The sequence below is a fragment of the Columba livia genome, chromosome 3 (genome assembly GCF_036013475.1).
Source record: "Columba livia isolate bColLiv1 breed racing homer chromosome 3, bColLiv1.pat.W.v2, whole genome shotgun sequence".
NCBI lineage: Eukaryota > Metazoa > Chordata > Aves > Columbiformes > Columbidae > Columba > Columba livia.
This window is the reverse complement of record NC_088604.1, coordinates 50,379,900-50,449,142: the sequence shown is the minus strand read 5'-3', so window position 1 is coordinate 50,449,142 and position 69,243 is coordinate 50,379,900. Positions and strand designations below refer to the sequence as shown.

At 41.0% G+C, this 69,243-nt stretch overlaps 1 protein-coding gene and 1 long non-coding RNA gene across 5 annotated transcripts; one reads left to right on the top strand and one right to left on the bottom strand.

Annotated features, from left to right (window-relative positions):
• Positions 1–12,454: 12,454 nt before the first annotated feature.
• MARCKS (myristoylated alanine rich protein kinase C substrate) lies at positions 12,455–18,241 on the bottom strand. 3 transcript variants are annotated; one of them, XM_065056702.1, is made up of 3 exons: positions 18,102–18,241; positions 15,625–15,797; positions 12,455–14,480 (listed from the first exon to the last, which is right to left on the bottom strand). In XM_065056702.1, exons 2-3 carry the CDS (start codon positions 15,721–15,723, stop codon positions 13,713–13,715), a joined length of 867 nt encoding a protein of 288 aa, XP_064912774.1. In that variant the 5' UTR covers positions 15,724–15,797; positions 18,102–18,241; the 3' UTR covers positions 12,455–13,712. The 3 variants fall into 3 exon arrangements, with proteins under 3 accessions (XP_064912774.1, XP_064912773.1, XP_064912772.1); XM_065056701.1 differs by lacking the exon at positions 18,102–18,241 and adding an exon at positions 16,038–16,177; XM_065056700.1 differs by lacking the exon at positions 18,102–18,241 and having other exon boundaries at positions 15,625–16,066.
• A 773-nt stretch (positions 18,242–19,014) lies between these two features.
• LOC110364562 (uncharacterized) lies at positions 19,015–38,631 on the top strand. 2 transcript variants are annotated; one of them, XR_002423429.2, is made up of 4 exons: positions 19,015–20,368; positions 34,309–34,475; positions 37,763–37,889; positions 38,007–38,631. It is a non-coding gene; the product is annotated as an uncharacterized LOC110364562 (long non-coding RNA). The 2 variants fall into 2 exon arrangements; XR_010471303.1 differs by lacking the exon at positions 19,015–20,368 and adding an exon at positions 31,508–31,673 and having other exon boundaries at positions 37,100–37,889.
• Positions 38,632–69,243: the final 30,612 nt, after the last annotated feature.

The window sequence follows — 69,243 nt, the reverse complement described above, 5'->3', positions numbered from 1 at the left end:
TTCCTATCAGTTAAAGTGTCAGACCTGATGACCTTAAGTCAGTACAGTGACATAAATTTGCTTGTGTACAGTCAGACTGTTTCTTGCCCTTTTAATCTAAAACAGAGAAATCACATACAAAAACTAGACGAAATAGAAAAGTTGACGAATATGCACTTAAGTCAGAAAATCACAAAGGCTGTTGCTACAACACTGAAAAGACTTTACACCCTCTTTATGTCCTTGTAAAGCTTACAACCTGCATTGACAAAAGTCCATTTTTGGAAAAAAGAATAAACCTTTAAACTCAAGTACTTAAATCCAGGAAAAAGTAAGAACTAAGGTAGCTCATTCTCTGGTCCACTAAGTATGGAATAATTTGGAGCCCAGTGGGATGGCCTCAGTGAGAGCGATATTAAACTCTCCCTTTCCTACTGCTTCTCTCCTGCAAGAGTGAATACATCGGGAGTGGGGGGACTTTTCTGTGAGATGGGTATTCAAATCTCTTCAGTCAGGCGTGTAAGCTTGCCAGCAGCTCCCTAGAGCACTCTAACTCTCAGCTATTGTAAAAATAAATACATCAAAACATACATAGAAAGTCTCCCATATCCTTCCTTTCCCCTCTCTGCTGTGTTTCCCACTGGCTAAACAGGGCAGCTGGGAGCAAGGTATTAGAAAAGTCTTTCCCAGGTAGATAACTTTCTCCAGACATTATAAAGGGAGCTTAGGCATCAAATCCATGTATGAAGTCAAGGAGTAAAGTTATTCCCCTTTCTATAGGGAGAACAGCCCAGACCAATTAAAAACAAAATTTCCAAATGGTCCACTACTTCTTCATTCCTCATTTTCCTGTAGAAAACCTTAAATACCAAGTTCCCATTTTGTTAGGCTAGACTGGTAAATATTCAGCCAAGCTGAAAATGAAGCCCTACAAAAGACTTCTAAAATCATTTGCCCAAGGTTGTATGGCAAACCAGCAGCAGTGACACATTTCCCTAGGGCTCCCATCCTAGGGAGCTTTGTGCTTCAAGCACACAACTGTCCTTTCTCTTCTTCATTCCTACTTTGCTACCTGAACTATAGGGATGTAAGAGATTTCAACCTCATTCTGTTCTGTTTTGAGGTACACTGCATTACTGTTTTATTTGCTGATCTACTGCATAAATAACCACATCTCAGATGGTTACAGGCATATAATGGGTAGGTGCTACTGAAACCCACGTGCTGGCTGAGGCAGGCATGTGAAAAAAAAATCCTTCATGTTTAGGATGACATTATTAAAGTTTCCATGAAAATTGTGCTTGTTAAAAGGAGCCAAGTTACATTTTCATGTGTAACTTTATTTTTGACAGTTTCTCAACCTTGGCTTTGTACTTTGTTTGCACTTCCTTGTTTTAGGAGGAAATTTGGCTCATAACAGATATCTGAAAGTCACATTCCTGCATGTTGTTTTAGTGGATACATGAGAAATTCTGATACTTTAAAAAGAAAGAAAGGGGAGAAAAATATTTGTTCCAAGATGCTCAGACTGACAGGACTCTGAGATCAGGGAATCTCCACCTTGACCAGACTGTGGAGATTACTGTCATGGAGTGAGGGAAATCCACTGCACTCTCTATTTGACACTTGAGTGATTAATGAGATGATATGCATAGAAGCAGGTGGCTGAATTTCCCTTGAAATAAGACCAGTAACATTCATAGAAGAGTGTTAAAATAATAGAATCATAGAATCACTTCAGTTGGAAGAGACCCTCAGGATCATTGAGTCCAACCGTAACCTAGCCTAAGTCTAGCACTAAAACATGTCCCTAAGAACCTTATCTAAATGCCTTTTAAACACCTCCAGGGATGAAGACTCCACCACTTCCCTGGGCATCCTGTATACATGTATACACTAGGAGAAAACACCAAATGGTGTGTGTGTCCTGGGTAGATATAATATATAATAACTGAAATTGTGATGGAGCACCTGACACAATGTTCCCTGAAACTCATAACCTGTTCAAATGTGGTCAGTACAGTGAAGCAAACAAGATCATCACTGCTGTTGTTTGTAGGCTATATATGTGGATATGGATATGGATATGGATATGGATATGGACACACGCACTACATTATTGTGTGTATCTAAATACAAGAGATTATAGACTATGAAAAGGCAGATCTTATTTTAGTGGCTGAAGATCAGTGCAGAAGGGAGAATTCAGTGAAGAATGATGTGTCTCTGCTGAAAAATTTTTGTTTCTGAATAATCTCTACTGCTGGTCAGCATGTTACAGATGTGTTTGCCTTTGTGTATAGTTGCGCTCTATAACACTATTTAGGTATATAACACATTTGCTGCAGGTCTATCATAAGTTAAATATTTAGCTATACTTGCAGATATTTAAATTGCTACATTTAGCAGATGGTTTTTGAATCTTTGGTCACCACAAACAATTCAAATTTGAATTCAAATTTTTTAATGCCAAGTAGGAAGGAACAGGAACACTTTTACTGGCAAACCAGTTCCTCATCATGAAACCAGAATGGCAATACTTCAGTGCTGTTTTGTTTGCAACTCTTTTTCTATACAGGCTATAGATTTTAATGAGGATCTAATTTTTTGCTGTGAGTTTATAATACCTAACTCAATAGAGTCCGCCCTTTATACTGAATAGTTAACATGTAATCTAATATTATAATATTATTTTATAAAATAAATGTTAAAAACAATTGGTTTATTTCCAAAATCTGTTTCTGCTTAGAGACTTTACTGATAACCACATTAAGAATAATATGCCTCTCTGTTAGTGCGTGTGTATTATTATTTAGTTGGATGTTTATACATACGTATCTCATGAGGTAAATTCTGGACAACTGTTATTGTACCCTCCCTTTCCTGTACACCAGCTTAACTTTTACTGAAACACAAGACAAAGTTTTCCCTGGTCTCTCAAGACCTTTAGGAAATCACTACATTGAATTAAAATTCTAAAGCAAAGATATATAAGTAGGAAAGGGATCTTGAGCTATGCTTTTGACCACCACTGGCATTAAGGTAGGATAAAGACAGACTGTCCCTTTCAGATTATCTGCTCTAACCTCAAACCTCCACAGGAAAGAAGGTTTTCCAACTTTTCTGTTGTGTAATCTGTTAGACCATTGAATTATGCCTGTAGTTAGGAATCCTTTCCTCAACTTAAGCAATATCCTCTTTCTTACAAACTATACTAATTATTTTTGTCCCACCTCCAGCTGCCACAGAGAACAACTGATTTCTCTTTGTTATAACCTTTCAGGTGTTGAAAAAACAAACTAAACTCTTAGTCCTCCAAACCTTTCCTTACCTGGAGTATGAAATCCATTTTTTTCCTTTGTAAAACCTGTGTGTTGCTTTCCTGTACAACTTCCATATTGCCCAAGATTTTTCTTAAAATACATCTTTCTTAAAAGGTGCTCAAAATGACCCTCTTGTGTCCTTGCCTCTGCACTTAGACAAGGACTAATGCTTGGCCGACACCACCTGTGAGCCATCTCAACCCCAGGCTCCTTTCCTGTTGCCTGGGTAGCCCCCATTTTCTCTTTATAAATTAGATTTCTTCTCTTCCTTGAAGCATAGCTCTTTGCTCAACTTCTGCTTGATTGTTGGATTATGTCTCCAGTTCGTTATCATGTGAAGTCCAATAGTATTCTGAGTTCCCTTTCACGTGCACTTCCAGTCCTCCCAGTATGGCAGCAAACCATTGAGTGTTATACCTTGAGGTTACTTTTTCTTCAGCTGACTTTATTCAGCAGCTGTTTTCCTAGTTCTTATATCCCTGGCTGTGCTTATGAAGATGTTGCATGTACAACATCAAAACTATTAGCAAACTCAAGATCCATCACAGCTCCTGACTCTTGCTGAATCTATTGTCAGAAGAGAAAATCACATTGACTTGACATGTTTTATTGTTGTGAAGCTGATGTTGCCTATTTACCATTTTATTGTCCTACAAATGAATTTGCTCTAGTGTATTTTCATTTATCTTAGTTGGCTGCTTTGTCTATAATTTCCCTACTCCTTGCTTCATAGTGTCATGGTTCCCATAACACTCATGTCTCTTTGTCCTTCTACTAGTCCTTTCTTTTTAAATTCTTTTTAACTCCTCAACCACTTCTCCCTCCTCTTTTTCCTCAACTCTTTTGTGAAACCATACTTAAAATCAGTATTGTCTTTGCCTTTCTCCAGTTCTCCAGAACATCCCATTTCTTTTTGTTGTCAAAAGCTCTTACTGATGGCTCAGAAATTGTTCAGCTAAATTCCTTATGTTTTGTGAAATCCTTTGACTACTTTTTTTTATTATTATTAACTTATTCTTTCCTCCTCTTGGCATGTTGTAGGTAGAGTTTTCCAAGTTTAACACTCTTGGTAGCAACAAGTGCTAGATGTCTCAGTGGTTACATTGGCTATAACAATTTTAGGGAAATTCCCTCCCATAGCTCTCTCATGCTGCTAGCAACACAGAATCTATAAATATAGCCAAACCACAAGCATTTTTACCACTTTAGCTGATTTATGCAACATGATGGTGAGAATGTCATCAGGCATTACCATTCCTCCCTATGTTAGAGGAGAAGTTCGAGAAGTTTTTAAACTTGTGATCTGTGGGTGCCTCTGACAAATTAGGCACAGTGTGCTAGAAATGACAGTGATTACAATCAATTTTACAAACCAGTGAGGCCACTTTCTTTCAATGCCATGTGAAAATAAATATGAAAAATCTCTTTTCCTTCTATTTAATGCACAATATGCATTTCAGATAATCAGGTTGCTTGTTCATGAGGACTCACAGCATTGCAAATGATGGGTCTGAACCAGTTTCCCAGTAGTTCCACTCCCTTGTTTTTCTGCAGTAAGTCAGCTAGAATATATACATTTTCTTCTGATTTCTGTTGTTTTAAAATACAATTTGGACTGAGCAGACTGTAGGAATAATAAATAATAAATAAATAAATCATAAATAATGTAGGAATAATGAATAATAATTGGAAAATTCAGGGCATTAAGGCACCTTCTTAATAGAAAAGAAAATCCATGAAGAATCTTCATTTTTGTATTTTAATATGCCAATATTTAATAAAGGTGAGGATGTATTTTCATGAAAAATGAACATCACTAGCCAGCCCCAAAAGAAAAATCACATATCTACATGCAAATATTTTCATTAAACAAGGCACCTCCGTTCCCTCCTTCCCAAAAAGCCAAGCTACTCCCAGGATGGGAATTCCTGCCTGTGCACAGACCAGCCACCCAAACAAGTAAAGCGTATTTTAGTTTCAGTACATGAAAATGGCCTCAAAGTGTCACTAGAGAGCTATCGATAATCTGGTTCTACACACATGTCAAGGTTTTGGGACTTTGTGATCTTTTCACTCAAGCTCCACTTCTAATTTAATCCTTTTTATTGCTTGAAATGCCCATTACTGTGTGTGGTGATTAAAATGCCCTGGCCACTTGCACTCGGATAGTAAGTCTTTTGGCATCACAGTTCAACTTTTAGGAAGGGAAAGAGCATGAAGTGAGAAAAGAAACATGTAAATAACATAGATTCTAACAAAAACAAAAACAAAAAAAAAAAAAGGAAGTTGGTAATTAATTCCCTCTGCCTTCATAATCTTGACCAAGACAAATAGAAATGTGATTTGAACAATGGTAGGAAGTGAAAGAGCCTAACCTTTTCTGCATTTAGCCTGGAAGCTTTTTCAGAGCAGAGGCTGTCTCTTGTATATGTTTACACAGTGCCTGGCACAAGCAAGGTTTATATTTAATCTGGGCCTTTCGAGTCTGTATCACAATATAAATACTTCCTAATAGTAGTTCGTACGGGAACGAACCTTTGTTTGTGCTGCTGTTCAGAAGCGGTCCCCGACCACGCTCCTCCTTCGGGATTTCTTCCCAGCTGGCCACGTCACTGTCATCTGCTATTTGACTGCCTTTAATGTTGCGGATTCATGAGAAAGGAAGCCTGTAGTAAGATCATGGCAAATGTAAAAATGTCCAGTCTCATATGCACATGGTGTAGGTTTTATACATATGTTGCTTCACTCAAACGCTACTGGGTTCATCTTGTGTTCTGCTTTCTTTCAGTGTCATTTTCACCCGCGTAGCTTTCTTAAAGAGTTACACTACACACGTTCCTTGTTTTATTTTTGTCACAAAAGACAAAGAGTGTAGTATTTTTCCTAATATCCTCAAGAACAACTTAGTACTTCCATCTTTTCCAACTCTACATGACAGAGCCACGCAGAATGTTTCCAGTGATTACACCTGATATGTCTGCCATGAAGCATTTATGAGGAGACTAACTTCAGAAGTACTATTTTGTTTCTGCTTCTATATATCCACAGATTATTAAACTAATGACTATCATAACATGTATGCAATAACAACAACAAGATGCAAGTAAAGCCCTAAAGCCTCTTTAGATTAGATTAGATGAGATTTGCACTGGGATTTAAATAGAGAACAGTTGGCTTTGAATCTTTCTCCTCTGTTTATTAAAGTTGATGGTCCTGTTCTGACATCACTGGGAAGATATTTTCCCCTTCTTTCTCCCCTTTGGCTCAATTTATAATAACATCAGAAGTTTCATGATCTCGAAATGACAACTTTCTGTGTAGGCAACACAAAGGCAAAAAAATTACCAGATAACACAGCATTCATTGGATACCAATGATCACCAAAAACTATCAGTTTTACATTGAAAATAGCAAACTTTTCTGATGATTTATCCACGTGAGCTTTTAAATAGATTCCTGCATCATCACTTCAATGTATAGGCTTGTCAAGTATTAGACAGACTTCATGTGGTGGTAACAGAGGAAAAGCGAGGCCCAAAGAACCTCCAGGGTGTAATAATGAGGTTAAGTTTCCAGTGGCATGTCATTTCTGTCATTTGTAACAGCAACTTGTGAAAGTGCCCCTGTCTTTTGCCAGTGTGTTCCTGTGTGTCTTCAGTTTCTTAACACAGTCACAGTTTCTTATCCTTTTACTGCACAAGCTCTGTTTCAGGTTGCAGGTGGATGCTGCATGAAAGAATCTAGTGTATCTCACCATTAGCAACATTTGCAGGGGAGTTTGGGGGATTGGACTAGCTGATCTTTCAGGGTCCCTTCCAATCCCTAACATCCTGTGATTCTGTGATTCTGTAATTTTAGAAGTGCTTTGTATTGGTTAGCTTCCCTCTCATGGATCTCAGTGACAGAAGAATAATGCCAAAATAAGCCCTTCCCAAAATTCCTTCTCTAATTTAGTATACACATGCACTATTTCTCCATGTGAGCACTAACTTGTAAAGTTAGGTGTTAAACAGCAGAATAAAATACTAAAATAGAATTCAAATATACCTACATAAAAACATCCAGGGAAATGGATTCAGATATATTTTGGAATTATTCTCTCCCCACTGTTTTAAGTTTTCTTCCTGGATATTTATTAGAAACCAAATGCATATGTAGGATATGCAAAAAATAGAACCGGGGGGGAAAAATCATATTTCTTCATGTATATTGAGTATTAGCCCATGATTTCTGCCATTTTGTTGGATTACTGAGATGGAAAATATTTGCTGTCCAGTCCCCTCAGAGGTGCTGTGTCTGGTAAGCTTCCTTTAACAGGCTCCTGAACTGCAACATGGGGCTTGTGACCAACTGGCTTCTTGATTCATTCCTGAAAAACATTACCTTCATCAATTTTGGATTTGGCTTCCTTGGTGGTTTTTGAAAGTGGCTTGGCTTTGCATTCCCATGGAAACAGTGTCTCTCGTAATTAAACTATATAATTTATAGACAGAAGGGGGCTACTTCACATCTATGACAGCCTTGCTTTAGGGGCTAGGAAAAAAAAAAAAACAAACAAAAGTTTCTTCATTCAGTTCCTGAAGTTGGGCGGGATTTTTTGTCCTCTCACTCTTTTTTTGTAAAGGAGTTCTGGTCCAGAACTTTCTTTTCCAGTGAGTAGCCTATTAGCAATGGCTCCACAATAGGTTTTATTTCCTTTGAACAGCAGCTCACCCTCGTAAGCATGGATTTTGTGTTATGTAATTAATTTAAAATATTCAGGTAGGTCTACATACCAAGTTACAGAGAGATAACTACTCTAGTATAGGCTAGCAAGTGATTACTTGCAGCTATTAGAGCTACTCTGCAACCAACAGATTCACGGGTGTGTTATTTTCTCTCTCTTGTTTAGAAACCAAGCTGTGAACTTCAGGAGACAGTCTAGTTTGGACTGTACCTAAGAATAAATCTCTAGTCACTGTGGTCTCTGATAATGGCAACCATCAAATACTTCATTACCGACAGTATCAACTGTGGTGTTGGAAAGGACCTCACAAGGCAGTGTTGCTTGGCTCAAAACTATTCCTCTCCAGTGCTCTTCTAATGCAGGCATGTACACATCCACAAGAATTAACCTAAAAATCCCAAGTCCTGGAACATTTACCTGCTTCATGATAACAATGCTTACACCACCAGCAGCAACACTTCCCCATGTTGCTGTTCTGAAATTAGAATTGTGTTAGGCATGATTAAAAAAAAAAAAAAAGGAAGAGAGAGAGAAAGAAAACCCCATTTTTAATTGAATAATGGCTTTGCCACTTTATCTAAATTCATCATCCATGTATCTTGTTTGGGTCTTTTGAACTGCAAGTATTGATGTCCTGTTTCATCCAGGATCTTGGTAGTCCTGTTCTGGACATGTCTTCCTATAACAAAGACTGAGAGCAAAGATGTACAAATAATACTTGTAACTCTCCTCAATATTTCAAAATGTTCTGAAAGCATTAACTGAAGTTTTATGTCACCTCTACCAAATGATATCATCCATATCCTAAAATAGGTGCATTCTCAAGCCAAGTCTCGTGCTCTCTTATAGAAAGTGTACTCAATAATATAGCCTAAATTTAGATATTCATAACTCTCTACTTTGTTTAAGAGGCAACAGTTATGTTTAGCCATAATCCTCATTTTTATTCCAATTGTTGGCCCTCCTCTGATCTCCCCAATAGGCAATGTTCCCACTTCAGGGCGATCTCATCTCAACAGCTGTCTCAGTAAACACATGGCGAAACACTCTACTACAGCTTCCCTTTCTATAACAGCTCCTCAAAGAAGCAAAAGGCCCGAAAAATCTCACTGGCTCTTCTCAGGGCACATCAATACACAGACTTTCAGTAACCTTGCACTTCACCATAGCACCACCTCCTACATTCCTTCCTGCACATACCAGGAGGCTGCCCGCCCTGCCTGCCTCTGCCCGCAATAGCTCCCATTCATTGTCAATTAGCCGAGGTCCTTGGAATTGTAAAGAGGACAAATTAACCTCACTGTCTACAGTATGTTACAAACACAATATGCTATTTTTCCCTTTCTGCATACTTGAGGAAGGAAAGTACCTGCTTTATTCTATCCCAGTGACCTAAGCAGGGTAGAAAAATTGGCCATAACCTAGAAACAGGATGCTTTCAACTAAGCTACATCATTATGGAAAACACATTTTATCTCAGTCTCTTAAAACCCAGCAGACGAACGTGGAAATGAGATGGGTATCACCAACTATGACCTTTTACTACTCTTTTACTACACAAATAGTATAAAGGCTGAAGTCACAGGACTGATTTTGCAGGAAACCATTAACTGGTATTACAGCTTCAGACTAGAACATGTATTATTCTAGATTTTTTAAAGCAATACAAAAGGACTTGCAACTTAGAAAAACCCAAACAATCAAAGCAGATGAAAATCTTTGACCTTTATCGAATCATCTGCAAGTGAAGTTCAAGAGTTGGCTGTTTCAAACAGCATTAGATAACAAAAAAAAGCCATCCTTAAAGCACAGACATTCTCCCTCACAGAATAAATACCCCTATATGCAACATTTGCATCAAACAGGAGCTTTTGGGTATGTCAGAATTTGATACATGGACACTTGATTTGTACATGTGCTTGTGTACACAAGTGGGAAGGTGAACACACTCCAGTAGAAGCCAAAGCCTCAGCTCCATTTCCCGCCCCCACCCTGCCTGTCACTTTATTTGCCTCATTTCCTTGCCTGAAGGCAAATTCCCTACTATTTCCCATTAATAACTATCAGAACCAGATACAGAATCCAAGTGCTTGAGGTCAGACATTGTGATTTGGAGACTCTTAAATTATGTTTAGATACAACCAATATAGGCATAAAATTTGAAAGGACTTCTGTACAACCAAGTTTTGACCTTGAACGAGGAAGACTGTTGCCTCAGTCTAAGTAAATAAACAGAAGCAAATCTCTAGAGCCTCCAGTCAGGAAAAATTAGATTCCAGTGTAAGTTTTACCTAAAAATATGACATTGTTTCAGCACAACAGAAGTTACCTTGTTCATAGCAATAATAACATTCTGCTTAAAAAGAAGCACAGCAACCCAGGAGGTAGGAAAATCAGCTTGAAATCACACATTTTAAAGTCACATGCATTTGAATTCTGAGAGAATTTGTTGAAATTACAGTACTTATTATGATTAGTATTTTCATCGAGGCATAATAGCTACCAATGCAATAAAAACCAAGGCATAAAGCTTTCCTGGTAAGAAGATTAACCATCTCACCAGTCACTAATGCCCAGCCCCTTCATTTTCCTTGTACATAAATAAGAATATTCTACAACTGCATAGGAGTGAGCACTCAGTCCCTCAGGGATGGAGGGAGGAGGAATGCTCTTGCACAACTCTTTGGCAGGAGGAAGCAGCTCAAATCTCCTCCATTTCCACTATTCCAAAGTCCCTTCCGACTCCTGCCTTCTGAAACCGCAGAGTGAGGTTGAAACTGGTATCACCAAACCTCACCCAACTGCTGCGACCAGATTAGTAGACCGTGCAACTGGTCTTCTTAAAATGTATTTTTAAAACTCTACCATTATTAAGACTTGGAAAGAGATTTCAAGCCAAGCCACAGAATGATGAAGTCCCAGGCCAGGAGCCCAGCGGCTGGGGCAGGAACCATTCTGCACCACCAGGAACTGAAAGTGCTTCACCACCAGCTGAGTGAGGAAAGAACACGAACATTTGAAGAGATCAGGTTAGGAAAAATCTGAAAAATATCTTTACTAGCAATTATTTTATTCACATGTACACATACAGTTTATCCAAAAAAAAAAAAAAAAGGCAGATAAAAAGAAATTCAGACTTCTCTTTAAGAATCCTTGGATTTAAATATATATATATTTATTAAAAAGAGACATTGATTTTATGGCCAAGACATCATGCGTCTCAGAACAGGTTTTTACAGCCATGTTATAAAAACCCCTTAGCAAAGCAGTTATGCACTAGACTTCAAACACATGTACTCCAAGAATGACACTGGTGTGGAGGATCTTGTTTTACATCCATTTATTTTTGTCCCTCAGCAATTATAGCATAGTTTCAATACATTTCTAAAGCTATAGAGAAATACCAGGGCAACTAGAGTACATACAAGCCAAAGTTAAAATGGTAGACAGCTGAATTTAAAAAAAAAAAAAAAAAAAAAAAAAATAGAAAAAAAGGACGCATTCAGCAGGAAATCTACTATACTTCATTCAGTTTAGGCTTTGTTCTTTAGGGAACAAGGTGCTAACGTGCCATTTTCTCATAAAATGAATCATAATTGCTTCCAAAGAGTTTCTGCTGAAAATTTAGGTGGAAGCAAATAAGTGTAACACTAAACTTTCTCCTATAAACTTAGAAGCAACACTTTATTGAATCAGTTTCCACCCTCCAAATACCACTGCTGCTTTTCTTGTATGAACCCACTGATTTATTAAGGCATAATATGCCCTGAGCAATACGCTGGAAAATAGCCAAAGAGCCTAACAATTAAAGGCAAGCACCAAGTGATTATTTTTATAGACAAATTTTGAAAACTGTTTTGTAACTCACCTGTACTTGGGAGTAGCACTTGAGGAAAAAAAGAAAATATTGCTTTTAATTAGTTTGAGCAAAATGGCAGTGTTAATTCCCTCTTTTTCCCTCCAGGCTAAAGTTGTCAAGCTAATGGTCTAGGTACCTAAGTAGGACCAGCATACCAAGAGGTAAGTGGGACATCTATTCAAGAGCTTAATTTTTAAGCAAGTCATCATAAAAAATTCAGTGCCCCACCCTAAGCAATTCAAATTAAATCTCATTTTCCTCAAGAGGCAAGACTCTCATACACTGGATACCTCTGGTCTTAAAAGCAAAATGGAGCCTGAACAGGAGAATCACACACTCTACATGCTCAGACTGCCATCCAGTCTGCTTTTTAGAACCAGAAAAGCCTATAAATTAGCTGGTGCACTGCCCAATTTCTCTAAAAGATGCACAATATTACAGAGTTCCAGGTTCTAGGAAGGTAGTTTTCAAGGCTAGTGCTAACAGCACACGACTTTATACAAATTTAGGCAATACTGGCTAGTCCCTTTAAGCTACCGGAGTATCCATAAAAGAAAGACAACCAAATTATACATTTTATTCACATTTATTTTTCGCTTTTAGTGTGCTCACAGAAAATTAGAACACCTTAAGCAGGAGTTTAATAGCAATTTTTGTAAGCAAAGTTACATTCCATCTCTAAGTCAAATTGGTCAAAGCTTCTCCAGTATTTACAAAAACATGATAGACAAGATGCTACACAAAAAAAAACATTGCATCTGAAGAGTTTTCTTTTATTTTCAAAGACAACTGGAAAAGAAAGCATTGTCTGCTGTAATCAAAAACATACCACAGTATAAACAGTAACCATTCCACTTATCACAGCTTGGTTGAGTTTAAAATTTGTGTTTAAAAGGTCCAAGATGACTGCAGTTTTACAAAAATGGGCAGGGTGGAAAGAGTTGCAAACTTCATGTGCTTCTGGATATCAAGATTTGTTTTTTTATACAATAGTCACAGTTAAAAACACCCTGCTGGTAATACATAATTACACTTTATTAAGGTCATAAACCAGCAATAAACAATAAAGCCTATACAACTTGTATTTCTACTTAATCACTGACTGATACAGCTAACATGAGATAAGTGAAAAGTTCCTATGGTTTAAATGAATTCCTAAGACTATGATCTCTTTATCTGGGTATTGATTTTTATTTTTTTTTTTCCTTTTTCCTTTCCTTCTTAATCAAGACTTGTAGTGTTGTAAACCTTATAGAACATCTGCCTCACAAAATACATCGTAATAACTTTCTTTTAAAAAAAAGACTAACCCCTTACATCATTTCTGACGGGGCGCACTCCCGCCAAGGGCTGCGCGCCCCAGGTTCCCCACTGCGGCCCCTGTCACTTCATTTGATATCCCTTATTGACCCACCCATCTCCTTCATATATGGGCATGTCCATAGACCGATCAGGAAAAGTTTTATAATATGAAGAGAGTTGCAAAGTATAAAAAAAAAATCAAAAAAACAAACAGAAAAAACAAACCAAAAAAAAACCCGAACCAAAACAAAACATTAATACTGATGAAAAAAAAAAAAAAAAAACCCCAAAATATAGAGGGTGGGAGAGGAGGGCGGAGGGGGGCCCCCCTCGGCCCGTTGGAATGGCGGCAACACACAACGATTTAAAATGGGAGCTGCGGGGGGAGAGAAAAAAAAGAAACGAGATATCTTTTAAATCAATCCCTGGTTGTAGACAAGTTCTCCGAGACCAGTACCTGGCACCACTCCAACAAACAAACAGGGGGGAAGAAAAGTCCGTCGGCGAGGGGCGGCGGCGGCGCTTACTCCGCCGGCTCGGCGGCGGGTCCCTCGGGACTGCTCTCGGAGGGGGGCTCCTGCCGCGCCGGCGCCGGCTCCTCCGCGGGGGCCGCCTCCTGATCGCCGCTGCCGGCCTCACTCGTGGCGGCGCCGGCGCTCGCCGCCTCCTCCGCCGCCTTCGCCTTCCCCTCCGCCTGCTGCTGCTGCGGCTGCTGCTCCTCGGCCGCCGCCGCCGGGGCCTCTTCTCCCGCCGCCTTCTCGGGGGCGGCCTCGTCCGATTTGGCCTCCTGCGAGTCCCCCGCCTCCTCCTTCGCCGCTTCGGCGCTGCCGGCGGCGGCCGCGCAGGCCTCCTCGGCGGCGGCCTTGCCCTCCTCGCTGCCCGCCGCCTCGGGGGCCGCCGCCTCCTCCTTCCCGCCCTCCGCCGGGGCGGCGGCGGCGCCCTCGCCCTCGGCCCCCTCGCCGGCCTCCTTCTTGTTCTTTTTGAAGGAGAAGCCGCTCAGCTTAAAGGACTTCTTGAAGGAAAAGCGCTTCTTTTTTTTTTTCGGGGTCTCGCTGCTCGATGAGGGGGTCGCGCCCTCCTCAGTCTTTGGGGAGGACTCGCCCTCCGCCGGGGAGGCCGGCTCGGTGCTCTCCGCCTCGGCCGCCTCCTTCTCAGAGGCGGGCTCCGACGAGGCCGCCTCCTCCTTGCCCGTCTCCTCGGCGGGCGCGCTGCCGTTGGCCTGCACCTCCTCCTTGCCCGCCTCCGCCGCCGCGGGGGAGGCGTCGCCGTTCACCTTCACGTGGCCGTTCTCCTGCAAGACAGCGACGGGCGTTACCGGCGGTGCCGAGAGGGTGGGGGGGACACGGGACGACGACTCCGCAGCCCTCCCCCCTCCGCGGCTTTTCCTCGCCCGCTTTCTGCTTCCGCGGCTGAAACCCCCGGGCCCTCCGCCGCCCCTCGCCGCGGCGGGCGCCCCCAGCGGCTGGCGAACCGCGCAGCGGCCGCCAGAGGGCGCCGCGGCTCCACTCAGCGGCCGCGGCGCCGCGCACCCCCCCCCGCTCCCGGCGCGCCCCGTCCAGCCGCGGCGGCGGCGCGGGGCGGGGAAGGCTAACAAAGCTCTCCCGACCCCGAACCCCCGCCCGCCGCTGCCCCTCTCCGCCCGGGCGATGGGGCGAGGCGCCCCCGCCTTCCCCCCCCTCCCCCCCGCGCCGCATTTGCATCTTTCAGGCGCCCGGAGAGCGGCTGGCTGTCCCGGGCGGCAGCTGCGGGGGCGGCGGGGGGTGCCCGCCCGCAACGACGCTGCTGCTTCGCGGGGCAGCGGAGACACGGCCAGCCCGGCAGCCGGCTCACGTTGGGGGTGTGTGTGGGGGGGGGTGACAGAAAGCCGTGCCCCGAGGCTGCCCCGGCTGAGCTGCTGTGGACGGAGCGAACCGCGCAGTCCCTGCCCCGCGCTCCCGCCCGAGGCGGGTGGCCAACGCCGCGCTCCCGCCGAGCCCCCAGCCCGGCGGCTCCGGCCCCCGCTGCCACACGGCCATCCTGCTACCATGAGAGGCGTTTCGCGCTAGTCACCGAGTGTCTTCGGGAGAGGGAGGTTAAATGGCCAGAAAAGCCGAGCCATATAAGAGCCTTCCGTTTAAGAGCCATTGGGACACTTCACCATAATACACGAGGGATTAAAAAAAAAAAAAAAAACAAAAAAAAACGTGCCCCCCGCCCCCCGCAGGAAAGATAAAGGAACAAACCATTCAAAGCCGAGCCCGTTTACAAAAAAAAAAAAAAAAAAGGAAATTATTCCTTTGCCTCGAGTTGCAAAGATAAAAGAATCGACCGTATTCTCCATTCAATGTGCCACTGGGGCATCAAAGGAAGAAGAATTAAACAGGATGCGAAAGAGAGGCCGTCGAGGTTGGCTTAAAAAAAGCAGTAGGTTTAATATTTTTTTAATATTTTTTTACCTGTCCATTCGCCTTGGATGGAGATGCAGCCACTGCTTCCCCAGGTTTCTCGGCGGAGGCTTCGCCCTTTGCAGCGGTCTTGGAGAACTGGGCACCCATGCTGTCTTATTCAACAAAGAAACTCAACAGATCCAAAAGGAGGGGAAACAAAGAGCGTTGGGTTGGTATAAATACTGGGCGACCAGCAGCAGCAGCAACACACACACACACCAGAGGGGAAAAAAAAAGAGAAGAGAGAACAGAACCGATTATAATGCACTCCTTTTAAAAAATTTAAAGTTGAAGAGATCAAAAAGCAGCAGCACAGGAGGGAGGGGAAAAAAAAGGAGGAAAAAGTCGAGCAAAAAAAAAAAAAAAAGGAGCCCAAGTTTAGTAAAAAGAAGTAATAAAAAATCCCAGATTTGTAGCCGTACTGTAGACAAGGAGAAAATGGAGAAATCTCCCTGGTTGCTAATAAGATGCGGAGTCCAACGCCCAAGTGCACAGATGAATGGGCTTCCCGAGCGGTGACGGCAGCCCTCCGCCCGGCGCCGGCCAATCGCCGCCGCGCCACACAAAGGGGGGCGGGGCCTGGCCGCTCGGCGAACAATGGAGCCGCGATGGCAGCGGTTTGAAATCAGCCCCCGGCCGATAATGAATGTGCCGCTCCGGCGCGGCGCGGGCGGGCGCGCGGAGCCCCGCGCCGGGGGAGCGAACAAAACACCCCGATAAAGCAGGGCGGGCGGGCAGGGACAATGGTGCGAAGGGCGTGCGGGTGAGTGCGAGTGTGAGTGCGAGTGTGAGTCCGTCCCGGCCCCGCCGCCCGCCCCCACCCGCTGCCGCCGTGAGAGAGCAACAGATAGTGTGTGCGAGCCCGGGGCGGGGGGAGAGGGAAGGAGGGGATTTGCTGCCACCACCCCCCCCCTTTGCTCTTTTTTCTTTTCTTCCCTGGGTTTAATTGGTCGCGATTGTAAAATCGCCCCCAATTTGGAAGGTATTTGAACCACGTAGATCGGGTTTCGCCAAACGAGATCACGAGTCGAAATTAGTAGGTCTGTAGGCCAGATGTTGCAAACGCTAAAGCAGCGGCGGCAGGAGCTGCTGCCGAAGCAGAAACGGACCCCTCCCCCACCGGGATATTGTCTTGGAATAAAATATTTTGTGCTTAGCCTACGGCTCTCATTAAATTCTGCTGTCCGATTATTCCTGATTTGTGGTTTTTAAAGTATTTTCTGATGCGGCGACCCATTTCAAGATTACATTTCCATGCCCTCAAGTAGTGGGCTAAGCGACATAATGGGGGAAACATTTGCGCTTTCCCGAACCCGAGCCCCGAACATGTATTTACGTTGAATTTAAACCCTCGAATAAGATGTAACCCGAAACTAATGCGTGCGAATTAACGGTGATCTGGAGCGCTTCGTAGCCGTGGGGTGGGTGAAATATCACAGAGACGATTGATTTCCTTTCTCGGGGGAGGGGGCGGTGTGTGCGGGGAGCCGGCCGGCTCCCCCCGCCGTGCGGTGCGGGAAAGGCTGGCCTAGAGCCCCCGCCCCGTTGCCACTACCCCCATTTAAGGAGCAGAAATGAGCGTCAAAACGATCGGTTTCCAAACTCGGGTAATCTCGTCCAAACACCTCTTGTTTGTAAACAAGGATGTTAAAATTATTGCGATAATGAAGGGCTGCGGAGCAGGGAGGCTCGGCCCAGCCTCCCACCTTCCTCTCCCCGCGGGTTACTCGGGGCTGGCGGGGTCGGTGGGCTTTGTGCGGCCGTCGCCGCCTTTCGGTAACCCCGGCGAGGGCAGCCGGTTATTTTCAGCCGCTCAAGGGAATATTTCGTTTTGTAGGGACAAAAGGGGCACTTGGTTGTTTTGAGGGGGATGGAGCCTCTCCCTCCCCCCCGCCGCATTTCACGCACAGCTCCCCCGCCGCCGAAAGCAGCCGCTGCCCGCCGCTCCCTTTGTCCCGGCGGCCGCCGCCTGCCCCGCCGATCCCGGCAGAGCGGCCTCCCGCTCCTCAGCGGGGCAGCCCCTGCCCCCACCCGCGGCCGCGCACCCCGAGCCGGCAACACCCGCGCCCCCCGGGGCCGGAGAGGGGAGCGGCCACGGGCTCCTCCGGGGTGAACGCCCACGGCGGGGCGGGAGTGCCGGTGCCGCCGCCGCGCCTCGGGGCTCCCTCGGCGGGGTCGCGCTGCCGGGCGGTTTCCCTGGCGACGGCCGGGGGACGGCGGGGGCTCCTTGGCGGGGCTGGAAACGGGGCGGGGGCGGCCCTGCCCGCCCCGGCGCCACCTGCGGTCGCCGGCCTCGCCGCTGCGGGGCTGGGCTGCGGTGGGGCCGGGGGCGCAGCGGCGGCCGCTCCCGGGAGCCGCGGTGGCAGGAGCCGGTCTCCGGAGGTCCCTCGCCTGACGTCTCCCCCGCTCCGGGCGTGCGTGGGGGGTGGTGCACGGCAGAGAGCACCGTCGGCAAAAGGGGATGGAGAAAGCTACGGAGGGCTTACCTTGCGGCGTGACGGCAACGCGACCGTGGGGCACAGACAGCCGGACAGCTTCCCGCTTCGTGATCCACCTCCGCTTCCCAAGGGGAATTCCACGCGTAGTGTTTTCGCTGCTCCTTTTAATCCGGATATTAAGCAGATCGTGATTTTGTTGTTGGTGGTGTTTTTTTTTTTGTTGTTGTTGTTGTTTGGGTTTTGTCTTGTTTTAACACTGGTTGCTGTAACATCATCTGAGAAGACCTGATGGAAGACCATGACAGGACTTCACAATCAGCATCAAAAGTCACCTGTTCGCCTTGCATGGGTATCTATGCAATTTCACCTATATGGGCGCATACAGTTTTACCGTATCATAGCTACATCTGAATCTCAGAGTAGTGTCACTGAAGAATTTCATAGAGTGACTGTGGGAGTTTTGATGGTGTACACTTTGCATTATGCTTTTGGTATGTTTTTCAACCATTTCAATATTTTATAACTATAAAAGAAAAAAAAAAAAAAGAACAAGAAAAAGCCTTGACTGATGTTATTCTAGATGCTTAGCCTCTGGACAAGCAGAAAATCTGGAATATATGCACACACTCTCTGTCAGTCCCAGGACTGGACAACCTGGACAGCTAACTCTGCTTTCTAACCTAAACCCTTGAACGTGAGGTGCAAATACAAGATTTAACCCCTTGACTGACCTCTTGATCCCACCAGTTACCAGGCTGCTCCATGTCACACCACACCTTTAAGCGTCAAGCAAACAGATACGCTGGAGGGAAGATTCCTCATTCTTGTACTTTACTCAATTTCTGATCTTTTCATCTCCTTCCAAGGAAAAAAAGAAAAAACCCAACCCCAAAACAATCCCTCATTGGTGTATTGCAGCAGGACTAATCAGATATGAATGTGAAAATACCAATTTTCTACAGTGCCTTCCACATAAAAAAATGTTGCTGCATTTCTTTGGCAGGAACAAGGATGAACCAGTGTAAAGGTGCTTGTGTGTAGGCTGTTGGAGATTCAGTGTCTGAAGAAAGTGGTACCTGTGTTAAGCGTGTTTGTGTTAGGGCTTTTAACACAGTACCTATGGCAGCAAAAAAATAGATTCCTCATGTGACATGGCCGACAGTATGTCCAGGAACATGGCAGCCATGATGAAGGGACAACTCTGAGGAGCCTAAAAATGAACAAGAAGACATAGTGTCAGGGAGATGTTCTCAGTGAGGCAGAATTCACCTCCCTCAGTTCCACCAAAGGTTAAGGGCCTTGCCACAGCTGATTTCCTGATTTCTAATTGTGTGTTGCACTGCCCAGATTAAGTTTTCTTTTTACAGTACTTCCAAAATGTGACTCCTCTCAGCACATTTTGCCTGAGATTATTTTCATCCTCTACCTTCTGGTATGAGGGAAAACTGAGGTGTGGACTGATGAAATGGTTTGTACAGTGCTGCCCAGCAAATCAGTGTTGCAGCTGACTCAGAATTATTGATGCTTGACTGTGACTTCATGATCATTAATACTGAATCTGTGCCTCACAGCTACGGTTTCAATTGGGCATAAATACAAACCTTTGTGTCAAGCTAGCTGGGTATAAGCATGGTATATAGCGCTTATATCCTGTCACAGAACAGGCTTCCTAGAGAGTCTGTCAAAGCCCCAAGATCATCAGTGTTTAAGAGGCATTTGGACAATGCCCTTAATATTATTTAACTTTTGGTCAGCCTAGAATTGGTCAGAGGGTTGGACTAGATGATTGTTGTAGGTCCTTTCCGACTGAAATATTCAATGATTCTATTCTATTCCATTCTATTCTGTGGACACTGACCTTCTGTGGGGAGGCTTGAAAAAGTCTCTACCTTTCAGCCCAAGAGCAGCTGAGGCAAAGATGCCCTTGCAAAGTGCTTGGCCGCTTTTGAAAAAAAAAAAACCAACAACTGAATTCTGTGCCATGTTCTGGGTTATGTGGCTATGGAAATCCTGACCTTGCATCAGGTCCTGCAAAACTGCAATTTGCCACCCTATGAAAGCATGACTTTCAACTCCTGTAACCACTGCTGAACTTCCCATCTCACTAATACCCATCTGCGCTTTTTTTTTTTTTCCCCCAATACTGTATAAACTTTGCTTTTCATCTGTTCCTGTGAGGTAGGGAAATGGAATGATACTTTCATTTGACAGTTCAGGAAAAGGAGAAAGTGGCTAAATAAGAGCTCCCTGCCGGTGTGGCAGCTGCTGTCCGGAGTCCCCAGAAAACCCATCAGTGATACTCACCCACAGCTAAGGTAAAAACACAATCATGAACACATTTTAACTCCTGTTAAATTTTGAAACTTTTGAAAACATGTCCTGACTTGCCACATGTAGATGGGACATGAATGTATTTAACACATTTACTGGCAAATGCACTAAAATGCAACACACCCTGTCAACACTGAGAATTTGAAAACATGTTAATTAAAAGTTTTCACTGACACTTTTTTTTTTTTTTTTTAAATACACCTTTATCCTCGTCCAGACAAGCCTTTAAAGAAAGTGAATCTAAGCGTGGTTTTGGGAGTTGTAATCCAGTGTTTACAGAAATCCTGCAACAGTGTGTGCTTTCTGGTATTCCCATTGTGCCATTCCCCTGGGCTATCTGAGCTCTGAGGAGGTGCTGGGAAGCCTCCTTGTGTCCCGGGGTGCATGGAGAGTTTTCCTTTGTGCAGGGAGGATAGTGAGCAAAACAAAAAAATAATAATCAAAGTTTACATGGAGAGATAATGTTCCCTATGTACCAATCTACTTCAAGGTCCTTCTCCTGTCCTTGTCGTTATGCAGAAACAATGTAACAGATGCATAAGAAAGAAAACATCTTGCTTTCCCAGGAACTGTCAGGCTGGGACAGTGAGGGAGTTTCATTCTTGTTTTATCTCTATATACTTTATGATAATGAGAGAACAGGACAATATGATCTCAATAATGTTAAAAGTTTCAAGTTCGAAAACTAAATTCAGATTTGTGGAAGAGTTGCATCCTTTCCTGTTCCAGAGAAATGAGTATTTCATGATGTCCTAATAAGTACTGAGATTTCTTACTGATCCATCACTTGAGTTTTGTCAAGGTTTGCTCCAGTTTGGCGCAACGCTATCGAAAGCTTTTAACCTTTGTGTCACTCACAACCATTACAAGCCCTTTACTAATATTTACCAAGCTTTTATTAACTGAATACATTCAACAACGTTTGTTAAATAGGATCCATACTGTTTGAATGTCTAGTGTGCTGGGAAACTGGAAACTTAACAGAGTGTATATATTTTAAAAGTATCATACAGTTTATTTTTTTCAAATCTACTAAAAAATATCTGTCAGCCAACTAGATAACCAGCCTCCAGTAATGAGGCTGGTTACTTCTGTGGGGGGGATGGGAAGACCCACAAACTAAGATCAAGAATAAGAAAACTCAACAACAAACCCAACCCCAAACAAACAAAAATTCCTTAGATCATACAGAAGCAAAAACACCCCAGTAAAGCTCAAGCTCCTCCCCTAAAAGCAATCACAGCAAGAAAAAACAACTAGCAGGGAAGGTGCGAATATACCACTAAATAACTGGCCCTCGCTATGTACTGGATCTACTTTGAAGAACCGCATTTCAGCAGCAAAAAAGGGCATTGGGGCTCCACTGTGTTAAGTGGTGCATGGCCAAATAAATAGAGCTAGTAGCCCTGCAGTAGGGAGTTTTAAACATTTGACATCTGTCAGTTCTAAGGATAAATACTGCTCTGACTAGTTCTCCAGTAGTTTTACCCACACTAATTCAGTGCAGCAGCAGTCTTCTGCTCCCTTCGCTGCTGGGCTCTGGCCCTACAGCTCCACTCCCTCTGTTGTGCATGCCCTGGCTTTCCTCTGACCTCCTGATAACCAGCAGAAAACTATTCTCTCTCTCTTACCCCTATCTCCCCCTTTTTGAGGGGTGAAGGGTAGTTTCCTGCTGGTTTAGCTTCTGCAACTCTTGGTGTGGCCAGGCAAGTAGGAGCGATGACAAGCAGGTGATAACCTGATTTGGCATAAAGTTAAGCTGTGGTTCCAATGGCATTTGCTTCAGCAGCACCAGTGTCTCACATAGTCCTCCTGCTCTTCAGCTTCTGCTCGTTTCCACTTTCACTCTCATCCTTCAATTCTGCTGGGGGGACTGCTGTGCATAATAAAATGCCTGATGACCGGGTATTCATTAGAATGACATTGATAGGTGATGCATCATTAAGTGTTTTTGAAAGACCACGTGTGCTTTAGTGATGAGTGCTTTGCGTTGTGTGTCTACAGTGTTTCTGATGAACAAGTCAGCCTGGTTTTTATGAATTCCAGCTAGATTGTGGGGAAGCTTAAATAAGAGTGGAACTGCGCACGATTATGTTGAAAAGTGTCATGAGGTGTGAAATGAAACCAATGTCCCCAACTGAACAGAAAGCCAGCTAAAATAGGAAATAGGAAGCATTTGTGCTTGATTCAGACTTGGATTCCTTATATTTAGTTGTTGTGAACTGAAACTGATTTAGGGCTAAATCAAGCAAAGGCTCAGGGTTGTGGACTTAATGACCTCCACGTCAAGTGCCTTGGTTCTCTGTAGGGCTCAGGCTGTGGGGACAAAGCCAAGTGTCAAAGTCTGTAATTGGCCCAGCTGGCAGGTGGAGGCTGGCACTCTGAGTCTGGTTTTATGATTCTCGCTGCCTGAACAAATACGTGGTAGCCACAGGTGCAAAAGGCTAAGCAAGTATGAGTTGTTGTTGTTATTATTGTTATTATTACTATTGCTATTATTATTATCCTTAATTCAGGGAGACTGTTTGCTTCAGGTAACTGGAAATAAACACTGTGGCAGAAATGTGTGTGACCTGTACTGTCTGGTGTTCCAGTAGGGCACAGATTTGATATCAGTGGTCATATAATCCCCAGCTACACAGAAAGCCATGTAAAATAGGAAATAGGAAACATTTGTGCCTGTTTTAGATACTTGAATTCCTTCTCTTTGGTTGCAGGGAAGCACATCCCTTCACTTGGGAGCTGACACTCTGACCTCTTTCCTGTGGTGAGGTGCTTTAGCCTCTTTGAAAGCTTAAGAGGCAGTTCCCTTTTCATCCAGCAGCTCAATGGTGGGGCTCAGGAAACGTGGGTTTAATTCTCACCTCAGAAAATTTGAATCCTTTAATTTACCTCCCTTTGCTTTTCCCATGAAGTTCTAGGGTGGGGGAGTGTGGGCACAAATGTTTCCATTTTCTCTTGCTGAAGTTGTTCAGCCAACGAATTAAGAGTAGCTCTTTGGCATGGAGAATTACATAGTAATTGCTCTAAAAAATGAGCATGATTCTGCAGTCTAATTGTTTAGCATGCTTGCCTGGCAGCGAGAGACAGCTCGCCTGAGGTTCTTGCTCCACTGAAAATGCTACTGTTACCTATTTCTTCTGAGCAAACAAGGGCTGGCACCAAGTGTTAGCAGTCTGACCCACCGACTACAATACACAGTTGCGATCCCTTTTTATCTCATTCTTCAGCCCCCAAATAATCGGTTCTTTGCAAAGTGGAACAAAGTGAGCAGAGAGAGGCAGTGTGCCCTGGCACTGTCGTGCTTCCAGCTAGGCAGCTCAGCTGCAGAGATTACACTAGGGCTAAGAGAGGATTGTATGCCATGGCCCTTTTCCTACTATGTGTCAGGACCTCCTTCATATGCAAGGTAGATCAATGCCCGTGTAAACATTGATTGCTCTGGACATCACACATGCAGAGACCTCCTCTGTGTCTCTCCAGGGAGGGCCCTTGGGCAGCTCCTCCTGGAGTGCTCTGAAGAGAGGATGACTGAGATGGAACACACTCCATTGGCTGGGCATCTCTGGTAGCCCCTCTAGCTTCTTCTCTCTCCTGGCACTTTGAACAGCAGTGACATGTCAACACCTTTGAGCTATAGTTCCTGGGTCCAGCCTGATGAATTCAGCAACTGGGTAATGGTTTTGAATTCTCAGTGTGTGTTTGGACAACCAAAATGCACATATGTCCTGTCGTAGATCTAGCTGCATTTTTCAGCCCCATGAGAGAGACACAGGTTCAGTGTAGACAGGTCAGACTTTCAATATTTTTTTTTCCCCCTGCACAGTGAAAGAATGAATAATATCATTCCAGTATTATAGACTCACCACAATTTTATTTTGGTTTACATTATATCTATACATTTTCATATCAGAAAGGGTTGTCAAGTGCTCAAGCCCAGGGAAGTGGTTGAGTTACCATCCCTGAAGGTGTTTAAAAGGTGTACAGATAAGGTTCTTGTGGACATGGCTTACTGACTGAGTTAGGTTAATGGTTGGACTTGATGATCTTGAGGGTCGCTTTCAACCAAAATGGTTCTGTGATTCTATCTGTTTCTTCTATGTATCTTATTTCTTTTAGCACCTCGCTTTTCATAGTGACTCCATGCAAGAGGAAGAAGTTCATATCCAGTTCTGCAAACCCCTAGAAGAGTCTACCTTATTTACACAGTAAGACTAGTTGTCATTGGGAGTGTGGATATGTAGGACGAGAACCACCAATTTAAGTTTAATAAGTAACAGAAATTACTGTGTGCACATTCAGGGGCTTGATTCAACTTCTTAGTGTAAAAACAAGTAATGAAAGTCCCTTTTTTTTTTTTTTTTTTTTTAACAGTGGTTTAAAATTTTGCAGTATAAATGCTCCTGCAGCCACATACTGATTTCTAAATATGTAGTGACTGGGACAACTGAGAGGTTATTTCTGTAGCAAATATAGCAAGAAACCACAGCTATGAGGCTCAAAGGCTACAGGCCAGTGCATTATGAGTTTTTAAAACAAATGTGTTAACAAATACAAATTCAGCTGTTTGATTTAGAATGGCATATATGCATAACACAAGAAATAGAGGGGGTTATTGATGAAAGAACTAGTTTAAGATGAGTGCATTTGTGTCCGTATTCCTGCCCTGTGTCAGACTGCCCATGTGACTGGGGTCTCTGTAGGTATATCTGCCCTGCAGAGCAGGGTGCTGGGCTGGCACGCTATCTGTAGTGTATCTTGTTGTGGATATTGGAGGCAGACAAAAAGATTAGCATAGATGAATTGACTTCACATCTTGGTGAAGAGATTTTTTCTGCCTTAAATTCTCTGTGTCTGTGTTGCCAAACACACCTTGTACTCAAGTGGCTGCCAAGCCACCATGAAGCAAAGACAGCAGAAGGGCTTTGTGGATGAATGGGAAGCTCCTGAGTAAATTCCAATATAAAAAGGAAGCACACAAGAGGCAGAAGGAGGAGGAATATAGACACTGTCCAAGTATGCAGGGATGGGTTCAGGAAAGCCAAAGCCCACCTGGGGCTGAATCTGGTGAGGGACAAGAAAGGCTTCTACTTGTACATCAGCAGCAAAAGAAGGACTAGGGAAAACGTGGGCCTGCTGCTGAATGGGGTAGGGGCCCTGGTGACAAAGGATACAGGAGAGGCCAAGGTACTGGTTGCCTTCAGTCTTTGCTGGTAAGACCAGCCTTCAGGAACACCAGGCCTCTGAGGTCAAGGGGAAAGTGTGGAGCAAGGAAGACTTACTCTTGGTGGAGGAGGACCAGGTTCTGCACCATTTAAACAACCTCAATGTATACAAGTCCATTGGGATCGGATGGGATGTACATACCCACAAGAACTAAGGGAGCTGCCTGATGTCACTGCAAGAATACTCTTGGTCATCTTTGAAAGGTTGTGGTGATCAGGGCAGGATCCTAAGGACTAGGAGCAAGCAAATGTCACTCCTATCACCAAGAAGGGCAAGAATAAGAATCTAGGGAACTACAGGCTGGCCAGCATCCCTGCAATTGCCAAAGAGAAGCTGTGGAGTCTCCATTCTTTGAGATCTTCAAAAGTCACCTGGTCACAGTCCTGGGCAACCAGTTGTAGGTAACCCTACTTGAGCAGAGAGGCTGGATGAGACAATGCCCAGAGGGGCCTTCCCACCTTAGCCATGCTGTGATTGTGTGATCTAGTGTGAGATATTGTCTTTAGTGCTACCTCAGCTATGCCCATACTCCAGTTGCAAGACATTGCATTTCTATGCCCTTGTGTCTCAGTCAAATGGTTTATGAAACACCGATATTAATATCCTCTTATGTGCCTTGGAAGATTAAATACACCAAAGATTGTGAGGTGCTTTCAGTAAACAGGCATACAAATGCCTTCTGTACCCATTTATAAGATAAACTTTACAATCTTTTTTCCTCTGTACAGTACAAATTACATGAAAGTGCAAGAAAACAATATCTATAATAATGTTCTTGAAAGGAGGTCCTAGGAAGCTGAGAAAATCACAGGTTTAATGTGAACCCCTGCCTTTATAAGTTCCCATGCCTTCTACGATACTTTGTTAGAGTCTATACAAAACAGATGAAGTTGTGTCATAGTAATTTTTGTTTTTTCCTTTTAAATTATACTTTCTCACACTTTAGTAAGGTTTCCCATTTCCCCCATGCAGCTATAAAAGGCTGGCTTCAGTCTGTTTAGGCTCAAGCCATGCACGCTGGTTTTTTATTGACAAAAGCAGATGGCGATTTCCCCTACAATCCGTTTCCTTTTCACTGGCTGGCATGTGAAATGTGGCGAGCATACTGGAGGGACACGCCATCATACCACACCAGCCTCAGCACTCTCCCCTCATGCGGGAGAGTGCAGGACCTGCCTGCCCATGAGGGATCTGAATTACTGGAAACTATTTCACATTTGGCTTGGAGCTATTTTGACAATCTTCAGCTGTATCCTTTATTTCTTCCTTCTTAGCATGTAAATGTCCTTTTTATAGCAGCTATTCTTACAGAATTTATAGTTCTCTTTTCTTAAAGCTTCTCATTCCCACTTCCTTATTTTTATCTAAGTCAGTCCCTTTTCATGTCCTGGGCATATACCACACTATGCAAAACACATACATTCAGGCAGTGAAATCTTGTGTCTTCCTCAAATTACCACATGATGCTGGCCTCTATTATCCAGTTTTTAATCTTCAAAGTGACAATTATGTCCTTTTTGCCATACTACCTCTCAAGCTAATGAGAAGCTCCACAAAATGTATTATTATCTTCCTTTGTATGCTTCCTTAAAGCCCTCCTTTGCTATTACATCTACCAGTGCAGAGCAATGACTGGTTGCTCCATTGATTTCCATTTTTCTTTCCTTGGATTTCTTAGTAGATGTTTGGAGTCTGAAATCTCTCTGGGATCAGGCATATCTTTGTGGGCTGATGTTGCCTTATCAGTTAGGACAAGGACACAAAAAGTCCAAATTCGAGCCTCTGGGGTGCTTTAATCTTGACAGTCCCTGAGCAGAGTTCCACTTTCTGCATCTTACTCAGCATTGTCAAGGAGGATGTGCAGCTCACTCAGTGTGTGGGCATAAAGCCTGTAAAGAGCTTTGGAGCAGCAACTGGTGTGACACAGCACATGCAAGGAGCAATTTGTCTTTCATTCTTAGACCCCCATACATCATGGGTACTTCAATTTCTTTTTCTTTACCTCCATCAGGATTTTTAGATTGCTTTTCATATAGCTATGTTCAGCACTATTTCTTTCAGAACCATTTCCATTTAAATTTTTCATTCATGTACAAAGAAAAACTTCTGAAATGGACTAATGGAGCATCTGACTCATTTAAATGCTTATAAGCCTAATATTGCATTCACATTACTGAAAAATACTGACATGTTTTTCTTTAAATATGAATTTTATGGAACATCTATAATCATGGGAACTTTTTGTATTCTTAAGCATTGTGAAGTTTGTATATACAAGAACATTTGAGATGCATCATGGGTGGTCTGGAAGACTGTGAGCAGCAAGCATGAAGCACCTCTACACTAGTAAGAACAGGAAAAATTCAAGCCAAAGATGGTGGAAAAGCTGCAATTATCGCTGTTTGTGCAGTTGTATTTTCAGCGCCCAAAGAAAACAGGTAACATGATGTTTTTGGAGAATTTTTCCAGCCTTTGCACATTTGCAACAAAGTGAAATTCAGGTCTTCTACAGGTTGCAACTTCTGTGGTGGTGACAAACAGAAACTCAGGTTGAGGCAGATTCAAAATCTTCAGAGCTGCATCTGGCTTAAGCAGCCAAATTGAGACCATTCAGTCTGCAAAGTTCATTCTTTATGAAAAACATAATTTGACTATTCACCAATATTAATACTACAAATGTCTCAAGGTATAAATACATATTATGGAGCTCTCAAACTTTTCAAGCAAGGGATCAGTCGGCTTTTTGGGAGATTCGGATGACTTTCTTTCTTCTTTAAAAGCTCATCACTCCCCAGATAGAGCAAAGACCAGCCTTTGAAAGGCTTCCATATCTCACCTCTCATACTACACATCTCATATAAAAACTCCTTATAGAGGTTAGGGCACAGGAGGACTCCTGCCCTTCTGTCCTCAGGGTGCAGGACCCTGTTTCCAGAACAAATCCTTCCTCTTCTCCTACTCACTCCCACGCCCTTCTCGGGACCTACGGGTTCATAAGTGACCTTACACAGGCAGAAACTCTAAGCTGCTTTGGCACTTGCTTGAGGACAAACAGCTGACAGGGGTGAAGAAGGAGTCAGGAACTGAAGTGGGTTTGGCTGGACCTGGCTGGTGGAGCAGAAGGCAGGGCATTCATGTCCCAGACACTCAGCTCTGCAGTAGTGTCAGCAAGCTGTAATGTCATTGTCCTTTGGTACAGTCATCAGCAAGCACAGCCATCCTGCCCCTTACCACACTGCTCATTGTCGCAAGAAAGCAAACTTGCTTTGTTCTGTACCATCAGGTTGTTCTTCAGAGCAGATAATTGTATCTCAAAAAGGCATTGTGTATGATTAGAAGAAGCCAGGCTGTCTGAAAGGCTTCAGAGGGGACGTTTTGGCACCACAACACCTGAGACTGGGAAATGATTGTATTATCTGGCCGTTTCTCCTCAGAGATACAAGCTGCATGCAGCTGCCCACCCAACAAAAGGTTTAAAAGAGGAGTAAGGCTAACCACACCTTTTCTCCAAAACTGTGGGTTCCCTTTTTGTTTTTCATTTGAAACAAAGCAGAAAACACAATTTAAGTTTGTGCTCATGCAGACTGGTGATACAAGGCTGTGGTCTCCAGCTCATTGCTATGAAGTCCTCAGGACAGGTCATCTCACTCAGTCTATAGGAAATGCACATCTCAGGGCTGGGCTAGGTTTCCCTCTGAGATGTTTCTAGCAATACTCTTCAAAAGCCCCAGTGAGGAGGACTCTGGCTCACTGGTCCGGTGGGTGGCCTTGTGGCCATGGGTGAGAGAGCAGAGAGTGGCAAATAAATTATTAGCAGAGTACAAGGTCCCTGAACCTCAGAACATAAAGTGGGCTTCTCACAAATTGCATCTTTGGATATATCATAAGGTAATGAGGTGCTTCCCTTCTGATGCCTCAAAACGAGGTCTGGGGCATATCACTCTTCTTCTTTCTCTTCCTCTAACCTTCATGGGTGGCCCCACTGAGATACCACCAAATTTGACAAGGCAAGGAAGAAAATGTGGTGGGTTTATTTTTGTACCTATAGTTATTGTATTTCCTTTTTGTTTTGAGTTACTTGGAAATCTATATAAAAATACTTTGCAATATCATTTGTTTTCCTGGGCAGAATTAATTTCCAGCTCTGCTGAAATGCTGCATGAATGTTATACTCTCACAGTTGTAACTGAGTAGTTGTCAAGAGTCTTCAGGAAAGGTAACAGAATATAAACTAATAGAAGCATTCTGGCCTGGTATTTCTTAATTTTACTTTTAGTAACTGATAGTAGATTATGGGTTCAATTAGATGCAGAGGAAGTCTTCCAAACACAATGTTTTCTCCCTTAAAATTTGTATTTCAAACCTCTAATCTGTATACACCCACAAGTAATCTACATGCAAATGTATCTGTTATGCATTGACTCACTAACCCATTCATCATACAGAACCCTTTATGAGTATCACAAACTTGCTGCAGTTAAACAGAGATAAGAGCAACTCATGTTCTGGTTTTAATTCTACTTTACTTGACATGTGTGTTTACATATGTCAACTGTAGATGAGATTCCTGAAAGGCGTCCTTGGTAAAATCAGTACACATTTTAAGTAACTCTTACACTTCATTAAGGATGACGTGGTTTGGTATTTACTAGATCTTAACCACTGAAGCAGCAGATGTATGGGATTAGAAGGAAATGCAAAAGTTACAGTGTTGCACTACTCAGATCACCACTATATTTGCATATTTCTGAAGCAGAAAATCAAGCCAGCTCTGGTTTCCAAAGAAGTTATTGAAAGCGTCATTGATGACTGCACTTGCTGCTTGCACTGTGTTTTTGTTTGCTCTATTAATGATGTTAGGCAGATAGACATTGTTCTCTTTCAAGCAGCTTTCACAGAGTTAGTATCTGAAGCTCTTTGTTTTCTGGCTAACTTTAATGATAATTAATAACCAAGAATACACGGAAATCATAGAAGTTTGCTCTTCTGAGGACTGCTTTGTTACCAGGTCCAACAGCCCTGTGGAAGATCCATCATCCTCCATGTTATTCTTCTTACTTTGTTACAAAAATAACAACAATAACAATAACAACAACAACAACAACAACAACAATAATATAATGTTTGTTAGAGTGGAAGGGCCAACAAAGTAAAGCTTTACATTGTGGCAATCAAATGCTGAGTCATAGGTAGCTCCCCACAAGCCCAAGGCTTACAGTTAGACAAGACAGACAGAAGAATAGGGAAGAGACCATGGCAGCACAAGCAGAAACATGTATAAAGGCATTCCCTTTTTCAGGGGATGGGAAAGGGGTGGCTTGTCAGGGAGGAGAACACCCCAGGGGAATGGAGGAGTGTTGGGGGACAGGCTGGAAGGAGTCAGGGAGATCATAAGGTGCTCTCTGAAGCTGGGGAGATGATCAGTCAGGACCAGAGCAAGCCTCTGATTGGCACAGAGCAAAAAACAGACTTCAGGAAAACCTCTGAAGATGCAAATGTCCAACATTTCCCAGTTTGGTTCCTTTTATTTGTGTTAGCTGGCAGCTGCCTTCCTCTTTCTTTGCAGTCCTTCCCCAAAGCCATATGGAAGTAGGATTAAGGTGGGTGGAAAGCACCACCTTTCTCCTCATAACCTCAGAGCCAGGGGATCTCCTCTGAACGGCTTGGGGCCTGGCGTTACTGCCACCATCTGTTAACTGCTCCACTCTGTATTACAGCAATAGTGGTGTTCAATGGCCTCTGACAAGATGCAGACAAGGTCTACTGTCTGCAAATACAGTCAGAGGCAGCTGGGAGATCTTGCTCCAGCCTACTGGCAGATGGGACACAGAAAACCTCCTTGCCCTCTTTTTGTGTGTGGGAAGCAAACGGGTTAAATAATTTCCCTGAGGTCACACAGAATGTCAGCAGAAATGGGAGAACAAAGCTTACTTTTCCTGAGCCCCGCTCTCCACTTCAAATCTAAAATCCCTGCAGCTCTGGCACAGGCAAAAGGGAAGGTAAGAGAAGATGAAAAAGGATTAGTGAAGACAGGACACAACAGCTCACGACTGCTCATATGAGGTACTTTAATTGAAGCTAAGCTTTAACACAGCAGAGATGTAAATGGTGTGGAATTCACATCTGAAATGAAAATACTGACAAAAGTGTAGTCTGGGACTATATTTTATCTTCCGTTTTTAGCGTCTGTATCACTGTATCTGACTGCCTTGAGATTATCTATGGATTTTATTCTCACAAAATCACAGTGAGGAAGAAAAGTTTTATTCTCATCTTGGGAAGGCAGAATGTAGGCAGAAAAGTGATGAAATATCTTGTCTTGGGATCCCTAGGAAGACTGAGGCTGGGCTCAGCTATAGAGCAAAAGCTTTATAAGTTTAAATCTGTTTTTCTAAATTCCTTAAATCACCTTTTCTAAATTCGGTTTTTATGAATCTGAAGTCTACTGTACAATCTGTGCTTATATTTATGTCTGAGAAAGAGAGATGTGGCTTCTGGTCTCTTGCTGAATCTTGCTTGGGGAGTTTGTTAGGGGCCTTTTCAACAGAACTGCAAGGAAAAGTGAGGGCTTGCTGCAAGGCTAGGAAGGTTGAGGAGGGTGAAATTGAAGGAACAATTTCATTTGCTCACCAAACTCCGGACTATTTGGCAGCCTAGGGAAGCTGTTGGTGTGAGGAGCTGGAGGAATGCAAGAAAGTGCTGAAAGAGTGAGCATTGGGAAGAGGAGATTCCAAGAAGCAGCTTCTTAACTTCTTTACTCTGGGCAAGGGATCTGATGGGAGGTGGACGTGATTGCTCCCAGTGACACCCCAGTCACCCTTTTCTCCTGACCCATGCCTCAGATGTTGCCATAACATACTCCATAGCTCTCGCTTGGGAGCCAGTGGATCAAGGGACTGATGTAAAGGCTGGGATCCTGGATTCTCTTCCACAGTTGTCTCACAGCTCATTTGGGAGGAATGTCAAGCCTCTCCTATAGGTTTACCTTGCCTTTTGTCCCAATAAAGAATTTTAGGATGCATTTTCTGTATTGGAATGTACTGATTGTATGCTTTTAGAGATGTTTATTATTGCCTTTTCCTCTCATACTGAGTCATATAAGAGCTATTTCACTTTGCCCCCCTTCCTTCTCCCCCTGCCTGCCTCAAGAACAAAGCAAATCACTGCATATGGGTCCCACTGCTTATGAATGCAGTTTTCCTGGGGCCTCAATCAGCATGACATTTCAAGGCTTAGATCTGCATTTCCCAAGTCGGGGCTCAGAACCTCAGATGGAGTCTAGGTGGTTATTAATGTGTCCATTAACCTGAAAGAAATTCACATCCCTTGTATATTTATTCTTATACTTAGTTTGCAACTGATATATCTGTAAGAGAGCCTGCACCTGAGACTCATTTGGGCACCACAGGCTTAAATGCCAGCAGAAATCGGTGATGATCTGGAAAAAGGACAGTTTATTGTATAGACATTAAATAGGACAGCTATTTGTATTTCCTTACTAATACTTTAAGCATTGTCTGCAGGTCTGAACTTCAGCTGTCAGTTGCTCGATCACCATGTAGACAAGTATACATTGTGTTTATTGCCACACCAGAAAGCGCAGCCCATTGTGCTAAACTCTGCAAATTCTATCTGCCTTATCACTGCAGGATCATGTTGTGTCCTGTTAACTGGTATCACAACAGGGGCTTTGTTTGTGTAATGCTAGACTTGAGTGTTCAACATAATGAATACTCTCTTAAAGCTACTTTACAGGAGGATTGTTGCCATTTTTCACAATGAAGTTTTTTTAAACCTATGCCTGTATATGAGCAGTCAACATAACCTAGAACAACTTGAAACTCCCGTCTGGATGGTGCATTTGATTCTCTTATCCAGTATTTTTTTCTAAGATACTCTATCAAAAATGTGTCTTCTTGTTATTTATTTTTTTCTATAGTTGGAGGAGAATGTTTGTACATTAAATAATTTAATTTTCTTCTGCTTAGTGCTTAAATTTTCTAGATATTATAACTTTTTTTTAATTTTTTTTTATTTTAACCTAGTTTATTAGTCTCTAAAGAGCTCACCAAATTGTCAGTAACATTTATCTGATTCTCTGTTCTGTAAAGTGCTATCCCCCATGTTACACTATTTTAATTTTTTTTTTCTCTTATCATTGGTCTGTGTGATCCCAGGAAAGAAAATAAACATGGTAGGTTCTCAGATATTTGTTTGCATCCTCAGAGGAGAAAGGCTTTGGTACTAGTTTCTTTTCAGGGTCACAGAATAATGCATAGAAATGAGAGCATCTAATCACAACTATCTTCTCCTCTCAGAACAGCAGGCATTATAACTGGCGTAGTAAACTCAAGCGTAACAAGTATTGTTACCACAGAAAGGCACACACAGTGATACGTTTAGGTCTCTACACTCAAGAATAAAAATGTATGGAGGGAAAAGCATAAAGAGGTCACACCAGTACTTGAATACACCAGCTGCAAAGCAAATGAGTTGGGGAGAGTCAGTGTCTGCACTCAGAGTTCTGAGTCTCTAGTTGTGACAGCATTCACAGAAGCTGCTTTACAGATTAGGGAATTGTTTTCAATTAGGTTGTTATTTTCAGCACTATCTGAATTTGGGTTAGAAAACACAGAGATGGAATGGCGAGCCTGTATAAGCCTTGTCTTAACTTCATCTTCTACCTCTTTTTGTCCAGTGGAGCTGCAATACAGCTATGAAGAGTCCCAAGGCAGACAAGACTAATACATCCAAGAAAAACAAGTAACACAAAGCATCAGTCCCTATGGATATATGGTGTACAATTCCAAAGCATAGGTGTCATTAGCAGCTACTACACCCAAACAGAGAGGACTGCAGACTCTGGTAAGAATTTTTTTCATTTGAAAATGAAAGTTTGAAATAAAGAAAAATTTCCCATGAACATATTAGTTTTGACTTCAGATGGAGAAACCTTTCCAGTTGAGGATGAAATTTACAGTTAGAATGGAAGTGACAGAAAGAGGATGAGGATGGAAATTCATATTGTTTGGGTTGACTCTGTGGTACCAACCAAGACAAGTATTTTTGTCAGGGGAGAACCTCACCCTCTGTAGCCTTCAGCATCGTAACTTAGATCCTTATTTCAGCATTGGAAGACTAGATTTCAGCATGCCAAGATACGGTGGGGAGCCTTCTTCTGTCTCTCAGTCCTTCCTTTTGTATATATCCCACTTTATAATTAATTTTGCATTTGTAGGTAGAAAAAGACAAATAAATGAAATCTAAAAAAGTTTAATAGGCAGTAAAACTTTTATCATTCTGAATAACATCAATAATTCAGTGCTCAGCTTTTACTAAAAATATGCACAAAATTTCCTGTTAGCTGTCGTTAGTGCTTTGTGAATGGTCAGTATTTGTCAAACTCAATTTAGTGTGCACCAATAACCTTCTAAAACCATCTTTTCTTGTGTATAAGCTGTTTCTTGGTATGCTGGTCTTCATCTGTTTTCTTAACATTTTATCACAAATTTTTAACTGTTGGTCTCACTAGTTTGTGTCTTTTGCTTTTACCCATGCTAGGAAGCAGGTACAATTAAGCATGTCTCCTGAGAGAAGATGAGTTGGCCAGCGAACTGAAATTTGGTAGGAAAAACCTTGATGAAATTGGTAAATAACTCCCTGCTTTTTCATCAGGTCTTCATTGGTGGGGATCATGTTGGATTTTAATATCCAAATTGTACTGGCAGAAAAGAAACCAGTTCCACATATCCCAGGCCATCATCTTTTAGAAGGTGCTAGAAAACCACCTATCTGGACCAAGGAGAGTTTGATTAAAACTCATAAGAATAAAGTAAAAGCAGCAACATCATGCAAAGTCAAGTGAAAATGTTGATAACTGACTATGGTCTTCCCTTATTTGTTCTCTTGCTAAAGCTGAACTAGCAGCCACCATGGAGTTCTTTTCTTGTCAAAAATATGTCTGGCGAAGATGAAACTTCAGCTACACTGAAGTGACTGGGAGGGGATGCTGATATATGGTTGTGGGTGGAGATGTCTGAAGGGATGTATGACCATGCAGACAATCTTTACATGGCAAAAAAATTTCTAGTCAAAGAGATAAATGTTAACACAAACTTAAAGAAATTAAAAAAAAAAAAAAAGGAGTGTAAGAATACTCTTAAGCCCCTGGCAGCCAAAAAGACAGCAAATGTTTATTCATATACGGGCCTATGTATTTAAAAAATAATAAAATGTTGCCCTCTAAGGATGACAGCTTAGACATAAACTACAATAGAAGTTGTGATGTGATTAAAGAAGAGTGCATACCTCTGAGGATAATAAAGAACTGATTCCCTTAAACATTGTGCAAGCTTTAAAATCAGTGTCTGTTCTGGACAGCATCCTAGGAAGTTATCCAGATACCATAAATCAGGGAGAAGTAGCCACAATGTCTGGGGACTTTTATTCCTAGAATAATTGTATTTCAAAAAGATACCCTGAAAGGGTTTGCACAAAATACAGTGGCAGAAAAATGTTGTAGTTCAAAAAAAAAAAAAAAAAAAAAAGAAAGTATTTACATTATTGAGAAAGGATCACAGACATCCCTGCTTGAAATGATAGGATATTGACCTGCAACCAAGTTGCTATTCAGGTGATACTGACCACAGAATTCTGCTGAGATTTACTTGCAGTACCTACTCCAGTGAGTATACCTGGTGGGGTTATTTTACAGTCCCTCTAAGGGGTTAAAAAGAAATCTAAACGTCAGAAGAGGGAGCTCAGATGCAGTTGAAATGACGGTGGTGAAGATTAATGTTCAACCTCTGCCCTTGACAAGTCTCTAAGGCTTGGCAGTGTCTCACTAGAAGTCCATAAAATGCTTAGGCATGATTGCTACACTTTGGGAATAGCCAAATTCCTGAATTCTCTGAAGGGAAAAGAAATAAAGAAATTATGTTCATCATATATATTTCACTCCCATGAGGAGGTTACCGGGTTGTTTGTATATTTTATATCAATTCATATAGCTTCCTAGAGTTGGCAATAAAGTCCTCACCAAAACTTTGGCAAGCAACTAAGAAAATGTTCTGCCAGACACCATTAATACAGATCAATCTGGTTTCCTCTGCGTGAACCAGAAAATTATTTTTCTGAGGCAAATTGCAAACAGTTTTTTCCTCAAAAGCTTGCTTTTTCAAACTTACTGCATGCCAACAAATCTAGGATAATTCCTAGATTCATAGAAGTTAAGGCCAGAAGGGATGGTTAGATCATCTGCTCTGACCTCCTGTACATTCTAGACCAGTACCTTTCACCCAGTTACCCTTGCACTGTGCTCATAACTGGTACTTGGCAAAAGCAGTTACTCAGAAAGTTGTTCAGTCTCTGTTTGGAGACATCAAGAAAAGAAAATCCATCACTCCTTTGGCAGTTTCCTCCCACCACATTAATTAATTACTCTCACAGCAATTAAAAAAAAAAAAAATAAAAAAGGCTTTTCTTTCCAGGTTGAGTTTCTTTGGCTTCAGTTTTCAGCCATGGATTCTTAGCACACTCGTCTCCACCAGATTCAAGATCTTATGATAGTATTATCTCCTCACGAAGAAACTTACTCACTGTACTTCTCAATCTTTGATAAACTTCGGCATCACTCATGACTCTACAGTGAGTCAGTTTAAAAACCTAAAGGGACAGAAAACCGAACCACATGGGAGAGCAAACGGGTCACTCTCTGCTTCAGTCCCTGTGTGTGGGCTGCCTGTAGGGTCAGGTGTCTGCAGAGCCCATGCACATGGAGGAACAGGATGACATCTGCAAGCAGGGCAGCAGAGGAGTGATACACCCATGACTCCTGCTCAACCACAGCAACTGAATCAGCTCAGCTAGGCTGTGAAAATGGAGTTTCGGTGACCACGATCACTTATTCCAACTTCAGAGTGTTTATGGAATTCCAGCCCAAAGTCATATTTGCAATTTGTTTTTGAAATTTCAACCTCCAGTGGTGTAAATGGAACACATGATGAGGAACTACCTTGAAACTCCTAACAGAGCAAGACTTCTAGCACTTGCAGCACTATTCCAGTTCAACTTGCTGGAAACACTTTCTACCCTTCCTATATCATAGCACCAACAAAGAAGATGGTGACACTTGGCTTGTGTTTTTTTCCTAGAAGTAGGCACAGCAGCTGAGATTAGTGTGTGTACACATAAATTGTCCATCAACCCTGCTCATTTCCACCTCTGAAGGATCTGCCTCTCTGGTCTGGGTGACAGTGACAGGCTGGCTGACACAATCAGGTAGGCTACTGTGCGCAGGGTATGCGGAGGCATGCAGAGGGCAAGGAGGGCTGCTGTTCTGGGCCGCCGCTTATTTTTTTGTTGTTGTGTTTTGGTTTTGTTTGTTTCTTTGTTTAGCCATGCAATGTGTTTTCCTCTTCATGATATCATGCACTGGGCACAACTGGGAGAGAGAGAGAGCACAGCTCAGTTTGGTCCAGATGCAGAAGTGAGGGAGGGAACCTGTCGTGGGGCCAGTGACTCTCCAGATGTGTGCTCCTCTGCTCTGCCTGCCTGCTCTCTTCCCTGACCTCCAGCTCAACGGAAACTTCTGGAAACATCTTTTGTGGCTCCAAGGGATAGGACAGTATGGTGGGAGTTTTACTCCCCATTTTCTTTCCAGAGTTAACCCATTCACCTGAAAACTATTTCAATGAAGCTAATAAACTAGATGAAGAGGATAAAAAAAAATAACCTCTTCCTCCTCTGCTCTCCATCTCCTCTGATATTTTCAGTATCTTGTTAAATTTAACAGCTTACAAATTCACATAGAAGTGGAAAATATCTTTGTTTGTAGCAAGCATTTTAACCCATATTGATGTAACTATCACTTCTGTAAATCTGGGTAAAGTTTGTTATTTCAACCCACTTGTACAGACTTCAAAATCTTTTCTGCTAGTCCATAATCTGCTTTCTAAACCCCTGAGAAGTTTATTAGAGTCCATCAAAGGAATGGAATAAACTCTAGAACACTTGAAGTCCACTTTAGAAGTTCTGGCTTTTTTTTTTTTCTTTTTTTTTTTTTTTTCACAATCAGGTATAGTTACTCCTGCCTAAAGTCAGGTGAGTAGAATATATGTCCTGAATTGCAGGTGCAAGTCTTGAAAGCCACAGCTTTACTTCACGTCTCCTCCCCTTTTCTTCTCCTCCTTTTGGGACAGAGACAAAAAAGAAGAGGAAGAGATGTTGCTCTTTTCATCAGCTCTTCTTAATGGAGCCTGATTTAGTGCATGTAGACGTCATTTATATACCAAGAATGAACCATTTTGCAGCACTAGAATAATTCTATTGTACTGTATTTCTGAGGAGTAGCAAAGCTCATGGCTATTACTGTTAACTAGATTTGCACAGGGATCATAGACTATATAATAAAGAGCTCAGTACATAATTCTAAATGAAAATAACATACTAATGTGTGAGTGATTTACACTAACATCAGCTGTCTCTGCAAAAAGTTGCTGTTTGTTCTCATGCTTTCATTTTCCTGGGTTGAAGATTAACTACACATATTTTCTGATTGCTTTCTTGAAGTGGTTTCATATTAGCATAATATTTTTGTTCCCACAATTTCTCTCTCACACAGATTCATAAACTAGAATACACTGTTTTTTAAATATAGTTCTTATTCATCAAATGTGTTATTCAGACTTCTTATATTCACAACACACAAGTATAACTGTTGCAAGCACATTTTCCCCTTGCTGTAAGCAATATTCTTTTTTGTTTTCCTTTAGATAACTATGTAAGGCTGTTGCAGTGACAGCATTTTGGTGCTTAAGTACTAACACTTTTCTTATGGCCTGCATACTGTGTGCATGAACACTGCTAGTGAATCTAAATAAGAGGATTACTTCTATGACCAGGAACAGAATTTGACCCTACATAAAGACTGATTTTTGTACGTGCCATTAGGAGAGCTGTTTTCAAAACTGTGTGAATGACTGCAGGCCAACTTTCATGAAGATATAACTGTGGGTAATGAGATACCAAGGATTCAGGTGGCTGTGCGTTTTGCCTGTAGCAAAGGAGAGCTAATTGCTCAACAGTGAAAAAGTGCATTCAGAGTTTTGCTCACAGGTTTCTACGCTGCAAAGGGTTTTACACATACTATGGGTTCAGGGAGCTACTTATGCATTTTATCCACCCACTGTTTAACACTTCTTGGAGTAGAAATTATCTGATGCCACATGCCTCACATAAGAGCCCTAATCAGTTGCACAGAAGGTCTCACTCTCCTACCTTCTCTCTATCCTGATTTATCTGGTTTTTTTTGTTTGTTTGTTTGTTTGTTTTTTCCAGAGGGCTACAGTTCAAACAGGAGTTGGAAATGTTTCCCCCTCTCCTCTGCTCAACTCTTGCATAACTGCAGCCCCATGTTTAAGGATTTTTTCCTATAAAAAGAGACATAACTTCTTCTCCAGTTCTCCCTCCCCTGGACTAAGATAGACAGTAAACCCCATTTTACTGCACATCATATTTAAAAAGCAGAGAGTGCAGGGTTATTAGCTCCAGTCTTCTACAGGTCCTGGATGATGCTCAGGGCTGAGGGTCTATAAAACCCACAGAAGGGTTGGATTTGAGATAAATCCATCCCTTGTGAGTTCCCGTTGGCTAGATTTGGTAGTTTCTTGCTCGGCTAACCGGTGAACCTGAATCTTCTTATGAGGCCCTTGACTTTTTCCTAAACTAAGTTTACTAGTCCTTGTATTCAGACCCTCATTGTCTTAAGAACTGACATGGAAGTATCACTGTGGTGAGGGTCAATGTATCTCACCTCTTGGGGGAAGCGGCCCTCAGGACTGCTGTGAGATGATCTCATTGAGATCACATGCTGCTGTGCTTTGCCTCAGTGTAAACAGAGAAATGAATACCGATTGTGTGAATTCCCGAGAAACTGTAAAAAACTGATTGAAAGGGAAAAAAGAAATTTTCCTGCTAACATCCTACTGCTTAGGATACTTTGCAGCCTAAATGCAGAGAGGAGCTGCAGGAACTTTTCTATGACTTTGTGTCCCACTTCCTCACAAAAATTTTTCATGGGCCTTTTCTTGCCAAAGGTTTCTGTGAAAATGACTACTGCAGAAGAAGTCTGATTATGACTATTTTAGAGATCTTATTAACATCAGCATAATTTGCTAGATCAGGATGCCAAGTAAGAGAGATGGAGCTACTAAATATGTGGAAGAGTACAAGGTTTTGGCAGAAGAGGGAAGGATAGAAACTTTAACACAATTTGAGGTGAGTTTGTAGGGTAAACACGACTGGCAGAACAGTTATTATTAGGCTGGAGAATGGACTTAATTTCTAAGGTTTGGTTAAGGAGAGTTTTCCAGATGTTTAGTGTTAATAGAAATAATGATGTGGGAAAATAGTAAAGACTTTAAACTGGAAATGTCAAGACCTTCAGTATTCATTTCAGTGCTGGCATAGACATTAATAAATAACAGATTTACTCTAGTTCTGTTCTCTGAGACCATAACAGCCATTTGTGTCTCTTAAATACTTTCCCTTTAATGAGCACCCAGGTGTCCAAAGTGTACAGGCACGTTGCCTTGGCCATGCTACTGAGTATGAACCAGGAAGTCTCAGGATGTCAACAGGCTTGCCTCCATTTTCACAAATATTTAAAAACCAGTCATCATTTTCCCTGCCTGCAAATGACAAAAGAACATTTTTTATCTGAGATCACGCTGCTGTTCTCAGAAATCTGTCCCAAAGTATCAGGAGGTTTAATCACTGCTGTTCCCTTAAAGGAACTCCTAGAGTCAGTTAAGCCCATATTTTCTGTTCCAAATGAAGAGAAATGAAAAGCTGCTTAGGAGTTCAAATGGCTGGGGGAGGCTCTGGGAAGTCTTTGCTGGGGTGTGTCTGTGGGAATGACAGGTTGCCTGGAGAAGCAAGAGGTGACAAAGCATGAGAGGCAGGTAAAGTGTGAGGGAGCAGGGTAAATATGAACACTTCAGGGTGAGACTGGTTAAAAGCACAGATATACAGTGCCAAAATGCTCTGATCTAGCAGATGTTCCAGGCTGAGGGAAATGAAGCATTGTGGATTTCTTCTAAACAAGATTGCATCAAGGGAAACCCCAGTTCATCAACAGTTTGTCTTCCAACTGGAAACATCTATAAATAGCTAGACCCTTGGATCAAAGGAGGAGGAGGAGTATGAAAGCCTTTGGAAATGGTGACCTGAATCTAGATAAACCATTTTTTTTACAGATCTGTTTTGGATGTAAACTGATGCAAATGATTGGTCATAAAGGTTGTTTTTATAAAGTGACTTTTTAAAAAGTTTTTTCTTTGTGACTAACTTTTATGGGAATTTCCTAAATAACAGTTATCAGAATGGCAAAACTTGACAGGATCTTTGCAAGCTGCTCATGAGCCAAGGTGCAGGCAGATTTTTGAAGTCTATGGTTCTATCTGTAACTGAAGTCTCTATAATTTTGCTAACTTTTGCTTAAATGTGAATCATGATTCTTATTCTTTTGCTTCCTACCTTTCTTAGTCCCTGCCATATCATACTATGTATTTTTGATAAGTTAGTTTTCAGCACAGTTAGGTCAACTCACAGAAAGGACCAGTGGCACCAAAGCTAGCACAAGGAAAGGGACAGGAGTCTGTGCCTGAGTGTAAAGTTGGGACACACCCTCCCTTCTTAAGCTGTTGACGAGTGGTGGTATCTGCTCATCCTATATAATATGACTGTATGTGACAATACAAATACATTCCTCCTTCAAGTTAAGTGTAAGGGGATGAGTAATCCTTAGCTGCTTGAGCTGTACCCATGGTGGACAGGAGTGTTTACTTTGGGTTTGCTTTATGCCTTCTACTGTCACTATGTCTGCATTGCCACAAGTAAATATGAAAGCTCAGAATGAGTCCTCACACGTCTCTTGTGGCAAGATGGAGAGCTGATTAACAGCAGAACGGGAACAGGCAGAGGTACAGGCAACACTGCATCAGGCCCCATGGGGAGGAAAGTGCTGCCAGCATCTGTGTTCCAGAGGGAGCAGGGCAGTGGCTGCTCGAGGAATACTTTTCTGTGACATTGAATTTTATTCACTAGGAGTTTGTCATTCAGATTTCTGGTCTTTTAGCACAGACACTATCTGAGGGGACAGTTAGGTCCTGTCTCCACTATGTAAGCAGCTAAATGTAACATTTTTTTTTCTTTCATGTAGGATGTAACTGCTTTGTGTTAACACACCAGCTAACCCCATCTTTCTAAATGGAATATTGCAGTATTCTAAATGGTCTGCTAAAGCTTGCTCTGATTTAAGCTGCTAAAACAAGTTTAACTGAACTGTACTGTAACAAGAAGGATTTATGAAAAGGATTTATGAAAAGTTTCTTTTATGAGTATATCTGTTGATAAAACACAGATGGAGACAATCCACAGAAAAGGCTAGATGCTCAGTAGTCATAATCTGGCACAGACTTACTGGAATTAAAAGAATTACACTGATCACAGGTAAGGGTCTGGTTCTTGTTTACATTTTGAGCAACAGAAACATAACATTAGAGATGATGCTCCACCAAAGGTGTACCTAGCAAGCATGGTCTCTGCAGTTGCAAGCAGTAACAAATTACACCATATGATTCTTTCCAGAAACCATCCAAATTCCATTTCAAAATTGCTGGGATTTTTCCATCTGATAATCTTTTTTGGGCACTATTTAAACAGCTCAGACTGCTTGTGGTTAGAACTTAACTTTCTGCTGAAATTTGTTGTCAGACACTGCTTATCCATTCACTTTTGTGACAGCGCTGGTTTTAAATTGTATAATAAGTTATCTTTTCCCTTGGTTATATTTATAGACATCTGCCATCATCATTCTCAGCCGTCCTTCACTGGCCTAAGCAAGCCAAGCCTTTCTGGGCCCATCTTAGAAAATCAGCTTCCTAGTGTTCTGGTTGTCCTGGAAGTCTTCTCTGTGCAACCAATTCTCACCAACATGCCCTTCCCTTGAGCAAATCTGACCTGAACCATGCATAACATGCCAGTAGACCTTCTATACACTGACATGAGCATTTTTATGACTGCAGGTATATGCAGTAGGATTCACAATTGTCTTGTTCGTAGCTGGGCCATTGGCAGCTCTTGGGCACCCTTGTGTTTGGTGAGTATTCTAAGGTTTTTCTCCTCTTTTAACATTTTCAGAAGTTAATCTCCCTATTCACAGTGTGTTTCTTAAATCCATGACCTTGTATTTAGTGCCTTCTACATGTAGCCTTTTTTATTACTGGAGTTCTCAAAATCATTCTGTTATTTCTGCCTGAACTTTCATCCTTTTCTGTTTTGAGGTTGTCTCTAACTTTGTGTCTTACTAGCAAATTTCATCATCATCCTTCTATTTTCCAAGCTGAGTGAAAATATTAAGCAAGGTCAGCCTCAATCTTACACAGTCAGAAGAGTCAATATGAGTCAGACTCACAGAAGGATTTAGACATCTAAGATGAAGAGAAGCACATTGCAGGGTTTCCAAAATTAATTAAGGTATTGCTGGGGTGAAAAAAGCAGCAAATTTCTGATACGTGGTCGTAAAGCACTTTCTGTCTTGCCAGAAGATGACAAATAATTGTTGTGAGTGCAAATAGTATGTAAAAATGTGGTAGAAATGTGGTATTAAATCTGCCTGGATTCCTGTTTGCATCTTTAGATACCAAAATGTCTTTCAAAATCTTGAAGGGAGCGTGTTTCTGTCAGACAAATGCTAGACAGGGTGATTCCTGAGGCAGGTACTGTAGTCAAAGACTGGATGACACAATTAAATGAGAAAATATATTTATTTAAATTTCTGTGAAAAGTTTTGTAGAGAAGAAAGGAATTTGACCATGGCAAGGAGAGTTTCACTCAGAATCCTAGAAAAATACAGTAGATACTCATTGCTAAAGAAATGTGATTCTTATTACTGAAAAGATGTTTTTAGTTTGTGTGTGGTGGGTGAGACATGCTTTACTGAACATTAACTGCACCAAGTAGGTGGAAGAAGTAAAAACTGTTTAGAGAGGCAAAATGTGCTATAGGTCATTTCTTGAAGGAAGAAGTTTTTCCCATGGTTGAAAAGGTTACTTGAAGCTACTATTTTCTATTCTGTGCAATTCTTTGAAGTTAGTGAACAGAACATATGGATGACAAAACAGGCCATGCTGAAAGAACATTATTAAAATTTAAAAGTTAGGTCATGTCACAACTGTGACTGCTTTGTTACTGGAGCCAGTTTCCTTACGTGCAAACATTATTGCAGAGTAATTAATGGCTTAAATGCTCTGTTTTTTCCCGAAGGGCTTCTTCAGCACTCCTGGAGCAGGATGGGCTCTGCTCACCGTGCAGGCAGGCAACCCATGGCTTGTTTTCGGCTGGCTGTTCTGTGTGTGGCTGCATGTTTTGTGACCCTTCTTTAAAGACAGGATTACTCATTTCCATCTGGGCTTCTCTCACTGCTCTTTGAGTCTGTTTTTTCAGCAGAGGCTTGTGGAGCTGGATGGTTTATTTTTTCAAAGGCACAGAAAAATTAACCTGAAAGTAGCCATTGATTTTTGGTGTCCAAATGGAGTTCCTGAGGAGCTGGTGTTTGACAGTACCTTACACTACACAAAGCTTTCTGTGTTCAAAGTACATCTCCCACTAACTTAAATCACAAGTCACAGAATTTTTCTAAAACTGATCTCTGGTACTAGTTTTGGACAGGCTGGGGTTTCCAGCTGTCCCTGGGGGCAGAGCCCTTCCCTCAGGACAGCCCAGGGTGGTGGGAGGACCACAGAAAACTTCAGTTTGTTTCTGCTGCCTTTCTCTGTGGTGCACATGCTTTCATTAGCACCAGCTTTGGGGAAGGGTGGAGAGGAAATTTTTACTGCCTTTCTCTTCAGAGGTCTCTGTTTTGTCCCGGTGTGAAATAATGGGACATTTTTGAGATCTAAAAAAAAAAAAAAAACCACCTTAGAACAGCCAGCAGAAATGCCCCCTGGCCAGGCCTACTCCTGATATAAACCTTCAGGACTAGCACCAGCGGGAGACCCAACGTATATATTAAAGTTTGTTTCTGACTGTAATGGGCTGTTTCATTTGAATTTTTCCCATTTTCCTCTTCTCCCTCCCTCCATCCCACCCTATCAAAGCATATTCTTTGCTTATGGATAGAAAGGAAAATTTTCTTCTTTAAATATCCTCATGAAACCCTTTCAGGTTCTATGTTTGAGGTATGTCATATTTGGAAACTTTTCAGAGTGTTCCATACTTCTGTACAACGTGTATTTTTTTCTTTACTGCTAAGCTATCCTATATGAGTTAAAATTCTTACATTTTACAGTATTTTAAAAGAGATAATCTTGTCACTAATCCAAAAACTATGCAGCAGGCTATTTTTCATACCACATCACAATTCTCCTCCTACTTGTTCTTAAAGGCAATCAAAAATCCCAGATGTTTTTCCTGCAACATCTGGTTCCCTGGCACAGGCTTCTGAAGCAGCGTTTGCAGTCTTAAAGTCATGTCTTGGTTTTGTCATTTAGTTTACTGATGGGTTGTTGGAATCACTGGTGGCACAGGGACTGGTTTGCTTTGACAACCCTTTCAGTCTAAAGGAGGTGGCCTTGCAGGTCTTTTGGGATTCTGCTCAGAAATTTTTGGTACTCAGGAATGTGATGAACTCAGCCACCTCAGCTTCCTGTCTTACAGAAATACGTGCAGCAGTATTAACACACGTGGACTCAGAAGTGTTCCCTGTTCAGCCTCAAAAATGAAGCTGCTCATGTCTAAGTAATTAGGGATATTCTTGCAGAACATACTGTCAGGCGTTCAGAGTCATGGTGCCAGACTCTGTCCTGGGGGAAGGAGACAAGAGGTAATGAGAGGGAGCTAGAAAGAGCCAGGCTGCCAGACTTTTCTACTTTTTTTATTTGTCTCTTTTGGGACCTTTACACATAAAATCTGGCTTCTCTCACATCCCCCCACCATGCTTTGATCACAAAACTATGTCTTTTGACCTATCTCTCATGGGGTGCACACAATGCAACAGGTCACATAGGATACTGATTTTCCTTATACTGATTGACTCATAGACCAGCTCCCGCCTAGGATTTAAGTGCCATATGTACTGGGGGCCTTGACAACCAAAGTAGTATTCCAGGTGAGTGTCCTAACTGTTAACTTTTGTCTGTTTCAGGAGAGGAAACAAACTTTTAATTTCCTTCTCATCCTTCCTACCCCTCTAAAGTTCTGTGTTCATCCCAACAGAAACAAACATTGCTTTGATTTTCATGGACTGCAAAAAAAACTTTTCTCCCTGCTTAAATGGTAAAGCTGCTGCTATCAAATGCATATGCTACTGCCAGAAATATGTCTCAGCTGGGGGGAGATGCTGCTCACTTTTTATCAAAGAAGCAGAGGGAAATGGCTCCGTGGAGCATGCCCTGCAGTTGCTTACTGAAACCTCTGTGACTGGCTCTGAATTTCCTGCTTTGAAACATTTTGCTGCCCCAGCAGAACGGTCATGTAGCTGGCATGAGGCAACCACACCTCTCTTCTGGGCTCCAGCATGTTTTCCTATATGGGCAGGATGTGGTCCCATCTATGTCCCATCTCCTCCTAGTTATTTGTTTGTGTAATTAAATCTTTCACACTGCCACAGAGTTCTTGCATGCTTTTATTTAAGACGTGATTTACAGTCTGGAAATACAATCATCCTCTTAATTTGCAATGTATATGCTCTCCTTTTGTCGCTGTTGGTACTACCTGTGCAACATCATCAAGCATACAGAGAGGTATCATTCTGCTGCTTTTTGCCTGCACATTTACTGCTGCTGGGTTACATCTTTTCCATAGTACCTAACTGAGATTTTTAGCTTATGCATTGTGGTGGGTTATAAATGAGATGGCCAAAGCAGAGACTTCATCTACCCAGCTTGTATGTTGGAGATTGCTCCCATAACAGAGTTCTCTGAATGACTTGTGAAGCAGGTCTTGAAATTAGCTTGCTTTAATAAATTGGCTATAATCACTAACAGCAGATCCAGGTCTGCTCCAACAGCTGCCCGGCTCTCCCTGTGAGGGCAACAACCCTCCAAGAAAGGATGAAACAGATGACAGAGCATCATGCATCTTTCAACAATCTGATTTTAATCCACTACCACATGTGAGGGATAACCTTTAGATGTTTTACAGGGTCACTTGCTTTTAAGGCAAAAAGCACAAGACAATTTTTTAATGTACTAAATTAATTGTCAGTAGTGGGGTTTCTGGTATCTTGACCAACAACAATATATGTGAAATGGGAAAGGATCAGCATGAGAAAATTATATCAGGGACCAGCATAGGTGAGAAGGGGGTGAAAGAGAGAAAAATGAAGACAGCAAATGTAAAACAGAGTGAGGCAGTAGCCATGAGGTCTTCTGCAAGTAGATGTGAACTTGTTCTGTGTTCCTCATCCTCTGGCAAGGTGTGACACTACTAAATGTTGTTGCTTTTTAAACCAGCCAAAACCTTGGTGTGTATAATTTGGAGAAAAGGTAGATGCATTTTTCTAGCTCTAAACAAGCATAAACCGAAGTCATCCTCTGACAATGGAAGTGAACAGAGTAATTTGTCACGAGTGATGGTTTAATGTCCTATTCCTCATTCAGGGACGGAATTCTAAGGCCAAATCTCCACTGCCTTGCATTTTTTTTTGTGCTGGACACAATGGTGTGGAACACGGACTGACATCCAGGCTGGGCTATTCAAAAAGGCACAGTAAAACATGCAGGGTGCAAGTTTGTTTGCTAACAACAGTTTCTAAAAGCTCTGCCAAAGGATGCATGGGAAAGAATGGGAAGGGTAGGAAGACCAAGGAGACAGGGAGTCTGTGCAAGTGAAGAAACACTGCAATGTAGATCTGAGCAAAGGCTGTGAGGAAGGATTTGTGCAGAAGTTAGAGTTTTGGTAGATTATGGTGAACTTGTGCTCTGTAGGACCTGTGTCATTGTGAGATGTGTGAAATGGACTGGTTGTTTTACTTCAGCACATCAATTCAATACTGAATACAGTTTTTTGTTTTGTCCAGTACAGATAAGGATCCTGCCATTGATACATCCTGGGGATGAGTTGGGGTGGTAGTGTGACAGACTCTTTATCTACACCACATACACATAATAACGTGTACTTATTAGAATCTCTTACTTTCAGCAGATTTAATTAGTATGTTGCTAAATGTGGTACTATCGCAACATGCCTACACCAGGATTCCCTATGCTGCCAGGCCTGGTGCACCTGAACTAATAGAAAAGGCTAATGAGGAAGTCTAATGACCATTTTTAAAGCTTAAATACCAGTCATTTAATCTGACACTCCACAGGCTGCCAGTTGTTTCTGTGGGATGTTCATGGAGCAGTTAAATGCAAAATAAAATCTGCAGTCAGCGGAGCTGCTTTACAAATGTTCTGTAATGCTGAAAATCTTCAAAACTGCCTGGATATTGTATTCGTCAAATGATATCTGACTGGCTTTACCCCTCCCCCTCCAAAAATGTAATGTGCACATGCACTGCCACGATGCATAGGAAAAATCCTATGGAACAGTCCAGCATACACAATCTGTCAGACCAAGAAGAAATAAAGGTCTGTTGTTAATTCAGACAAATGGTCAGCAGCTGCAAAATAGTTTCCACAAGAAACAGAGCAAAACCCTCACAGTTATGGATAGAATTTTTTACAATTTTATGTTGCTTTTTCCAGGGCCAAAATATACTGCATATATTCCTACTTAACTTTTATTCATATTCTCTGCTAATTCAGTCCTGTAAGCCATAGCAACAAAAAGCTTTCTTTAAAGTAAGAAAAGACCAGAGATTTTTATACTGTTTCTCAGTATTTTAAAAAAATTAATTGCCTCAGTCATATCATGCTAGAGAGTAAAAATGCCCCAGCAGTGCAACTGAACATTATGATTCTGCATTCTACTTATAAACCACAGCTGTGGTGATCGGCATGGGCATGCTGGCCGGCAAAGGGCACTTCTCTGATCGCAGTGTGTATATGGTCACTGAATTGGGGCATCTCATCATGACATTCCAGAACATCTGTTATTCTGACTTTAACAGTGCTTTTCTTAGCTGAGGCAGTTTTTGTGTGCATCACAAGAATATCCCATGTCTCTAATACTTTGCTACTTAGTAGAACAGGGAGGGTTTTAACAGTTCAAACTCAAAATATGCCAAAAAAAGCAAAACATTGTGCTATCCAAAGCCTTTGCTGCTGCTAGGAAGAACTTGTGGCTTCTGATGCAGGTTTCTATACCTGAGGAACAGTTAACAGGGTCTGCAGCAGTATCACAACATCTTTAGTTTCTTTTTGTGGATTTGCAGGCCCTGGCAGCAGTGATTACCAGGAAGATGGGCTGTGACAGACACTCCTTTCCTAAGTTTGTGTCTGTGTTATTTGGCCCTGCATTTGCAGGTGATAAGGAAGCAAACGCCTCTGAATACCAGTTAACTCCTATTCCTTAATGACTCTTTCTAGGTATTGTGTCAGTACTGTATTAGAGTTCACCACCATAAATCCGAGTGAATTCTGAACCCATGTTATTTAAACTACACATAGCAAGCTGAATGTTATTCTGCAAGATACAGTGAAACAAATCCATTTTGTGTGTAACTTCTCTTAAATCATAACTTTATCCAATAGGTCAGGAGGGACTTGAAGGTCTATTGGGTTATTTGAGATTAAAATATTCATATTGCCCTTTGTAGTCTGATAAAGACCACATCATCTGCTATATTTTTACCATTTTATAAACCCAAGCAACAAGAAAATAATCCTTATTTGTCCATCTGAGACACACTCGCTATATCTCAGATGTGGATTTGCATATTGAATGGACACACATTTCTTCCAAGTTCAGAGCGCATGGGATCATTCCCTTGTGCACTTCTGATTACAGTGCCTGGCAAATTTAAGAGTATCTACATAAAAACTACAGGATGCAATTGCTTCCCTCTCATCTGTGTCAAAACCTTACAGGATAGTTCTCTGAGCTGAATGTCTTGATTCAGCCCCAGAGACATACGTTCTGTGAGAACTGCATGGAGAGATGAAGTCAAAAGGATTTAAAAAGAGCTTAACATTTAACAGAGACTGAAGCAAGTAAGCTGCAAACACACAAAAAAGTACAGAACTGCATCTCCAGTTCCCCAAGACTGTCTTTATGAGCTATTATCACCTGTTTTAAATGAAACAACATCATATAAGCTATGTAAGTACAACAGACTTCGCAGTGCATTAATGAACATTTGGTTTATTGCTGTATTTTCATGGTCACCTGATTTAAAAATTTGAGACTGATCCCCCATGAGTTGTGGTTGAAGACACGGAGTTCTGTAGACTGAGTAGGATTTATGTTGACATAAGTTCAACATTGTGGGCTGGTACCACTGAACAGATGGGCACTATCCTTCTGAAGCAGAAGTGGTTGTGTGCAAGCTCTCTGATAGGTGATTCCACAAGAAGGGTGCACTTTGATACATGCAATTATGCTTAAGTCTTAAAAGGTCTCATGGTGTGACTTGTTTCAATGTTCTTCCCAGGAAAGAGTCAGCTTCCTCCTCTGAAGACTTTGAATTATAGTATGTTGGTCTTCAGTTCAGTTACACGAAACCAAACAACAAAAAACCTAAAACCAAAACCAAAACCAACCTGGTTGTTAGATCCCCATGTTAAGAAATCCATACGTTTCCCTGGACCTTTCCACACATTTTAGTCTCATTTGCTATAAATGCTTCTGCAGCATAAAGGGCTTTGATTCTTCACTGCTCCCACCGTATGTAGTCACTGACATTTGGACAAAGCGTGAAAAAAGGAGTATAGAAGAGAATGCTGATGAAATAACACTTATAAGTAAAAAACAAACTTCTGCTTAAAGCACTCATTCTAACTCCAAATTAGACTTTGTGAATGCCTTGGGTGGCTCAGAGGGTTATGTCATAAACATTATTCTATTTCTTTCACCCAGTTGTTTGTGTTGTTCTCATTCTTGAAATGTTTAAAAGTTCTGTTGCCTACATTTTAAAGGGAAAGAATACATAACCATTACTAATGAGAAATTTTATTAAATGCTTTTACATATACATGAGTGTAATGGGACAGATCCAGAATGGGACTTCAGCAAAGTGATGATGGTTAAGCTCAAAATTTGGGTGCCTGGCCCTAAAGATGGGGTTTATGTTGCTGAATTCCTAATGCTTTGGATTGAGGAGACTTCGTGAATTTGATTTGCAACAGCCAGGACATTGAGTGGAGGAAATGCTGGAGATAGTTGTGCCTCTGAGGATCAGTACCTTGGAAGTTTAACTCTGTGCTAATACAGGTATCTCTGTGAAAATGGATTCCCTGCCTGAAACCACTTCCTGCACTTTGGTATCTAAGACAATTAGCCTACTGAGACTTTTCAAAGTGGCAGTAGTAACATGAAGGTGTGTGAAAGTAATGGGCAACCTTTTATCTTTAGGGGAGCTGTGATGAGCAATCACCTTGCATGATAAATTGCTCTTTTCTGTGAAGTATTACTTGGAGACATGCAATGCCACTTGCTGATCTTGCAAGCATATATTCTTTTCTCCAGTTGGAAAAGTGGGATGAGTTGATTCCAGTTTCTTGTGAGACTTTCCTTCCTCTCTCTGTATAGGTGATGGATATTTAAACCACAGAATTTTGGAGTAATTTCTCAGCTGAACATAAAAGAAGTGAGCTTTCTTATTTCTCTATTTAAAAAAAAAAAAAAAAAAAAAAGGTCATTTTTGTTTCTCTACTGAGGAAACAGTGGTCATATTTTCTTGTTTCTTTACAGAAAAAAATTAGAAATGAACCAACCTTGAATTGTTTCATGGGAAACTGCCGCTTTCGGGAAATTTCATGGCATCATTTGTTCCTTCTTTTGACATGGTGTGTGGCTGTAGAAGAAAGATTTTGTGCTTCGTCTCCCAGCAGTAACATAAGAACATTTCCTTTTCTAAACTACTGCTTCACTAAAGCATTTCCTAATCTTGTAAGGCGGGGGGAAGGTATTTTTCTAAGGTAATGACTTTACCCAGAAATGACAGAACGCTTACCACTGGCATATGTCTGCTGTGCTGTAAACTTGTGTCCAGTGTGCTACGTTTCTCCCTCAACCCTGTGAAAGAATGAAGGCATCTGTTTAAAGGTTTGAAACAGTGATCCTGCAGCAGGTCACTTTGTGGCTTCTGCAAATCAGTCTGAAGCAATGGGACCTCATGTAGTGGACGTTCATCCAGGACAGGGCGTGAGCAGGACTGGCATGTGTCAGGACTGAATTGGAATTTCCTGTGGAACAGCTAGAGATTAAACATGACAATTCAGGATGAAATTTTAAAATTAAAATCAAGTAGGAACCACAAAACAGGCCAATAATTCATCCCACATTTAAGGGGAATGTCTGTAAAAAATTTGTGTTTTGTTTTGTTTTGTTTTTTTCCCCTCAAACACTTTACGTTTCTGCCCCTCTTAAATACTTTAAAACATTAAAAGACTTTAGTGACTTGGTAAACTCTGACTCATGTAAAAATTCAGGCTGTGTCATTGAATCAGCTGTAGTTATAAGATCTTATTGAAGGCATAGTTGTAATTCTTACACAACAATGTATTTTGAGCTGACAGACATAAGAATTTCTGTCTAGTGTTTTGCCATTCTAAGGAGTTTGATATCACTTACCTATTCACCTACAAGTGTTTAATAATCTAGCTATTTCAAAACACCCTGTGGGATTTTAAATGTACCTTTCCCCTATTCCCCCCTGGATTCTTCAATCCCTGAGCTACAAGTTAAAAAGGAATAAATATTTTGATCAAAATAGCATGCCAATGACTTTTGCATTTAGTAAATAAATATGGCTTTACTTTTTGGTATTGATAGGTAATAGTTCCCATTAATGTTTGAAGATAATTGCATTAGACATCTTTTAGAAACCACCCCACCGAAAAACCCTCAAAGAACAGCATGAACCTAATGAAGCATAAATAATACTCTTAATCAAATATGCATTGCACATTTAGAAAAGTTTTATAGCATTTGCTGTAGTATTATTGGTGCCTCAGCACTGAAAAGCTGATCTTACTGTTTCAGTGGTGCCCAACAATAGGATGATGGGCAACCAGCACAGACTGAAACATAGGAGGTTTCATCTGAATATGAAGAGAAACTTCTTTATCTTGAGTGTGTCAGAGCACTGGAACAGGCTGCCGAGGGGGGTTGTGGAGTCTCCATACCTGGAGACATTCAAGACCTGCCTGGACACATTCCTGCGTGATCTGCTTTTGGTGAATCTTCCTTAGCAGGTGGGTTGGACTAGACGATCTCCAGAGGTCCCTTCCAACCCCAAACATTCCTTGATTCTGTGTGATTCTGTGATCCTGTGATATTAGCTAGCTCTTACAGAAGAATTATGTCTGGACTTACATAAATCATGCTCAAAACGTGGGCAGGTTGTGAGCTGCAGCAGCTCAAGCCCATCTCTAAGAGTGCCAAACCTTTAGATGAAGGATTTTGCATATTGATATATGACTCTGGCAGATGAGCTTGCATGGTCTGCCTACGGCAGGTTTGGACATTTTTGCTCCAAGCTGTTCTCTTGGCCCCAGTTCTGGATCCTGTTTCTCCACTGGGGAACCAGCAGCTGGAAGACCTAGCCACACCTCTGCCAAACTCACAGTTTAGGTTTCGATAAACCTGCCTTCACTATCCATAGAACATAGGCCAAACTTCCATTGAAACGGCTGAGACATGGGCACATAGTCCTTTTTTGTGGTCTGGGAGAAGTGGCCTTGATCACTGCAGCAAACTGCTGGGCAGATGATAACTGCTTGAAATCTATAGGTTTTCCAGAGTTTGCTTCTTACTTATCTGAAGCTTCTTTATATCTCTGTAACATTTTTTTCTTTTCTGCTAAATCTTACTCCCTTATTTCCCACCAGGCACATGAGACTTGACTCTTCTTGTACATAAAGTTGCACTGATGTGATTCTAGTGCGTTCAAATTATTCTGAACTTATGGAAATAAAAGAAAAAAGCCTGAAACCTGTGTGGCTTCCAATTCTGTTTTATCTTAGTAGTTTTAATGGGAAGAGGTCTTTTATTAAGATAAAATTCTAATTATAACAACTTGAATAGCACTGTCCTACATCAGTGACCTTTTCTATCTGAAACTATACTTTCCACGTCAATGTCATAAAATATTGCCATATTAATGTATTCCCTGTGACTGAATAAAGAATTTGAAAAGTCCTGTTTATTTGTCTATTTGTCCTTGCTAATTTGTGCTCTACACTGTCTACAAAAAAAAAAAAATAAAAAAAAAAAAGAAAAAAAGGTAGACAAGTGTTAATTGTTAATAGACACTCTGAAGGAAAATGCATTTTTATTTGTGAGACCCCTTACAAAATTAGAAGTCAGTCTTGGAAATCAGACCTCTTGAAATTCCTTATAAAAAGAAAACAAGGTTCTTCTTTGCACTTCATGGATATCAAAGGAATTTTGTATGTGATTGAGAGCATCTGGCTTTAATTGTGTTAAATAGCCTTAAGCATCTGACTTGAAGTATAGAAGCTGAGAAAATCCACTGCGGGTACAACTTCTTCATATACCTTTCAGATGCAGAAGGAATCAGGATGATGTTTATTTCAATAACCAGCTTTAAAAAGAGAGAAACATCACATAAAAGGAATATTACAGTAAGTTTTTATTTTGGAACAAACAACATGCTCTGCATGGATCGGAACAGGAAATTGACACAGAAACTGGAGATTTTTCTTAAAATAAATTGATTTGGCCTGATTGTTATGCATTTTCAGTCTCAGACATTATGAATGCAGAGTACTATATATATATTCACACATTTATTAACAGTGGGAGCAGCACATGCTACACTGTGTGTGATTTAGTTTTCAGTTCACACATATTACAACCCTACCAAAGCACTTTAGACAATAGCATTTCATTATAAATGTGGATATTCCTGAAATTATGCAGGTTTATGGAATTACATTTTAGAACTAGGATGAAGAGAAAAAAAATCCTGAAATAAAATTTCATGACCGGCTGCCTTTTAAGATGAAGTCTTTCCTTTCATTGCAGTGTTCATTCATTTCTATGGAGTGTGAGTAAACAGAAAGGAAATAGCTTTTGGCCTGATCAGCACTGGGAGGATGTTTCTGTACAAGAATACTTTGTATGCTGTACATCCAGACAGTTTTCATTGCACTGGCTGGAAGAGATTGCAAGGCAATAATATTATTAGTAAAAAACGCTGAAGCTGAATAAGATAAATCCTCACCCAAATGTTATAACTCAAGCAGTTAAGAAGTCCAGTGAAACTGTGATATAGTTTTAAAGTAAAGAGGGCATGAAAAATGATTTTGTAAGCAGAAGCTGTCACTATATACAAATGCCTTTAGCAGTCCGGAATTATACCTGCTGCAAATGTGATTCTACAAATTATGGAGTGCAGTGGCCCTGATCCAGCAACGATATGATTTTATATCATCCATGCCCCACTGATGCAATGACTTACAGTCCTGATGTACACAGGAAAAAACAAACAACCCCAGTGACTTTCTTACAAAGAGCTGCAAAGCTTTGGTCTGTGTTAATGCCAGCTTCCTAGCCTCCTACTTAATCTGCCCTTGTATTATGATTTTAGAAAAAAAGCCTGTATTTGTTTATGTGCAGACCAAAGCACTCAAAATAAAGCAGGATGGAATGAAATGGCAAAAAGAAGGCTGTCTGCATACTAAATTATTAAAGATCACCTCTACCTTGAAAGAGTTTAAACAAAAGCAATGAGACATGACAGTAATTTTTTCTGTTATTTAGTTTCATACGGACAGTCCTTTGTGTTTACAGTCACTGAGCTGTGTGAGTTCAGACAACTCTAGACTGAGCTGTTTGTTCTTGTGGTATTTCAGATTTCACACCTCATGCCGTAAAATTTTCCAGGACCAGCTCTGTGCTTTGAGGTACACAGTGTATGGCGGTAAACATTAACAAGTCATAAATATATTTGGACAAAAAAAAAGTTTTAAAGATTATATTTGCTTTAGTCTGTGGTGATACTGTTCATTATTCTGAAATTTCAAGAATGTGTAGGATGGCAGATAGCTCAAAATCATGCTACGGTGATGAAGCAATCAGACTTCATGTAAATCTTTTGTCTCAAAGGCTTAAAATAAACAAACAGATAATGAAATAAATTATTGTGGCTGTGTGTTTTCTTGACCCAAATAGTTAAAAGGTTTTTGCTGCTACTTAACCATGAATGAATTTGTATTCAAATGAAATTGTCACAGCAGCAAACAAACTCTGAAGAAAATGATAGTTAAAAGTGTGATGTTTAAGAGCTAATATTTTAATGAAGATAATGCTTGCCAGCTTATGTTAACAAAGGGCTAGTCTAATGAAAGCAGTGTGTAATTATTTGCCCTGGATGCCAGCTGTCAGCATATAGATACTGTACATTCAGTTCTAGTGAGCTGAAGATAAATGCACAATACCTCTAATAGATATTTGCGTCTGTACAGCTGTGTTTATGTATCTGTATGAAGTGATATTTTAATAGACTTTGCAAGTACAGGTCAAAATCACAGCCATACTGATTTCACTGTGTGTATCATGAGAGTCACTCACAGAACTTTGGCTGATTCCCAATGTGCTGCTGAGAGGCTTCAGTGTAGGAAACGCCTCTACACTGAAGTCAGAACTAAAGGTCATAATGGGGCTCGAGTGTCCTCTTTCTTGCTGATTTCTTACAACCTGTAACAGCAGCAGCCTCTTCCTCGGCTCACTCTATCCATGCATTCCTATTCCTTCTGTTTTTTATGTCATCCCATTTTTTCTCCTGAGCCCTTGTGTAACATTAACTCCCCTGTTTCCTGTCTTAATTGGTGTGGCCTCCTCACACTTATTTAAGGTTTCACTCTTGTGATTAGAGTCTTTGCAGTCTGACTCTAGAGAGTTGTGTAGACTTGCTGGGAAATAGATTGGTCCTCTGCGTGGGTCCACTTGTAGAAATATGTATTAAGTGCAAAGTCTTCATAGAAAGAAAATACTTAATTATTACAATAGTGAGTAATACCAGAAAAATTAAAAACCACACACATACATATACATAAAAGTATACATATTGAGGACGATATATGAAGGAACAATTTTTCCCACAAAACAATACCAAGCACAAGTGATTATATATTTTTTAATTGCAAAGTAAAACATTCCAAAACTGTCTAATTGATGGATGGGAAGCTTTACCAAAGTGCTGAACATAAGGGAACCTGACATTAAATGTTTGGTACGCTGCCATGACATTTGCTGAATTTTATTTTTATGCTGAATTTAAACCATCAGTGCTGCTAAATTTGATTCTTAGAGGAATAATACAAGATAATGGAAACATAAAATAAAAAATAATGTAACTTTTGTGAATGCAGTCAGATACTACATTTTATACTTCTGAAAATGGTAAAAAAAAAAAGATTTGTTTTGTTTTGTTTTGCTTTGAAATTCCTCTATGTACAAGGAGTGGAATGTTCTTTAAGAATTAGTAGGTTACTTTAAAGAACAATCCTCTAGGTTTTTCTAGACTTTTCAGTATATTTCCTCCCTTCCTTCCTTCCTTCCTTCCTTCCTTCCTTCCTTCCTTCCTTCCTTCCTTCCTTCCTTCCTTCCTTCCTTCCTTCCTTCCTTCCTTCCTTCCTTCCTTCCTCCCTCCCTCCCTCCCTCCCTCCCTCCCTTCCTTCCTTCCTTCCTTCCTTCTTTCCTTCCTCCCTCCCTCCCTCCTTCCCTCCCTCCTTCCCTCCTTCCTCTTTCTCTTTCTCTCTTTCACTGCTGATCAGTTAAGCTCATCTGACCATTGATCCCTAGAACCTCATCAGAGTTTAGGGAAGTATTATTACTGATTGGACAAGGTTATGATCACAGTATTTAAGCACTTTCTCTAGTGAAAGTGATTTATCATGAAGATCAAAAAGGAAAATTCCATGTTTGCGCCATGCCCACATTAGGGAAAAAAAAAAAGACAATGTAATGTTTTTGAACTCATACATGTTCACAGTCTTAATACAAACAAAATGGCTCAGTTCTAACATGGGGAGACCTAGTGAAATAAACAAACAAACAAACAAACAAAAGCAACAAAAGACAAAACAATGGAAAAATCTTGATCAGATAGGATTTTTTAAAACTTCAACTTGCCTTGCCTATATTGAAATTTTTACACACAGTAGATAGAAATTGGTGTACTTTGTGTGAAAAAAGGCCAGGCTGTGAATCAGGCAAGATCACCTATGGACTGGAAGCTTTGATCTGTAGCAGACTCAGTGGGCCTCAGAAGACAATTAAGAGGCTATCTTTCCTTTGGGGAACTTTCTTATGAAAGGACTCCAGGGGTTTGGCAAATTGTTATGTTTAGCTACATTGAAATTGCAGACCATGAGCAGAAAAGTATGTCTGTTGTCTATGCCTTCACTCCAGGATGCCCTCTGTCAATGTGGTTCTATGTTTTTCTTATGTGGACATCAGTTCCCCAAAGAATCAGTATGCACTGTTGTCCTGTCTTACTTTTGAATAAAAAAGGAAAAAATTGAAAGGATAAAAGCATAAATGCTGATACTATTACATATCAGTTCAGCAACCCTAGGGGGACCTCTGCTCACCTCCTCTTGAAAGGGCAGCTCGCCACAGGAGGAAGGATGCAACTCCCAGCACATAGTCTCCTCTCTGCAATATGTGGGGGTACATGGAGGCACTTCTTTTCTCCCCATACCTCTTTCCAAACATGGGAATCTAAGCTCTTTACTTACTCTTTATTTAAATAAGAGATCATCTAGGCTCAGTTGAGAAGACCAGATCGTATCTTCCCCTTCTTTTCCTGCAACTCCCCTTCCTTGTCTGCTTCCTATCAATAGTGAACAGGGAACAGAAGCTTTGCGTCTTTGAGGTGGGAAGGATCCCATCCAAACTCCTCTGTGTTTACACAGAGACTGGTATAATGCTGCAACAGAAGTCAGTGGAGTGATGATGTACTCACTTTTAAAAACTCAGCAAAAGATGGAGACTTCTTCCATGGAGAACAGAGTTCTCAACATATGATTGAATCCCAAAATAGTACATCATTAATCCAAGCAAACCTTGGCTAAAATAGCTAACGTGGATTAAACTGTCAATGAACTGGTCTTTAATTCAGATTAGCGGTTAAATTCTGCTACATTCAGCTGCTCATTTGACTGCTTTGCATTACTTCAGCAGTGCAAAGCAGCAAGTGAATGTGTCCCTGCACATTTCTTGTGAAATCACAGATTATTCAGCCAGCTTGATTTGCCCCTTTTACAAGTCACCTCAGTGAGACAGCATTAAACTGAAAAGGTTTGCAGTACAGCAGCTCTAAGGAGATTTTTGCCTAAGGGAACATCAGGTGTTACAGAAGTCATGAGAAAAAACAAACCTTTGAATGTTTTTTTTTAATTTGATTGCAATTTCAATAGTGCTTACTGCAAAACATGCAGACTTCGTATTTCTCCAATTTTCTATGGGAATTGCTTTCTCATTCCTTCTCACTGTTCTACCTCACAGTTAAAGCCTATCAATTCCGTCTTTCAGGTTGTGAAAAATCTTTCTAGTATAAGCACCCTATGGAGCCAATTATTTGCATGATTTGAAATGAGGAATTTTTCAAACGTGACCCTTTTTTCTCATCCTTTAACAGACAAGCTCCCATAAATATGTTTGCTGCTTAAAACTGTCCGTCACTGTAAAGAAAAATCTTAAGAACTACTGGAAAGAACCTTGTAATTTCTTAACATAACAAGCTTCTGGGATGTCAAGGTTGTGTGCCATATATACTTTGAGTTCTGGTTCAAGTTCTGTCTTATTCTTGAGTCAAGCATTTCCCAGGACTTGCTCTCGCACAGCAAAATAGTTAGTGTAGTGCTATAAAAAGTGGTGGATGCAATAAAAATGACAATGCATAAAGGCAGCTTAGAGTAGTATGGAACTGATTTATTGAACATAAATATAATTCAGCAATTCTAGAAACTGCATATACAGCAGTAAAAATCAGAACGTAGACACCTCACTGAAATCAGAGTGAATTTGTCAATGGCTTCAGTGGGAAGGTGCTGAAGCCTGGAATTGTTTTTTAAAGACCATTAACAAACAGAAAAGCACATTCTAAAATGTGATGATTTCAAGTACTTGGCAAATCGAATACATAACTTGCTGAGCATGGAGTTTGGAATATACAAATTGTGTTCACAGAATGGGAAGCTGAGCTTTAGTCCAGGTAAAACCGATGCCTTTAAAGGGAAGAAGCTTAAGTTATCTTTTTGTCTTCTCACGTTTAAGACTATTCCACATACTATTTGTACACTGATTTAATTTTAGGTTTTTTTTTTTTAAATATATGTTAAGCTGGTCAAACTATTTCTGTTTTAATTAAGGATATAAACATATCTGAATGATTTACAGTGATTTAAGTGAACCAGGCTCTGTAGTGCAGTCATTAAATCTGCTAAAAAAACCCAGTATATAAACAAGCTGTAGGATGCTGTTTGATCAATTGTCAGAATAGAGGGTAAGTTCCCCTATTATTATTTGCAAAACATGAGCTGCATGGTGTAATCTCTCAAGATAAAGTAAATACATTCCTTCACAATTAGGCTTAAAACCAAATCCTAATTATAAAGGATTTGTAGTATTAATTTGCCATAGCCTCGTAAATACAGCAGGAAGAATTTAACATATGAAGAGGAACACTCAGGGGAGTCTAAGGCGTTTTACACAGAAGTTTATGGACTGAAAAAGGTAGAACTTGCCAGTGCAAAAGATACTCTTGTCCAATAATGGGTGATTCTGACTGAATCTTTAAATTACAGGACAGGAGGTTTGGATCTTAAATGTCCCTTGCATGAATTAGTCTTCTCAGCTTTAAAAAGTACAAGATGCAGAAAGGATGTGAGAGGGGTGTTGACTGCATCTCAAGAGAATGGTGTGCAATTCTTGGAACCTGCAGGGATGACACATGCATTTCTTGGAGATATTTCCTTTTAAGAGCAATGATCAGGTTTGACCAGTGTAAGCTACAGACTGCCAGCCATGAATTTGAAGTTCCCTATTCATTATTTCACTTCAGACGCATTAGCCAGTTTCAGGCCAGCCCTAAAAACTATATTAATTTTGTGTTTATCTTTGTTAAGTTTATTAAAATGAAATGCACCTAGTTACCCAGCTGTCAAAAACAGGTTTTGCATGAATAAAACATAAGTTATGTTTATCCTGGTTTTTGTCTTCTCCTCTGAAATTGATAATTAGTATAATGGAGGCTGTTCCTTATCAGAGACAAACCAAATCAGGACAGAAGTACATGGAGTTGTGGTTGCACATTTCAGTATCTGGCTTCAAATTTCAGGTGATGATTTAGAAGTAATCAAGTAATAAAGGACAAGGTCCTTGTTGGGTGATGTTCTTGACATGTTCAAGAGATTGCCCCTATGGAGAGGGTCTGTATTTTAAATGTTTTACGTCTGCTCTGGAAGGAGAGTGGTGTTTAAGCAAAGGCTACCCTCTTCCAGCCAACAGTTAGAGAGGAATGATTGTAGCAGCTAATAAAAAATAACCTTGTGACTTTTTGGATAGCCCCATCTTTCTTGATTATAGGGTTTCTTGAAGTCAGTTTGAACTGTGCAGGTTGGAACAATATTTCAGGCTTGTTCTACTAAATCAAACTATTTTAATAATTCTTACTATTACCAGGTATTTTAGAGCAGTAGCAAACTATATACTGTCAGGAACCATGAACACAGTCTCTTAAATAAAGTTTCATAGGAAGAATTTCGTTTCTGCACAGCTTGGCTGGAGCAAAGTAGAATCTATAAAAAGTTTTTATGTTACTTTTTATGTTGACTCTGTAGGATTAAATTTAATGGAGTTATCATCACTATAATAAAATACCTGCTTGACCATATACCTCTATGTGGATGCAAAAGGAAGTTTCCCATTGTACTGAATACAGAACTTGATAGCTCTGCTCAAATTTGGTACAATTTTATTTTCTTTAAGTGTTGATGTATTATTTAAGCCTCATTACTTCACAATTTTTAAAATAATTGGTTTTCCTCTTTCTTTTTCTTATCTTTCCTTTCTAGGAGAAAACACCCTAAAAGAAAGACCTATTAAACACCTAATAAAAATTGAAGTTATGATAAAATAAGCATAACCTTCAAAATAATTAAGCCAGTAAAATTCACACTTACGTCAAAGAGCTGAAAATAACATACAATTTAAGTTTCTTGGTTCCCATACAATAAATCACTTGGCTTAATTATAGGTATGTTAAAGTATGCTATGTGATGTTTCCTTGATCAATGTACATTTCCCCAATGCACATTTCCCCATATCTATGTAAACCACATGTGCACGCAATGTGTTTTGTGTGCATACAATGCATATGCAGTATGTCCTGTATACACATGCATACACAAGTATAGTATGTTAATCTCAACAAGCAGAAGGTACAACCAGCCATAGATGAGCAAAGGGGCAACATAGATGACAAAGCAGAAGGCTAGGAGCAAGATAGTTATGGTATGTAAGTTATGGCATGTATAGTTTATTCTAGGCAAGGCCTAAAACTCATGAAGTATTTTATTTTAAAAAGAACCTCACATATTTGCTGCATTTTTTGGGGGGAGCATGTATTTCAAGACACACATGTGGTGAATGCAGAGACAGTGAAGACACAAGCATTTAAATAGAGCTTTGGAGTGGCTTTCAGACCTGACTGAGGATCAGTTATCTGTGCACTGTAAAATAACAGTCTAATGAAAAACATGGGGGTTGAAACAGATATTTCTGAGGCATTTATGATGAAAGATATGGTGTTAGGTATGCTATAGGATTGTACTGGCTAGTCAATCACATTGGTGTAGAAATGCCAGGAGTCAGCCAGTTGCTCTGACTGTGGCAGTGAGAGCCAGCCAAATGGTGTCTGGTCCTAATTTTCTGTATCTTTTCATGGCTGGTTGAAGAGTCTAACTCTATTTCCCTAATGTATTTTTCCAGGCATAGTTACTGCTGTTGTTTTCCTTTCAAAGAGAACTGTACTTATCAAAACTTGACACAACCGATGAAAATGAAATTTCCTACCCCCCTGTTAACATTAAAAAGTCATGCAGCATTATTGAGCCTTTTCCTTATTATTTCAGGGGAATATTTTGTAGACTTTGGGCCTGATCCAGCTTTTGGTGGCACTAATGCTGACCAAGCATAGCTAGAACCTGCAGACAGACAATTTCTCTCATGTGAAATGCTGAGCTTAAAAAATGTTCCTGTCAGTCAGGAAACAACTCTAGCGGCAATGCAGACAGAATATATGAAATACACATTCATAGAATCACAGAATGTCTTGAGCTGGAAGGGACCTACAAGGATCATGGAGTCCAGCTCCTGTCCCTGCATATGAGATTCTCACAGTTCACAGCATGTGTGTGAGGACGTTGTCCAGGCTCTTCTTGAACACTGTCAGGCTTGGGGCCATGACACCTCCCTGGGGAGCCTCTTCCAGTGCTCTGTCACCCTCTAGGTGAAGAACCTTTTCCTAATGTCCACATTAAACCTCCCTTGGCACATCTTCCTGCCATTGGCACATCTTCCTGCCATTAAAGTTGCTTTCTGACCTTCTTCCATTCATCAGCCCCTGTGGCCATTCTGAGTTTTTAAAGACAAACTGCTGCCCGCTCCATGCTGCTACCAAACCTGCACAGCAGAGGCAGCAGGGTGGGTGTTGCCTCACTCTATGGCTTGATGTTAACTCCCAAGATCGCTAATATAAGTGGAACTGATGGTTGCTTGTGGGTATAGGTGGCTGCAAATGAGGGTGACTGAGCAGCCAGCATATATTGAACTTACTGCTTCTGTGAGAAGGACAGAAAGCTGACATGGCCAGTAGAGACATGGGCAGCAGGAATTGTCCCCTCCATACTTGCCACTTAAACTCAACAAAGGCTGGAAGTCAGGATCATCAGTCTTACGACTGAAGAATAATGAGCTCTCCCCACACTTAATTATATAAATAAAGTTATTTTTGTTTATTATATAAACAGAAGTTTTCACAATTACCAGGTAACTATAAGAAAATCCTTCTCCAGTGTAAGCAGTACCTTTTAGACTCTAGGAGATTTAAATTCAAGTTACTTGTTTCACTCAGGTATGTTCCCATGAAATGCTTTTGTTCTAACGAAATGAATTGTTCCACTGAGACATTTCTGACTAACTCCAGTCATAATCCATTCAATACAACTAAACTCATGTGTAAAAAGGAATAATTTTGCAGATTTTGTTTCTGAATTTGTAATGCTTCAGAGGAACTAGATTTATGCAATATTTCTTTGATTTCTAGAAAAAAATGCTACTGTAATACTGGATTATGATATACATCCAGCATTTTGATAATTGCCCTTTCGTATTGCACTTGGCTTGAACTATTGAGTCCTACAGCGTCTTCACAATTTTGTTCCTCTTTTCCCCTCCTTTACTCCCAAGAGCAGATAATTTCTGCACAAGGAATGACTTCTAAGGCATCCAAGCCCAGCAAAACCCACATATGTGAAGTGAGTGATGCAGACACTTGTGTAAGGCTTCGAAGCGTTGGCTTCCAGAGGTCCTGATGGAGGCTACCCAGTTGCTGAGTTAACTAACAGGTTAATGGTGCAGTGTAAAAAGCCTGCCATTCATTTACTGAGTCATATGTGCTGCATGGATACACATTCTGCCTTTATTTCTCTTGCTGTCTTGAAGTGCACAGGGAGAGGTGTGAACAATTAGTTAATGAAGAGCACACTATGTCTAGACAGAGCTAACTGGTAGCAGATGATCACTGTTTATATTTGTCAGTGAGCTGAGTGACACGAGTGAGATAGACTTGCATCAGGAATAGATATCACTGGACTCCAAATTACTGTCCTTCTCATGGTGTTTTTTTTCCCTTTGTTGTCAGAAGTACAGGTCATGCTGAGTCTCAGCCCCGTCATTTCTTCAGTGATGGAGAGGCCTGATGATAAGACCTTTGAAATATTTACCTTCTACACAGGGTTTCATCTTCTGGTCTTGCATTTTAAAAATGACCCAAAGCTTTTTGACTAAAGCTTAGATATTGTACTGGCAACACTGTGAGAAAACAAAGTTAGACTTCAAGATAGATGCTAGCTTGGGACTCAGGAATCAACAGGCCACTTCCTGGCTTTCTTGCTTTTTTCCTGATTGACCTTGAGCAGACCATTTTGCTTTACTTCTCTATGCCTTGCTTTCTCATCTCTAAAGTGTGAATAAAAGTGCACTATGCAAGGACAGCTCTGTGAAAAGTATTATGTTGCTGCAATCAGGGGAAAGAATTGCAGATATTCCTGTCAATAAACTTGTGTGTGGACTTCTGTAGTACATTTTCATTTACACAATGATTTTGTGGAAGGTAGAAGCAAGCAGAAGTGAAAGCATAGGAGTAGATGTTTATCATTTCATCTATCTTGCTGCAGATGAGGCTTGACAGCTGGATTGCTTCGTGGTCCTCCAAGTATAAAGCAATATTTTAATAGACATTCAAGAAATCATGTAACTGTAATGCTGAAGTGGTACCAACTAATGGGAACCATTAGGACAACTATTGCCTAGAAGTAGATTTTAGGTACAAAGAAGAGATTTATGGTTCTGTCTGGTTTAAAAGGAAATGGGAATATTTTTAAAGGGGCTGTTATGAGGAAACATTTTGTCTTTTCTTTCTAGCTATAAACAGATGCTTATTCATATTATGCCAGATTTGCTAGTTAAGGCTGCTCTTCATCAGCAATGCATAAATCTCTCTTGATTGATTGGCAAGGCACAACAAATAAACTGGCATACAATAGGGAAGCTTGCTTACTGTCTTTGCATTTATTTTATAGTCCTATTCCTACAATATTCCTATTGACTTTGGTGGTCCACACTCACTTTTTAAGATCTGTTCATAAGAAGAAATTCTGAGAGAACATACTTTGTGCTGAGAGTTGGGTGGAAACTGCATCATATACAATATAAAGCAAAACTCTCAAAGCCAAGAAGGAACTGAGCACACCCTGTCTGTTTTGTGGTCAATATTTCCTTGAATAAATTACATGGAAGATAGAAAAGAAGAAAGAAATGTAATGACTTTGCTAAAGTGACCCTGTATTGTCTGTGTCGGTTTTTGAATGGCTGTCTACCAAGCCCTCCAGACTCTATCCTTGCCTGGGAATGAACTGGAAAATGATGCAACAAAACAGTGCATCGTAAATCCCTAGTAGATTGATACTGACTGAAAGTGATCATCTCTCTAGGGATGATGTTGTTTATTATACTGTCAGTTGTCTACAAGAAATGGTGGCACTGGTAGGTTTGCTGTTGGAAACCAAACACCATAGAGCTCACGTGGACAGGCCTTGGAAATGGAATTGCAAAATTCCCTTACTTCCTGGGGTAATTTTTTCACCTAAGAACTGACATATTTTTATTAATTACTGGCACTTGTACTTTGGTGATAAAGGGCATAGACATGAAGTCTGCTTCTGACCCTCTTAAAGAGACTAAAATCCAGTCACAATTTTGGGCTGAAAAAGTTAGTTTGGACCTTTTAGGTAGATGTCTACATCTAAGTCATCAACATTTGCTGCTTTTATAACTGTGTGAAGAAGAAAATTCACTTTTATGTCATGATTCACATGATTTATTTCACACCTCTGTGTTCGTATGAGACAAATATGAAAGTGGAAATACCATGTTCTCTCCATTGACTGTGAAGGGAGTCAAAGGTGACTCATTGAGGTGCAGATGGCAACACTGAAAACCTCTTCTAGATTGTGCTAATGTGACTCAACCTGTTTCAGTTATTCTGCAGAGCCTGGGAATCATGCGGATTATACCCCCTTTTAAGATCGATGCAGCTTTTGGATGTCTCCTCCAAAGGTCACGGTGCTGACTGAATTAAAGGACTTGTGTTTGAACGAGAGGACCTCTCTCTTGCCTGTTGTCCAAGGTGAAGAATTCCACTCTACACCCTTCTTCTTCCTGTGAAAGTATTGGAGGACTTGACGTTAAAATCTCTTCTGTAGATGAGGCTGTTTGACAAATCTCTGCCTTGACTTACAGGAACTGTTTTTTTTTTTTCCTTAAGTTTGCCAATTTTGCACGTTACAAAGGGGTAGAAAGAGGTCATCTACAGTTCAGTAGAAAATTAGTGGAACAACACTGGATTCACTTTACCAAGGATCGCTTACAGACATTTAATCAGAATGAATTTCTCTTCAGCCTCATGAAGTCTGACAAACTTAATGAGAAGACCAAGCCATTTGTCTCTGCTATTAAAAGCTTGAGATTTAGAGAGGAATAAATGAAGGGAGCCTTCATTATTTGTATTTATACAGAATGCACACTGAATTATTTTTAGCTTTCATGCTGTATTCTTAACACATTTGAAGTATAGAAGTGGAAACTGGGAATAATTTGTCTGTGAACTACATGCCTGTAGGGTGTAAGCTAAAATGCCTTCTTTGATCTAACAATGAAGTGAATTTGTGTCATGGACCACACACTTGAAACAAGGCAAGCAAAGGAAAGATGGAGGGAAGAGTTCAAGCTTTAATGCTAAGTTCCATGTACAGTGTGTCTTTTCCTCTCCACTCTGCCCATTAGAACTAATGCACATTAGTGGAAAATAAAATTATTCCTTATTACTTTGTTAGTGTCTGTGTTTTGACAATTTTGTTGTCTTTCTCAAAGCGCTCTTTGTACAGAGGTGGGAGAAATCAGTTCATTAGGTGACCTTTTCTAAGTGGGTTGCTTTCCATTTTTGCTAGCTGACAGTGTAATGGATTTCAGGAATTTTATGTAGGCTTTTTTTTTTTTTTTTTAATATGCTAACCTTGTTTGTCACAGATCAAAAGTGTAGGTCTGTGGTGTTTATGCAGTGTGTGTATATTCTGTAAAAATATTTGCGTGATGACACACAGAACTGAATTCAACCCTGATAATACTATCACTGATTTTACTGAGATTATATGAGGGCTGGGTTTGCCTCTGTGTGAAAGTCAGCTGACGGTTTTCATAATAAGGAGGAGTTTGAATAAATGCATGATGCTTATTAGGGATATCCTTCCTTTCCCCTCTAGAAGAGACGGAAATTTTGTCCTAATGGTGCTTTCATCATGTTGCTTACGACTCGATGCAAACACTATCTTGCTGACATGAAATATTGGGTGTTTTTTCATAATAAATGAAGCATAAATAAAATAGAGTGTCCTTATGTTAAAAGGCAAGCAGAGGAGGTTACTAAAAGTGCTCTAACTGTGATCAGTGAAGTTCTTAGTTGTCCCAAAGTGACTTAGGCTTGCTAGTCCAATTATTTTTTTACGGTGGTTATGCTCCTGAGCCACTTAGTGTTTTTGGAAATCCAACCTACTCCCAAATGCAAGTACATGGAAATAAAAACTCTGCCTGACTCATTGCAGTAAATTAAAATCAAATGTCTGAAGACAGCGTCCAGCTGTCTGCCCTGTCTTCT

Coding starts and splice junctions, on each gene's coding strand:
- MARCKS (XM_065056702.1), bottom strand. CDS start 15,723: ATGGGTGCCCAGTTCTCCAAGACCGCTGCAAAGGGCGAAGCCTCCGCC. Junction 14,481..15,624: donor CATCCAAGGCGAATGGACAG/GTAAAAAAATAT, acceptor GCTGTCTTGCAG/GAGAACGGCCACGTGAAGGT.